Source organism: Apteryx mantelli, chromosome 18 (genome assembly GCF_036417845.1).
Source record: "Apteryx mantelli isolate bAptMan1 chromosome 18, bAptMan1.hap1, whole genome shotgun sequence".
Lineage (NCBI taxonomy): Eukaryota > Metazoa > Chordata > Aves > Apterygiformes > Apterygidae > Apteryx > Apteryx mantelli.
The window spans coordinates 7,439,008-7,508,613 of record NC_089995.1 but is presented as its reverse complement, the minus strand read 5'-3'; the positions used below and the strand labels follow the sequence as shown (position 1 = coordinate 7,508,613).

The 69,606-nt window shown below is 53.9% G+C and overlaps 2 protein-coding genes across 5 annotated transcripts; one reads left to right on the top strand and one right to left on the bottom strand.

Annotated features, from left to right (window-relative positions):
• The first annotated feature begins 61 nt into the window (after window positions 1-61).
• Window positions 62-3,968, top strand: ZHX3 (zinc fingers and homeoboxes 3). The gene is made up of 2 exons (XM_013946991.2): window positions 62-2,929; window positions 3,769-3,968. Exons 1-2 carry the CDS (start codon window positions 154-156, stop codon window positions 3,966-3,968), a joined length of 2,976 nt encoding a protein of 991 aa, XP_013802445.2. The 5' UTR covers window positions 62-153.
• A 7,280-nt stretch (window positions 3,969-11,248) lies between these two features.
• On the bottom strand, window positions 11,249-69,386 carry PLCG1 (phospholipase C gamma 1). Of its 4 annotated transcripts, none has more exons than XM_067307451.1 (32): window positions 69,109-69,386; window positions 42,576-42,728; window positions 41,345-41,438; window positions 40,949-40,996; window positions 34,765-34,849; window positions 33,505-33,588; window positions 32,887-32,909; window positions 31,643-31,715; window positions 30,488-30,589; window positions 29,481-29,599; window positions 28,525-28,610; window positions 28,056-28,176; window positions 27,432-27,600; window positions 26,710-26,832; window positions 25,640-25,741; window positions 25,214-25,401; window positions 24,675-24,875; window positions 24,079-24,198; window positions 23,162-23,342; window positions 22,728-22,805; window positions 21,192-21,295; window positions 20,870-20,966; window positions 20,630-20,696; window positions 19,608-19,765; window positions 18,961-19,057; window positions 18,174-18,398; window positions 17,141-17,289; window positions 14,582-14,696; window positions 13,955-14,116; window positions 13,556-13,644; window positions 12,531-12,715; window positions 11,249-11,921 (listed from the first exon to the last, which is right to left on the bottom strand). In XM_067307451.1, the coding sequence occupies exons 1-32, from the start codon at window positions 69,308-69,310 to the stop codon at window positions 11,879-11,881; spliced, it is 3,843 nt and encodes a 1,280-aa protein (XP_067163552.1). In that variant the 5' UTR covers window positions 69,311-69,386; the 3' UTR covers window positions 11,249-11,878. The 4 variants fall into 4 exon arrangements, with proteins under 4 accessions (XP_067163552.1, XP_067163549.1, XP_067163551.1 ...); XM_067307448.1 differs by having other exon boundaries at window positions 12,531-12,718; window positions 20,630-20,699; window positions 69,109-69,385; XM_067307450.1 differs by having other exon boundaries at window positions 20,630-20,699; window positions 69,109-69,385.
• Between the last annotated feature and the right edge of the window lie 220 nt (window positions 69,387-69,606).

The following is a 69,606-nucleotide window of genomic DNA, read 5'->3' as shown; positions in this document are numbered from 1 at the left end:
TCAGTGGCAAATATGAACATTTGTCAACATTTGACAACAACTCCTTGGGACGCCATGAATTTGCTGGAATCTAGACCACAGAGCTTTCACAATAGCACTTTTAAATTTTAATTTAATTTAAATTAAAAAAAATCATCTGAATTAATTGTAGTCATGGCTAGCAAAAGAAAATCCACGACTCCCTGCATGATACCAGTAAAAACGCTGGTGCTTCAGGAGACTGAACTGGATGCTGTAGAAGATGATCATGAAGGAACTCAACAGGATGTTCCTCCTGAAGTGCCAGCAGCTAGTGATGCTGGTGCAAGTAACAGTAATAACGGAGCATTATCTAACGGGCACCGTGGTATTGCTGATAGTGATACTTATGTGTGCAAGTACTGTGACTTTGGATCTCAAGATATTCATCATTTCCTTGGGCACCTGGACTCTGAGCACTTAGACTTTAGCAAAGATCCTGTGTTTGTGTGTGTTGCATGCAGTTTTCTGGCAAAAAGCCATGAAGGGCTCTCACACCACAATACAGAGTCACATGCTGGTGAAACAAGCTTCGTTTGGAGTGTGGCTAAGAAGGATAATCATACAACTGTGGAACAAAGTCTCTGTGATGCCATCAGCAGCCACGACCTTCCAGGAGAGGTCCCTGAAGAAGTGGTGGATGGTCAGTCTGAAATTATCATCACCAAAACCCCCATCATGAAGATAATGAAAGGTAAACCTGAGGCCAAAAAAATCCACACGCTGAAAGAGAACATATCAAATCAACTGAGCAGTGAATCGGAGGTGAAAAACGGAGAGCATTCATTCACAAATGGGTCCGTGCCGGTCAGCCAGTCCACTGCAAGTTCAGCAAAATCATCTCATATAATGAATGGCTCCATCATAGGAAACGTGCCTGTTTTGCAGGCTGGTGTTGCACAACTTGTTTCACTGCCGCAGCAACCACCATTGCATCAGCAGCTACCTACATCCAAATCCCTTCCCAAGGTGATGATTCCCTTGAGTAGCATTCCAACATACAATGCAGCCATGGACTCTAACAGCTTCCTGAAAAACTCTTTCCACAAGTTCCCTTACCCTACAAAAGCTGAGCTCTGCTACTTGACTGTGGTGACAAAATACCCAGAAGAGCAGCTGAAGATCTGGTTTACTGCACAGAGATTGAAACAAGGCATCAGCTGGTCACCAGAAGAGATAGAAGATGCCAGGAAAAAGATGTTTAACACAGTTATTCAGTCTGTGCCACAACCCACAATTACAGTTTTAAACACACCATTAGTTGCAAACCCTGGAAATGTCCCGCATCTTATTCAGGCAACTTTACCTGGCCATGTGGTTGGGCAGCCAGAAGGAACGGGAGGCCTGCTTGTTACACAGCCGATAATGACAAATGGATTGAAAGGAACCGGTTCCTCCTTCACATTAGCAGTGACTTCAGTTCCCAAGCCCCAGCCCGTGACGCAGCACAACACGGTGAGTTCCAATAATGCATCAACAGTGAAAGTGGTCAATACTGCCCAGTCTCTGCTCACTGCATGTCCAGCCATATCATCACAAACTTTCCTAGATCCCAACATTTACAAAAACAAAAAGTCCCACGAGCAGCTGTCTGCATTGAAAGGCAGCTTTTACAGAAATCAGTTCCCTGGCCACGCCGAAGTCGAGCGGCTGACAAAAATTACAGGCCTTTCTGCGAAGGAGATTCGAAAATGGTTTAGTGATAGGAGATACCATTACAGGAATGTGAAAGGCGGTAGAGCCATGTTTGCTGGAGATACTCTTGATTCTCTGCCTGAAATAACCTTTGACATGTCACCCAAAGGAACAGAGTTAACTTCTGCAACGGCAGTAACACCTGTCACTCATCACCAAACAAGACGACAATCCTGGCATCAAACGCCCGACTTCACACCGACAAAATACAAAGAGCGAGCGCCAGAGCAGCTGAAGGCACTAGAGAGCAGTTTTGCACAAAATCCTCTTCCTCCAGATGAAGAGGTGAATCGCTTGAGGAGTGAGACAAAAATGACGCGGAGAGAAATTGATAGCTGGTTCTCTGAAAGGAGGAAAAAAAAGGTGGCAGAAGAAAATAAAAAGGTGGAGGAAGCAGTTCAGCAGGAGGAGGAAGAGGCCGAAAACGGTTGTGGAGAGGAAGACTCTTCAGATGACCTGAGGGCCTCAAGTGAAAACGGCTCAGTCGATGCATCTACCAACAACCCAAATTCATCAGAGCGGAAAGTGAGTCCCATTAAAATCAATCTGAAAAATCTCCGAGTGACAGAGTCCAATGGCAAAGGCGAATTACCAGGGATTAGTGCAAATGAGAAAGGGGATGGCAGCTCCAGCCGGCCACCCACTCCTCAGAAAACCAAACTGAACTTTAAAAAAACAGCCCAGCAGCGGCATTTGCTTAAACAAATGTTTGTGCAGACACAACGGCCAACAAACCAGGAATATGATGCTATAGTTTCCCAGACGGGCCTGCCGCGGGCTGAGGTAATTCGCTGGTTTGGAGATAGTCGATACGGCTATAAGAACGGGCAGTTGAAATGGTATGAGAACTACAGGCGTGGTATTTTCCCTCCAGGCTTGGTAGAAATCAGCCCTGCTGGTAGAGAGGTCTTGGAGGACTATTACAAAAAGCACAAGGTGCTGCAGGAAGACGACCTGCAGAGCCTCTGCGAGCGGTCTCAGCTGAACGCCCCCCAGGTGAGAGTCTGGTTTGCTGTGAAGGCAGAGGAGGAGACCAGGGGCTCATCCGACACAGGCAGCGAAGACAGGTACCCGAGCACTGGCGAACAAGCGGGAAATCAAAAAGGGCCGTACGACGCCTGCTCGGAGGTGTCTGAGAACAGCGAGTCGTGGGAGCCGGGAGAAGGCAGCGCAGAGGCCCTGGATGCCCCCAGCCAGCCGCCCGTGGTGCAGCTCGGTAAGGCCCTCACCTCCCCTGCTTCGGGCAGCTCACGCTTTGTCTGTAGGGCTTGGGCTGGAGGCACATTTAGACAACCACAAGGCACTGAGTATTTTGCATTTGGGAAACTGAGACTTTAGGTAAGGAGGATGCGGAGGGCTGGAATGGTGTTCACAGCTGCTGGCCCTACCCCTCCTCCTGGACTTGCTTTTGAAAGGCTTGTGTGTGTGGAGGAGAGGAGAGGTGGTTTCCAAGCCCTCCGCGGGTTCTTCAGCGGTGCAGCTGGGGGCTGTTTCCTCTCTGGCAGGGCTCCCAGCAGATGGGGAACGCTGTGCGCGGCGCTCGCCCTGCCCCGCTGCGTGCTGCGCCGCCACGGGCCGGCTCTGCTCACGCAGCCCTTCGCCCGCGCGGCCAGGCTGGGCTCCTTTCACCGGGTTCTCTGGCCCCGCTGAGTTGGTTTGGAGCCTCCCACACACCTCTGCCGTGTCTGCAGGCCTTAAAAAAAAAAAATCAGTCAAGAATGATTGGTTCCCTCCCCCTCTAATTCAGAGGAGATGGAGCGTGGGCTTGCATGGGGCCATGCCTTCATTGCAGCTGAAAAATCGGGACGGGCGTTGTCCTGTGCGCGCTGCCGGGAAGCGGCAGCACCTGGCCGAGCAGGGTGGGAAGGCAGCGGAGCAGAAGCCGTTCGGGGAGGGGTGGTGGGCCAGGGTTTTTGTCCACACTGGGGAGGCGACCAAAGCCTCACGCAGCTGCTCTCCCTCGAGGTTTTTGGGCTTCCTGCTCCATCCCGGCACCGGGCTCGGCTCTCGCCAGCGCACGGGCAGGACGTGTGTGGGCATGGCTTTTCCCTGCAGCCTGCCTGCATCCAGGCTGCTGCTGTGATTCCCGCTTCCTGCTGGAAGAGCAAGAGCTGCCTCTCCAGCCGCAGAGGAGGAGGAGGATGGGGCTGTCCTGCCAGCTCGTGGGTTCTGGGCGCAGACTGAAGCAGAGGGAGAACCTCCTCCGGAGGCAGCTGTCGCTGGCAGGGGCCGGCTCCCGATTTTGCCTGCCATGAGCTCCATCTGCGTCCCTTCCTCCCCAGCCAGCACCTCCGCTTTGCGATCAGGTACCTGCGGGGGGATGTGGAGTCTCTCTGACACGTGTGTTCTTTTTCAGAAGCAGACTGAACTCAAACCACCTGCCCTGGAGGATCTGCTCTTACCCTGGAGAAGACATTTTTGTTTTTTTAAGAAATCCATGGGCCGGCCTGATACACACCTCAGGAGCAGGACATGGTGTTAAAGCACTGCCGTAAACGAGACCTTTGAGTACAGCACATCAGAGTGAGAGTACATGTGAAAACTGAGCACGTAGTGCAGAGCCCTCTGGCCTAACCTAGGAGATGGCTGAGAGCTGGCAGAGGAGGGGGCTGTGAGCTCCGCTCGCGCCCAGGAAATAGGATGTTCTTACTTGCTTTCCAGTGGACAGACTTTCAGATTTCATATTCATATACCGATGCCTACAGCTGCCTATACAAGCGTAATGAATCTCAGACATTGTGTAAACAAGGTCATTGCTTTAGATATGGACTATCATGGCACAATGCTTTTTTTTTCATCTGTCCATAAGGTGTTTGTTCTCTAAAGGTTGACATGGCTGCATAAATGCTCTCTAACCTTTGGTCCTTAAGCCCTGATAATGAAGGGTTTTGTGTGTATGTGTGTGTGCACATGTGTGTATGTGTGAGTGTGTGTGGGTTAGGAAAGGAAAGGTATCTGAGAAGAAAACTGCTAGTCTTGCATTAAAGTCAAGTGGAAGTTCAGTGAGATTTTCATCCCTAAGGATGAGGTTAGATTTAGCATTGTATACCCTCCAATAGGTAGCAGGTCTAAAACCCAGAAAACCCAGGAGATGGAGTTTTGGTGTCGTTTGTCCCTTGCTGGCTAGAGTATTTTTTCCTCCTCTGCTCTTGGAGACTCACTGTAGCAGGCTGTTAAATCTCCAAGTCTCCCTTTAATCACTGAGAACTAGCACATAATAATTTTTCCATCCTGACCTGGAATCCTTTTCATTGTTTGGAGAGAACAAGCTGTTCTTCAGAGAACAAATGCAGAGAATATGCAGTGTTGCTGTTAATGGCTCGAGCCATTGTTGTCTCCAAGGGATCTGTTCGGCAGGCAGCTCTTCTGTAATCAGGAAGTTTGCCTGCTACAGCCCTGTGCGACAGATCCTGCTGCAGTGATGCTGGTAACTTCAAGTATTTGCCCAAGTCTTTTTCTTCAGTCCATCTACAGGAGTTCTGGCTTCACGTGAAATAGCAAAATAAATTTCCCTGTTAATTTTCAGTTACCTGGTTCTTGGTGCCTGTACCTTTTTAACATGCCCATGTTGTCTTGGGTTGTTGCTGTGTGATACAACTACTTGATGATTTTTTTTATATTCCTTTCTAATAGAAACCAAGGTCTAGAAGGGAACTCTTGAGCTATATAGTCCAACCAAGTGCAGTGTCAGACCATCCTGTCATAAACTAATCAAACCCCAGCTCAAAATTGGTTCCATGTCTTGCCTTCACTTTTGCTCTTGGAAGGCTATTCCAGAACTTCACTGCCTTTGAATGGTTAGAAACTTTATTTAAATTTCTAGTTTGAATTAATTCATGGCCAGTTCATTCCTGGTTTGTTTCGAAGCCAACATTGTCCTTTAACTTAAATAGTTTTTGGTGTTTATCCACTGATGTATTTATGGAGAGTAGTCATAGCTCCTCATTTTTGCCAAGCGAACTCAGCCAAGCTTTTTCAGTAGAAGGTTTTTATTTAGTGAGAGCTTTTTAATGTGGGAGACTTTATTGTTGGTGGTAAATGATATTTATTAGAAGGGTGGGTACAAGCCCCAAAGCATCGGATCCAGAGATTTACAAAAAATCTGTTTTAAAAACAAAAAGCTCTTCCAGAACCTCTTCCAAAGATGGTGTCTGATTTCTACCTTTAATTGCCTTTGCTTTTCTAATTTTTTCTTCATCCCCTCTTTAGGATGCTGCCTTACTCAAATATTAGGAGATCAGTGCTTTGCCTGCAGTAGAGGGCTTCCTCTCACCTAGCGGCACATGCCTACATCGTAGGTGCCTGCATCTGAGCTCGCGCAGGCTCCCATTGCAGTCAGTGGACATCTGACAGCAGCACAAGGTGCAACTCCTGCAACCAGGCATAAGCATCTACTTTAAAAGAAGATGAACTGCACCCTAAAGAGAGCTGGGGGTGACTTGCTCAGATGCAGACACCTGCGCTGTAACCACATCCCCCCCCTTAGCAGTCAGACAAATCCTCCCCCAAATGCTATGAGCACAGGCGGTGGCACCATGCTGACACCAGGCTCCCTAAATTTCTTCTTCTTCAGAAGCACTATTGCTGGTCATGCCTTTGAGGCATAACTAGCAACCATCCCACCTCTGCCGCGTGTCGTCTCAGCAGCACATCGCGTCTCTGAGGCCGCATTGCTCTCGTCCTGACGAGCAGAGCTGGGTGTAATGTGAAGACTGCCAGAGTCCCAAGGATTCAGCCCTTGCAGGTGTAATCCTGTATACCCTGAAACTCCGCAGGTAACGGGGGGAGCTGGGTGTTCCTAGAGCCGAAGACACAAGTTCTGGGAGTCTTGTGGCCCGAGAGTGTGAGTGTATGTACAGTGTTACCTTCAGAGAACAAATACAAGTAGGTAATTTACTCTCTATTGTCTATGTACATGCAGGTTTATTTAAGTACACATATATACAGTTCAGATATGCCATTGATTCTTTATTGCATTAAGATGTACATTAAAAATGTACACTTTTACTAACTAATTGCTATATAAATATGTTGGAAATGTAGTTTGCCCATTCAAGGTGATTTTCTGTGGGATTTTTGGTGTACACTTAAAGGCTTATGCTAATTGGAAGAGTGATCCCCACTCCATCTACAGAAATGCTTAAGGATTATGGTATGAACTGGTCTCTTCAAACCATTTTTCCATGCACTAGCTGAAATTTTTTGCATTTGGATTGTATTCGGCCAGTTTTCCAGAAAAAATAAAAAGAGAAATCTTGTGAGCTAGGGGGAGAATTTCCCGGTGTACACAGAAAAAACAGCCTTGAGGGTTGGAAGCTGCTGAGATTTTTGAGCTTTGTCTCCATGCATTCATACAAGCACAGCAGGAGTTTTCTTTCTTTTGGGTCAGAGGAATTTTAAAAAGTGGTTCCATGCAGACTCCCCTCATACGCAGCAGCCGGGCGAACAGGCTGGCAAGCCCTGTTGCATGGGGAGGGTAAGATTTAAAGACAAATGCTGATATACAGCTTTTGAACCAGAAATCAAAAAGTAATTGAGTTCCCTTTCTAACTACCACATTCTTTGTTATCAGCATTTTTAGTTGACTTGATATTTCCTTGAAAATTTAAGCTAAAGATTTGAGGGTTTAGCTCTGCAGTCCTTTGTTTCCCTATCACATCATTTTTGAAGCTGAAGAGAAGCAGGTGTCATCTCAAAATATACTCAGGTTTTGGTGCAGGACATTAGAAATATGTTTGCATCTGAAACTGAAAGAAATGAGAGGTGGCTTGACAGTCCCAGCAGCAGCTCTTCTGGTGTTAAGAGAAGCATCACCACAATTCTACACGTAGTGTGAATACTTTTCATCATTAATCAAAGATGACTAGGTTGACTTAAAGAGTTTAAGGTAGAGGTCATACAGCCAGCATCAGTAGGGAAGGGAAATTAATTTCTTCACCTCCATCAGCCATGTGTGAGCTTGGGTTTGATAGACACAGTAGTAACCATCATTTTTAATCCATGTGAATCTTGTTACTTATTTCTCTGAGGCTGCTTAGATTAAGGTCACAATCCAATTACTTAATAACCTGAAACCCTGATTTGTGCTGTACCTGTCTCACTCATGTAAAGGGCTGCTGGTTTTCCTGATGCAAGGAACAGAGTTAGTTTATTTGTTATATCAGCAGGGCCCAGATGATGAGATTTCTAGACACAGCTCTGTTTTGTATGAGTGTCTTATTTTTCTGTTCCTTAACTAGTATCCTGGAAAACCTTCTTTTATTATTATATTTTTTAGCAGAACACTAAACAAACCGTGATTTACAGGAACCTATTTGCATTTGCCTGAGAGCTGAGTGCTGCTGCACATCAGGCCAACAGCCAGAGGAATGGACACAAGTGCTTGCTTCAGCTTCAGGTATTTGAAGCGGGCGCCTGTCCCCTGTCTGCTGGGGACTTGCATTGGTCACTGTGAGGAGCCGTCAGCAAAAGCAGCAGCCGATGGCAGCTGCGGCTAGAAATCCGGTAGACAGCCCCGCAGCTTAAAGCAGAGCCTTAACCTGACAGTGACACTCGTGCAGAAGCTGGAGCTGCAAAATATCTGCTTGGTTTATTCTTGCTAGTCATCCCCTGTCTGTTCAGGAGGATGCGAAAGGTTGGGTGGTTTTTTGCCCCCCATTTAATGTTTTTTGTTTGTTTTTTAATGAAAAAGCAACAATTCTGGTTACAGGGAGAAGTTTGTACTCTCCCCCTCTGCAATCAATCTATCTCCTGTTAAGAGACGTGATACAGGAGACCTGATTGGAAGTGATGTTTGGAAGCTGGGGTAAATGGTAATCAGAAGGGAAGGTGTTTTTCAGCACTTTAAGCACAAATTGGCATGGTAAAATGATACTGCACCTTCCCATGGTATTTCACAGTCAAGTTGGTTTTATTTAAAAATGCTTTAAACTGCTCTCGCCTGCTTCCCAGATAATTTTGGCTTCACTTTTTGAATCACTCTGTGGACTGATGTGATTCAGCTCACAGAGGAGTCCAATGGGGACAAGATTAGGCAAAACTACAAACGGGGGGATGGACTTGTGAGCTGTATCTTTTTTTTGTTTTTTAAGTTTAGTTTCTGCTGTATCTTTCACTGGCAATGGGCCCTGCCAGGAATACTGAATCAGAATCACAAAACTTTAAAGTAGAGCAAGTGAACTCTTTTCTCTAAGCCGTGATTTATTTATTTTTTGGCTTGTTCCAGTAAAGAGTGCTCTATTGGCTCAAGTTGGCCATTTTTTTGATGGTGTGATTAAAGACAGTTTTTCCTGTACTGATGGAGGTGGTATTAGCAGGACTCTTGCTTACTGGTGCTAGTGAAGGTTGGGACAGGAATCCATGGCATAGAAAGCTTCTTGCTAAAAATTGCACTTTCTCTCTGCGCCCCATCTGGCTCGTGGTGGTGTTATGGGTACGTGGCCGTGTTTCCCCTTGCACATACTAACATTGCACTAAAAGAGAGACTTTGGGAACAGCGTGTTGATCACTTTGTTTCTCGCCAAACCACAAAGTCAGCCTAATGGGGTCTTTTTTTTCTGTTTGTTTAATTATTATTATTTAGAAATCATGCTGGTGCTGAATGACCTGGAATTTTTGCTTGGATTTATCCAAAGGAAAATGTAATTGTAGCTGCAACGGGACCTTTCATAAGGGTGGCCGTGTAGCCAGGGGGGCAGAGCAAAGTCTCTGCTGTGTAACCGTCTTTGTACCGGGGAGAGGTGGGGGGGGGTTCTGGTGGGGTTATTATTGTGTTTTTTAAGACCACAATTTTGGATGGTCACCTTGGAAACGTGTGAGACAGGAACTAGTTTTTACTTTTGGTAAAGGTTTTTAAGAGAAAAAAAAGTGAAGCTGCCTGTGATTGTGGGCTGTGGCTATTACTAGGGCTAGGGTAGCTTGTACCTGCTATGGACTTTACCTGCTCTTATTCCGAGGGCAAGAACTCCCTGTAGCAACAATGCCACTTCTGAGAAGTGAATGGCAAGTTTCCCTTCCTTTTGTATATGTGGATGTGAGGGTGGGAGAGGGGAAGAGCTTGCTTGTACAGTTTGTTGAAATGAAACCAGACATTTTTGGTTGTTCCTAAATAAAGAGCGTAAAATACGAACAAGAGTTGACTGGTGATTGGAATCAGGTTTGGGTTGGCCCGTGGGCCTGGGTATTGAAATGCCCAGGTGCTACCCCACGTCCTGTACTACTGCACTGGAACTAGGGGGGTGTTACGGTGAGAGGTGTCCCACGCAGCGCTACTTGGTCCGGAGCGGGGAAGGCTGCTGCCCCACGCGTGGCCCGAGGAGACGCTGCTGCTTGCAGTTCAGCTGGGACTGACCATGCCTATATGGGGCTGCTGCGTGCACTGCCCTTCCTCTTTCAACTTGGTGCCAGAAAACCATTGCCCTCTTCACCCGCTTCCTTCGTTATACCAATAAAAGCAGCTGGGACTTCCGCGCTGCTGCCTCTTGCATCAGAGCCCATTCTGTTATCATCAGTACAAATAATAACCAGCACCAGCTGAATGAGTCCACCTTCCAGTGCAGAGGCCTGGCAAAGGGTCCTGTCAGGGTGCTGGGTGGTCTGTTCTGGTGGCACCTCTCTGGGCAATGCTGCCCTGCCTAAAAAGTACCTACCCAAGCATGCAGTGCCCTGGAGCCCAGCAGCTACTGCCCAGTGGGTCCAGGCCTGCTGGATCCCCTTCATGGACTTAAAAGAAAGTGATGGCCTCCTACAGTGCTCCAGGGCGCCGGGGATCCGTGCAGGTCCCTTGTATTGGGCCCTGGCCTGAATTAGGGTATGTTTTTCCATCCTGCTGGGCATCACCATGGAAAATTTCACCCACCCAATTTCCGCACTGTCCTGCCTCAGAGTCTGAAGTGGGTGTGGAAAAATTCAAAGATGAAACAAAACAGATAAATCTTTCCTACAAGCCCTTCCACAGCCTGGAGTCTCTGCCTGGCTCCAGTCCTGTTCAAAAAGGCACAGTCGGCTGTAGTTCATGTGAGCACAGTAATTTTTACCCTTTTGAGTGAACAATTTTAAAGCTGGGGTTGTGCCTGGTTATTATTTTTTCCCAGTGGCTGAAAACTAGCCAAAGAAGTGGTAGGGCATGACATAGCCACCATTCAAGGGCAGGTTTGCAACACAGCTAGCTTCTAAATTGAACACGGGCCCCAGGTGGGCTTCACCAGGCTCACAGGGTCCTTTAAGCCCCTAAGGCGAGCACAAGGAAGCTCTTACCTGCCCAGAGCCTGCAGCGGGCCCGAAGGCAGCTCAGTGCCCAGCTCCCCTGCAGCGCTCTGCCCTGCGCTCTCCGGCCCCAGCAGCAGCGACCGCGACGGCTCCCTGCCTACCTTGCGAGCGCTGTGCCCGCTCTTGCTGCCTCCCCAGGAGCCGGGACAACAAGAACAGCGCTCTGGGCCTGCCCTGAGGGTACAAAAATAAATCACAAGTCCCCGCCGCAAGCAAGGGCCGGTTCTGCAGGCCGGGCAAAGCGCCAGCGAGCCAAGACATCACACACTTAATACTGACACTTTTATTGTCGTTTAAAGCTAGAGCGGCCTTGTAAACGTAGAGTTTCACTACTGGACCCATAGGCAGTGGCTATACAGGTAGGTAGGTGTAATACTGCCAGGACAGAGGTACGGTCTGCCTCGGTCGGGTAACGCTGCGGCGCCGCGCGCTCCGACGGAGCCTGGGCAAGGCAGGCTCTTGGGGGCAGTAGTGGAGAACAGTTGTTACAGCAAATTAACGCTGCAGAAGGCTTCCCGGCAGCTGCGAGTCGGAGCAGTGCAGGATCAGGAGCGCCGCAAATACAGTCAGAGCAGAGACGGCAGAGGGCTTTTTGTCTCTTTTCCTTGCGATTATAGACAGTTTTGTCTCTCACCTCGGCGGCTGGCAGGCTATACACATCAATACACTTCATTAAGGGCTTCATGGTGAAGGTTGGTGGGTGTTTGGGGCTTTTTTTTTTTTTCTTTCAATTTTTTTTTTTTTTTTTTTTTAGTTCTCCACTCGAACACACTTCAGCAGAGAAACTGGAAAAGCTGCCTGAAAGTAGGCCATAGCAGTGCCGTTTCCATAGAAACCAGTTCACAGCGTGCCGTGAGAATCACAAGCACTGGAGGTGCCTTCAGCAGGCCGGGCTGGGCTACAGCCGGTTGTCCCCGTTGACCCTGGTCCTTCGCAGTACCCTGCAGGGTGGGCACAGAGAGAGGGGCACAGAGCTCAGCCGGCGCCCCCAACGCCCCGCGCGCTGGCTCCGGCGCCGGCGGGCGGCAAATGGCTACGCTCCCGCGCGTCTGCGTCAAAAAACCGCTCAGCGGCAGCAATGTCGGTGCCGGCCCGGGAGGTAAATGCCAGGGAGGGCTGCTGGCTCCCCGTTAGCGCCGCACCCACGCCAGCCCTCGCCGGGGCCACGCTGGCCAACAAACTGCGACACAGCAGCTAAAACCCTGGTGCGAGGCCTCCCCGCTCTGCCCTGCTAGGTCTCACTTCTCGACCTGTGTTTCAGCCCCACGTGTCCCCCCCAACCCCAGCGGCGTTTTTTTCCAGCCGGGCTCTCAAGACGACGCTGTTGCCCCTTCGCTGTCTGAATGGCGAGGCAGGGACTCGGCAAGTCGGCCAAGCTGGGAAAAAGCTCCATCAGCCCAAGCTTCGTCCTCCTCCTCCCTTAGCGCAGCTGCAGCCGGCTCCCAGCCTCCTGGCGCCCCTACCAGCACCCATCCCTCAGCCCTCCCGTCTCCCACGCTCAGGGGCGGGAGCTGGAAGGAGCTCAAGCAGCCCCCAGCCAGCCGGCGTACCTTCGCTCCCGGCTGTCGAAGTGATCAGCCAGCTGCTCCTGTGAGACCCGAAAGTCCTCAAAGGGCTGCTGGTACCGGGACTCAAAGGACCCCTCTCTGGCTCTGCCTGCCAGGAGCTGGTTTGACGCATCCCCGGCTCGTTCCCGTAGGACCGACGCGCTGAAGAGGTTAATTTCGCCATTCTCCTGCTTGAATCGGAAACAGGCGGCAGTGAAGGGCTTGGGATTGCAAAGCACGTGCAGCAGGACCTGCCTTTTCTACAAGACGTACAAGCGCAGCGCAGGGCCCTGGCCGCACGGAGCGCTAACACGCACGGGTGCCCCAGGGCTGACAGTGTCTCTGGGTTTGCAACGTGCAGCAGCTCTGCCTTTAACAACCATCAGCGGCTCCCAGCAACATAACTTTTAATGAAGAAATAAAAGAAACATCCGTCTCAGAGAACCCTGCCCCCCTGCTCACACCAACGCCGATGGCCCTGCGTCACCATGCTCCATGACATTAAGCTAGAACATCCCCCAAGAGCAGATGGAGATCTGGGATGGAGCAGATCTGCCTCCTTCAGCTTTTTGAGAAGGGATTTACAGAGAAGCCCAGGCAGGAACCTGCCCGAAACACCTCTGGCTCAACGCAAGAATTGAGCCTGGTATGACCAGTGCTTCCCATCCCCTCAGCCCTCCGTGACTACAGAGCATGACTTGAAAAACACCCCTGGACCACGAGAGGGAACAAGGGGAACGGGAACAACCCCAAGAAGACTGGAACCTTGCATTTAAGAACCTGGCCCTGTCTGCAGCTGTGGCCAGGGCTCAGTGGGACTCAGCTGTCCTGTGTGTGCACAGCTAATGCTGTGCTTCAATACCCAACCTGTCAGATGAGCTGCACCATTGCGGGTGTGAAAGGAGGCTTGCAAGGTGGGGAGGAAACCCGGCAGCGCAATGCTGGTTAGCAAGGAGGGGTGGTGAGGGCCCTCCGGCTTTGCACCCAAGTTGTGCGGCCTGCTCACCTCTTGCATTAGCCACTCTTACCTTGCTAGGGAAAATGTCTATCTTGACAAGCAGGGAAGCTAACTCCAGGCTCTCGCTGTAGTTGTTCTTCAAGGGTACAGCTCGGAAACCTAGAGCAGAGACAGCCTCGGCGTTACGCGCAGCACAGGCAACGTGTTAGTCCCCATGGCACAGACCTCAGGGGGGGCATTTTCCAATTCCCCTCCCCTCCTCTGGTGGCCCTGAAGTGCCAGTGAGCCCAAAGGATGTTAGCAAAGGGCTTCTTGCTTCCTTCTCCTACGAAACTTCGTATCTCCCTGGCTAATTATTTGATTAGTAGATTGGTGAGGACCAACACGACACAGACACAGACACAGACACAGACACAGACACACACACACACACACACACACACACATGCGCGCTCCCTGAGCACTTTACCTGTCTTCAAGCCTTTCACCAGGAAGGTAGCCTGAGCCAAGAAGTTCTCATCGCTGAACATGTCCTCTTCATACACCACGAAGCGGAGGAAGGCAAAGTCAGGATTGCTGACCTGAAAATGGAACTGCTTCGGGGTCCAGAGAGGGTTCAGGCCGTTGTCCGCTGTTCACAAAACACCACAGTCACACAGCAGCCCCGGCACTCGCTCCGCAGAGCCACACGCCCCTGCCCCCCTGCTGCTCCCCAGTCATGGTTTAGCCTATTTGTAGCCCAAAAGCAAGGAGTCGGAGGGGGCAGCTGCTCACCCAGGTGCAACGCTTTTCCGCGGTGCCCATGGTTTATCTATCCAATGGTCGAGAAAACACGCCAGCCTGGTCCCTGGGGGCTGGGAGGGCACGGGGGGGCCTGCTGCGGCCCCCAGTCCCCGTGCCAGTGCCCTGCCCGGGCGCACGCAGCCTCCCAGGGACTAGCTGCAATCAAAGCCGCGTCTCTCACTTGGCTCCCCACGGTCGCTAACGGGCCGCAGCATCGTCCCGTGCGTGATGGAGCCCAAAAAGCTGCTGAGAGCAGCCGTGAGGCCAGCAAATGGCCCCGTGCCTTCAGTGGAAGGGTTAAAAAGGAGCTCACCCACAATCTCGGTTTTGTGTTTCGCATTGTCGTACTCGGCACCGGACACCTCCACCTCCACAAACGGACAAACGATTCCCCTCCCGTTTTTGGGAAGGTGCCGGGCCCCCAGGACCTAGGGAAGAGAGCAGCAGAAAAACTTTGTAACAGATAGAAGCCAAGCAAAAAAGCCTTGTTTGCATACCAAGGAATTTTCTTTCCAAACAAATCACCCCAGCTCTGCTAATTGGAGGGAGAAGGGACACAGCCGGCCAGCCCAGCCCAGCCTGCCTCTCAGGAAAAAAGAGCTCCCAAACCTAGAGGCTGCTGTTACCAACCACCCCTTTAATTTGCAAGCCACAAAAAAGCCAGCTGAACCGCCACAGGTTCCTGCGTGCACTCAGGATAGCTGGGCTTGTGACTACAGCATCTTTCCTAGAGCCGGCGAAGCAGGATTCACGGCCTCCTCTGAGCCAGGCCACCAAGCTGGGACTCTCTTCCCTGGCTGCTCCCAGCCTCTTGCGGCACGGAGATTTACACAGACCCGCTTCTTTGTCAAAACTCCTGGGTCTCACTGCCTTGAGGGCCAAATGGAGCTCCTCTCCACGGCTGTTCCCCCTCCTGTTAGCGGCACTGCCTGTGCTCAACGCAAATGACAACCTGCTTCCTCGCAGGAGAAAGAAATCCCAGTTCCCTCTTGCCAGCGGCCATATGTCACTCCAGTGTGCTGTCGGCACGCTGCTGTTGCAGGGGAAGGACACGCTGCCAACGCTGGATCATGTGCTTTGAGTCATGCTGGGCTCGAGATGGCTTCTCCATCCGTGAAAGCTGGCTTTGGTGGGGACATCGGGCGGTTTCGCCAGAGGACAAAAGGCTGAGCCCATCTCTTAAAGGAGACGGCGGTTGCAGCTTCACCTCAAGAGGCAGAAAGAATCCGTAGAGTGCTGTTTCGTAAAAGGTGCAGAGAAACGGTGCCAAGGTTTCCTCGGGAGACACTGGACGTGGGGTTGACAGTGCCAATGGAGCAGAAGGGGGCATCCTCTCCGAGCACGGTACTGGCTCTCTTGGGTGGGATTGCTTCAAATTGCAGGTCGCCTCGGAGGGGCTGGAGTTTTTGCACATCGTCAGAAAACTGCAAGCCCCTAAGGGCGAGATCTCTGCTGCCTCGTCCCCAAGGTCTGCGTGAGACGAAGGGGACTTGCAGAGACGACTGCCGACCCGCAGACAAACGAGCAGCCAGCTCGGCTCTGGGACCACTAGGGATCTCTGTACAGGCTGGTGCGACGGCCACCGGTCCAAGCATGAAAGCCATCTGGTCTGGCAAAACTATGGCCTTCACGTCCCTCCAGGGGCTTGCTGTGTGCCTGGAGAGCTGCCCTGTGCCCTGCAGGGTCTCTGCACTGCGGCTCCACGAGCGGGACTGGGACAGGCCAGCCCCAGCCCTGCCAGCCGGGAAGGGAAAAGCGCAACGGGAATCTGCAGCCGATCCTCCGCTAACCCCGCAGCAGAGGAAGGCAGAAATGGGCAGAAAAGCCTGCTCCGACCGTGATCGAGCAGCTGTGAGCAAAGGGACTCTGCACCGCCCGAACCCAGCGCCTCTCTCCCCTGCCCGGCCCCTTCCCGGCCGCTGGACCAGGGTGTGCCGGGAGCAATTCGGCGACAAGGAAGGGAGGTCTGGCATGGCCGGGGCCAGCTGTGGGTTGGAGAGAGCAGCTAGGCAGCAAGGCCTGGCTCTCCTGCTCCCAGTAAGGGACATGTTCAGACAGCCCTAAGGAAGCTCAGGGACGAGGCTGCACACCTCGTTCCCCTCCTCGCCCACCGCCTCCCCGGGGCCAGCGCGTAGCTGCCCGCCGAGCCAGGGCTGGCAGGGCACCGGGGCTCCGCAGCTCGCGATTGCCACCTGCCGGCACCAGCACCCTTGGCACGGTGCCCTCTGTCCAGTGCTGTCTTCATGTCTCCTCTTCAGGCTCCAGGGTTGCAGTTTGCTTCTGCGAGGCCATGATGAAGGGAGTAAGATAGACAGCCTCTTCTTTCCCCCTTTCCCATGCAGAGAGGCAGTAGGATTCCCCCATGCTCCAAGCAGCAGGTTCCCCAAAGCAGCCAGTGCTGGAGTGGTGCATCCAGCAGCTCCTGCTGCTCCTCTGCAGGCACCTGGGGAGTCCGGCGGCACTTTCCGCCTAAAGAAGCGCCCCCAGATCTCCCCTTTCAGCTATTGCTCTCCAATCCAACCCTGGCAGGACAGCTCTTAAACAGGGGCTGAAGTGGGGGCTCAGCTGAAGAAGAGCAGCAGACGGAGGCCAGAAACCCATGCAAAAAACTGTTATTTCACCCCACTTGCCCAAAGCCCACTATAAATGCCTTGGGCTCAGCCCCGTCTTCCTCCCCCAAGGGGACAACCGCCCCTCCACACCTTCTGGCCAGAGGGATGCACATCGCCTCCCCCAGGGTCAGGCCCTCTGCCCCTAGTGAGGGCCATGGAGCCAGGTCGGAGCGGTCTGCAGCCCCTCTCTGCCCTCCCCACGCTGCTAAGGGCAGCAGGGAGGGAGCAGGGGAGGGATCGGAGCAGAAGAGGGCACCCACCTCAATGGAGATGGAGAGCGGCTCGACCCCGCGCAGTGTGCTCTTGTCGAAGGGGTCGAAGAGGTCATCCCGCATGTTGGTCGGCTGCAAGACGTACCCACACTGGCCGCTGGACATGAACAAGGCCTGGTTCATCTGCATGGGCTTGTCTAGGGAGCACAGGCAGGAGATGGGCAGAGGAGGCCCTAGGACCTTTCCACCACAAGCCAGACCCCCTGGGCTATTTGTGGCTTGCAAGAAACCCTGTGCTGGGGGACTCAGCTTATCCCCCCAGACCCCTTGAGCGCCATGGGCTCACTCAGTCACTGCAGCCCCTGCGTGTGCCTGGGCCAGGAGGTGACTTCCCCATGTGCGATCTGCCCAACCACGCAGTGCTTCACAGGTCACCCTCCTATTCCTCTTCCCTCCTCTTTCTGTTTTCCTGGTGCTGGCTCTGACATTTGCCAAAACCCTCTGTGAGATGCTTTAATCCACAAAAGAGATGGAAAACCCAGCAGAAAAAAAAAGACAGGTGGTTTTCTGGTGGGTTAGCGAGCTGAAGCAGCTCGTAGAAGGGTCTGGCAATGGCCAGTGAAAGGGAAGGGCTGGACTGCAGGGGCAGTGAGAAACAGAAGCTGGGGAAAGGCAAGCGAAGCCCCTGCTGCTGGCGGCAGCGAGCAGTGAGGGTGGCTCAGACCTTACAACCATGGACTGTGTCAGTGTCCCAAGGCTGGGGCTTTGCTGTTCCCTTTGGTACGTCTCCTGCGGGCTGCTGTGGACCTCAAGGGGATTCCCTACTGCTTCTCCACTTCAAGGCCTCCCTTCCTGTGCTCACTGCACCACAACCTCTTGGCTTAGCCCAGCTCCCCAGGTCAACCCAAGCCTCTGGAGCACGTCCCCTCCATGGTAGTGCTGTGCCTGGACATGAACACGGGTCTGCGTGTGTCCCCCAGCACAGGGACTGCGGAGGTGCACATGGGGCACGGGCAGCCAGCTCGCAGGAGGCACAGTCTACCCCGAGGGCCTGCCCAGCTCCTCTCCCTGCTGCTCTCACCTGGCGTCTGGAAGTTGAGCGCTACCAGCTGGCTGCCGCAGATCCACATGGGCAGGGGGTCATAGTTGGAGGAGTCGAGGCGCTGGCCCTTGGGGTAGATGCGGGAGAGCTGCAGGCGGTTGTACTGCAGGAACTTCTTGCCTTTGATCTTGTTGACGTACTTTTCCGCCTTGGTCTCAGGGAAGGAGGACATATCCCGGTAACAGGCCCTCTCTGTGCCGATCTCTGGGAGAAGACAGCATACAGCATAAATCATGAACGCTGATCGAGGGCTGGCAGGGAACTTGCCATGGGAAAACAGCCACCTCGGAGAGGTCTGGCTGCTCCAGCATGCTCCCTTCCCACACCAGCCACTTCAGCCACACCAGGTCCCTTCCTAACACTGCCCTCTCCTACTCCAGCCCCGATACTGCTGGGTATGTAGACTCGACTCTGCTCTGAACTGGGTTTGCTGGTGCCACAGCAAATGCAGATGGTTGAAAGCATCAACACCACTCTCTCTGATTAGACAGCCCCAGCGCATTGCTCCCCAGCCCCACTCCCCCAGCAGCTCTGGATGGTGCCAGATCTCAACTACCGAGAGACAGGGAAGGGAACTTCTGCCCTCAGGAGAAGGAAATTTTCAGATCTCCAATGTAAACTGATTACATTTTGCCTTGGACACCTATCCCCCGTGACCAAAGGCCAAGAGAGCATCCTTGAGGACACACGGGAGGGTCTGTAATCCCACGGTTACTGCCTGCTACAGCCATGAGATCAGAAGGTCCACCAGGAAACTGATGCTCACTCTCTTCATCGAAGGGCACAGGCCGGCAATAGACAACCAGCTCCGAAAGCTCCAGGGCAATCTTCTTCCTTCTCTCCATCATCTTGCCTTCAGAGAGCTGCCAATAGGGGGAGAGAGGCTTCAGGGCCAGCTCAGCAGCTGCGGCCAAGGGCAGCGTGCAGCCACCCTGCCGCAGGGTGGGAAAAGCCGGCGGGTCCGCTGGGCCCTCGCAGAGGCAAACACAGGAGCACCCGTGGGAAGGGCCCTCGGTAGGTCCAGCCTCCCGCTCAGAGTAGGACTGGCACCAGCACGAGAGCAGGGCAGCTGCGGCTTCATCTAGCTGAGGCCTGACACCCTCTGTGGTTGGAGATCTTCCACCTCTCTGGGTAACTGGCTTAAGCTGCAACACCTTCCCGATGAACTTACCTTCCCAAATGTCCAGCCTGAACCTCCCAAGCTGCCGTGTGTGGCCATTATCCCTTGCTATATTGCCCAAGAAGACTCTGCCTTTACCATCTTTCTAACTCCCCTCCCAGGAGTTGCCGGCAGCCATTAGACCACCCTCTCCCCCAGCCTCAACCCGTTCCCTTGGACTTTCCTCATCTAAGCTGGAAAGCCCAGGGCTTTGCTACAAGATGTCTCCCCCATTCAGGGGTCTCCAGACTCACCCGGGCATCAGCCGTCTGGGCTGCCTCCCGGATCTTCTTCACCCAGTCCAGCAAGTCCTCGTGCGTATCGGCTGCCACATCAAGGGACAAGCGCGACACCGAGGCCATGCTAATGGAGAAGACGAACATGCGGTTGTTCTTCCCCTCGGGGCGGATGGCTGTGCGGGGAGAGGGAGCAGAGGGGAAGGTCACTGGCAGGCGCTGAGCAGAGCCCTCCACCCCAGGGAGGGAGCGAGGAGGGGACAGATGCTGAGGGACTCTCATGACTGCCCCAGTCTCTCCAGCTGAGAAGAGGAGCTCCTATTTCTGGTGATCAAAGGAGAAGTCACCCGGAAAGTGATAGGTGATGATGCAAGGTGCATCCCAATGGGACTGAGAAGACCTATGTGGCCTTTGTACCACCCTTTTCCTCCCATTCCTGTATATTCTCCACTCCATGCCCTGAAATGCCCTTGCTCTCTGGGAACAGCCACCCGGAATAAGACGTCCTCTGAGCCCAGGGGGCAGAGAGGGGGCAGCAGGGAGCTGCAAGCCAGACCCAGCTCTGCCAGGGCTCAGAGGAGCCCCACAGCCTGTGGCAGGCTGGCAGCGAGGTTTGAATACACGTACACAAGGGAGGACAGATCATTACAGAAAAGGCGAAGGAGCCCTACAAAATCAGCCTGAGAGCCATTGACCATGGGGTGGCTGGGACTGACTGCTGCCCACTGAGAGAGCAGGTTCAAGGTATCCTGGAGAGGCTACTTGGCATGACACCAAGGATTGCTCCCAGATGCCCAAATACGCTCCTAGGCTGTACTCGGGCGTTCAGAGACATGCCTAGGCCCAACATCCAGAGGGCACCATCGGTGCAGGGAGCAGCAGCGGAGCGCATCACTGCACAGAAGCAGGCACTGCAGACTCACATCCACTTGCAGCAGGCACAGGGGTGCCTACAGACAGATGGAGACCCATGAGACCCACAAATGGACCATGAACGGGCCATAACATACCCCTGTCCTCCACCCCTCTTTGGCACTCACCAATCTGACAGGATGGCACATCCAGGACACCTCCGAGCAGGTCTCCCAAGGGGCTGTTCTCATCCAGCTGCTATGGGAATGAACCACAGGCATGATTGCGTTGGACGTGACAACAGAGCCGCAAGGGCCCCTGCTGCGCTGGCCCCCAAGCAGCCGGGTGGTGCGGCCCTGCGTGCAGGGGGCTGGGCACACACATCCCTCCCCACCACCCATCTTTGCTCCTTGCAGACACAAGCTCACCTCCCGCTCCGGCTCCAGGCTGTTGGGACTGGTGATTTCCTCCACATAGTTGGAAGGAAACCACAGCTGCTTCTTGCCCCCATAGTCCCCTCTCCACCTGGAAGAAGGGAAGGGGCAATGTCAGCACCCACCGTGGGATCCCAGATCCACCTGACTTGGGATTACACGTGCTAGGCAGATCCTTTGTTGCCTGCCTTTAGGGTTCATGAGAACACAGTGGGCTTCGGGGCTGTGGGCTATTCCCAAAGGGACCCCCCCCAAGATGGGACACCTCACTGTAAGGACTGTTCCCTAGGGAAAAGGGAGGTCAGGATCAACTCACCAGCCTCCTTCCTGCTTTTCCACATTCTGGATGATGGCATTCTTGGTGAAGGTAAGCTCGTCCTCCCGCTGCGCCTTGTAGTCAAACAGGGCTTTGACTGCGCACTGCAAAGAGAAGGGCGACCGACACGGTCACATTTCCGATGAGGCCCAGGCTGAGAGATCAGCTCCCACCACCGTATGTGTGGGGCAGCACAAGGCACATCATGCGCAGCCAGCCTGGCTGCCAGACTCTAGTGACTCTTTACAAAACAAGTCAAGGCCCCCATTTATGCCAACCCACAGAGGCCAGAAGTCTGGCATGGCCCTGCACAGGCACTTTCCTTCGTGCTGAAGCGGCTGATGGGTTCAGTATGGAGACTCCAGGACAGAGAAAGCACGACCAGGAAACGTGCAGCCTAGAGCACGCGTTACTGGCTGGTCTAGAAATGAATGTGCAAAACAATATACCTCTTCCTTGGAAAATAACAGGAGATATTTGCTAAACCCTCAGACCCCAGGTAACACAAGGACTTGGAGAGCTGCAGTAGTCGTGGTTATGCTGAGGAGGCAGGACAGGAATCAGACTGTTCAGGCTGCTCACCTGCAGCAGGGCCAGTGCTGGCCACAGCTAAGATGCCCCGGGAAGCAGCTGCCTGCTGCAAAGCTGCCAGGCTGTATCAGTGGACCTGCACATTATCAGCTGGGGCTGAGCTTTTTAGAGCTTTAACCCGCATGCTGAGGAGGAGGATGCGGGGATTTTGCACGGCTGTGGGCTAGCAGGGCTCCCCCTGAGCAAGCTGAATCTGTCTGGAGCTACCCAGGGATCTCCCATCCACCCACACTGGCCCTGCTCAGAGCACAGGGCACCACAGCCAGGATGAGCTACCCCTCGCCAAGTGCTAGCTCACGGGGACAGTTCCTTTGAGGAAGGCAAGTCTGTGATCCTCCTCTGAACCCTGCCTGCAGGGACTCACGTGAGTTGTGTTAAGCTCTGCAGGCTGGCTGGACCACCAGAGAGAGGTTCAGAGGTGGGGCCTGGAGTGTCCTTCCTGAGCAACTGAAGATGAACAGCTGTGATGCAGGGAAGATCCCAAATGAAAAGGAATTGCCACTAGTGCCAGGGCTACTGCATCCCAGCAAGTTTCTGCAAGAAGCCTGCAGACCAGAGCAGGCACAGCACCTCCCAGCCCGGCACAGGAAAGTGTGTGGAAGAACTTTCACTCATCTAGGTTTTTCTATGAAGTAATAAACTCAAACTGATCCAGATACTCAGCTTGGTTGACCGGACCAGAGAGAAAACCTGTCCTCACCCTCGCCTGAGCTCCGGGTAAGACCAACAGAAGGTTGGGAACCAGACTCAGCAGCTTTGAGAGAGAAACAGATGGTGGCAGAGAGAGATGGGTCTTATCTAACCCTACAGAAGGTCCTCCCTTGACCCTGCCTTCCTCAGCAGAGATCAGGAAAGCAGGCAGAGTGGGGCAGAGCAGATTGAGAGAGGCTGTATGGTGCAGAGCTGGCCTTGCAGGGTGTTACACACCAAGCAGCGAGAGCATACCTTGAAGGTCGGCATGGGGTTGGCTTCCACGTAGAACCCGGGATGGCGTCCCTCATACAGGGCTCCATAGTCCGGCTCCTGCAAAAACAAGGGTCAGCAATGAAAACGGTGACTCTGCAAGAGAACAGGCCCTCTCCCTTGGGGGAGAGAGAGAGAGAGAGAGAAATGCTCCAGGAAAGATGAGCCCATCGAAGAGGTGTTGCACACTGCAAGCAGATGCACAGCCCACACTCCCTGCTGCCGTGGGTCAGACAGGCAGCCACAAACCTCACTCAAGCCAATAAATGTTTTCAACAGGTTGTGGCAGGGGACAAGGCACCAAGAGGTGTGGGCTGTGAAGCACAGAGATGGTTTCATGTGACATCGTATTGGGGCATTAGTTTAAAACAGACTTGTCCCTTTTCCTTTGACTTCCGATGTCTGCCCACACTCACCGCTGTCCCTATCTTCTCCAGCGTCTCCTCATTGATGGGGTACCTCAGCTTCATCTTGCGGTAGAGCGGGTGCTTTTCATAGTAGCTGATCAAGTCCACCAGGCTCTCGAACTCCGAGTTGCCGAGCAGCACAGTCTGTCCCTCCTGCTGCACTCGGCAGTGTTTGATCTTCCCTTCCGCCCTGGCAGGTCGAGAAAAACAGAGAAGCCGCTTGGTACATGGCAAGAGAGGGCTTCTCCCCCCCACAAAAAAGACACCTAACTGAAAGGTCCCTCCACACTGGCTGCTGAGCGCAGCAGCGAATGTTGGCCAAAGCGACCTCACACCACAGCCAGGTCGCCTCAGGGAGGTATCTGCACAGCTGCAGCACACCGCGATCTGCAGGCACCACAGCCAAGGATGCCCCACACCACACAGGGCAGCGGAGGCAAGCAGCCAGCCGCTCCTTTCCTTGCGGAAACAGGAATGTTAGGCAGCGAAAGAGGAAGAAAATGCTATGGACCCCAGATTAATCAGAGCCACCATGGCCAAGGAGGAACAGGATCCTATAGACTCTTATAGGACCTAAAGCTTATATAGGGCCATCCAGGAGAGGCCAAGAGCTCTGGAAAAGCTCATGTTAGCTCTGGAAAGCCAGAAATGCTCCACCAGCTGTGTGCCCATTGCCCTATAACATGAGCTCCCACACCCTCCAGAGCAGGAGTAAACAGCCCCATGGGCACAGGAGGGAGGGAGGCAAGAAAAGGGCAAACCAGAGAAGAGGAAAGATTCCCCAAGGCACGTGCAAATCACTCGGACCCATCACACTGCTATTCCTGACTCCTTCACACACATGTCCCTCTCCTGCTCTTTGCACACAGCGTCCACAGCATCACAGCTCTGCCTCTCGGGCCCACCACCCTTCTCCCAGGGCGTACCGGAAGGAGATGGCGTAGGAGCTGGGTTCACTCCTCTTGCGCACCAAGAAGGCTCCATCGCGTGGCACCCTCATCAGCATGTGCTCGGCTTGGGTTCGGGTGAGGTTGGCATGATACCATCTTTAGGGAAAGAAATGTCACTGTGAGCAAGTCTCTGCACTGATCTGCCTCATCCCAGACTCTGGCCCAAAGCTCTGCCATGCAATACTGTTTCCCCTCGCACCCCAAAGGCTGCCTGAATCCTCAGGAAGAGGAAGGCAGCAGAGATCACCATCATAAATGTACACTGCCACAGGGCTGTCTTCTCCCCTCTGTGGGACAGCCAGGGGATGCATCAGGAACAGAGCCAGCTGGCACAGCCAAGGGAATTGCAAGCAAGCCCAATACCTCCTTTCTTTGCTCAGAGCTCCCAAGGCAGCCTGCTCCAAAAGCAACGCAGCTGGCCAGCATTGCTGCCCAGGGAGCTCTGCTGCTGTGACACAGAGAGCCCCAGCAGGGACTGCAGAGGGACTTGCAAGGGTTTCCCAGCAGGTGCCAGCTGCCCAGTCATTACGGGACACAACCCACCTTCCTCTCACACACACACACTCACTCACTCTTTGCTCTCGTGGGCGTTGGTCTGAGGCACCGGCTCCGTCAGCCTCATCTCAAACTCGTTGCACCTCAGCGGCACCTCCTGGTAGTGGGTGATGAGGTCGTAGAGGCTGTCGAACACTAGGTTGTCGGTCAGGAAGAACTTGGGGCTGCCAGCATCCTGCCGTGAGTGGATCCGGCAATGCTGCACCTTCCCGTTGCGCCTGCAGAAAGGGGACAGGGTAAACCAGGGTCGTTTGTGGAGATTTTACGCCCACCTCAGACAAAGCTCTAGCTGGGGTTACCTGAGGAGGACATGGTGTTCCTGCCCTGCAGGAGACCATTGCAAAAGGGTCTCCAGGGACTTCACCCTTCTGCACTGACACAGCGAGCTGACGGGCCAGGGAGGCACAGAGACATGGAGAAATTTGCTCACAGATCAGTGGCAGAACGGGGAACGGGATTCCATTTAGGACACACCTCTGAAGACGGCGTCAAGATGAAGACCACCCCAGGAGTGACACGGAGAGCAGTGAATAGGTTGGTACCTGCGGGCCCTTACCAGAAGGAGAGGGTATAGTCTCCAACAAAGGTCTCGCTTTCTCTCACAAGGAAGGAGCCATCGGGGGCCCCCGTCTCGATGCAGTACTCCGTCAGCAGCCTCTCAGCTATGTGGCGCCCGTCACGTCCTGCCCCCAGTTTGCCATGAAACCACTTCTCCGTGGAGTGAAGCTCGGTGCTGTTGCTTGCCTGGCAAGGGGACAACACACAGCCTTGGGTCACTGAGGGCAGGGTCACGGTGCCTGGGCCTGCTCTGCTCATGGGGCCTCTAACTAGGACCAAAGAGCTTCTGAATTAGCTCCCACCTTTCCCACCACAGCATCTCCCTCTGAAGTCAGGCTGCAGCAGAGACGTTCAGCCCCTTGGGCAGTCAGGTCCTTTCTCTAGGGCAACAACTTATCCTCATACAAGGGAGTACTGCCCTTACCTCCTTTTGCTCTTCCTCATCCTCATTTCCTTGGTCACTGGTTGTCTCCCCAGAGTAATAGATCTTGCTGCTGGTCAGGACAAAGTAATGCGGGTTCCACTCCTGCAAGGAAACGAGCTTTGGGCAAAGAGATCCCCTGAGGAAGCCCGGAGCGGCCCAGTGCTGACCAGTGGGGTTTTCTCCTTCTGATTAGCACAAGCAGTGAGGGGTGATTGGGTTTGTGAAGGACAGTTGTCAACAACAGTGATTTAAGTGGAGAGTCACAGGAGCTTCCAAGACATCCCCCAGATCCAAAGCAGGGATTTATCAGTAGCAAAAAACAACATGTGATAGATCTCTCATACAAACTGACTGCAGACCATGCAGCAAACTCTCCAGGACATGTTAAAGGGAGATGGCCAAGGGAAGGTCAAATCAATGCAGACAGAAAACACTCAGCATGGATTCGGCACAGGGGATATCAGAGATGGGAATAGTTTTACCATTGCACCGTGCTATTTTCCAAAAACCTGTTTCTTTTCCATATGACTTTGCCTGAAAGATCCTCATCAGAGCAAAAGCAGCTAAGTAAGACAGTGTATAAGTAAATGCACACAGAAAAATGAATGTTCGACACTTTCCAAAGCAGAATGCTCATTTAGTTGTGTTATTAAGTGTTTAGGCACTTGATGATAAGCAGCCAGGTCTAGAAATGCAGGCCGTCACTAGAACTTACTGCAGCAATAGATAACACACTATATGGATTACACAAGGGCAGAAGAGAAGCTGCAGCACATCAGCCCAGAGCTCCCTTTGGCCCAGACTTCTGCCTCTAACAAGGGCCAGGAGGAGATGCCTAGGGAAGAGCACAGGAGACAGCCAGCATAAAAACTCTCCCAGCCTTCAACTACCTGTGGCTCAGGGATTCCCGAGAAACAGGATAGGGCGACAGCCCCTTAGATCATTTGTACGACAGATCTTCCTTCCAGCACCACATGTTGCCTTACTGAGTTATTCACAGAGCCTGGTTTAGCGGTGGATCCCTACGTGGCCCACAGAGAGGGGCCAGGGTGACAGTAGCAGAGACGTACGTGATTGATGGGGTCTTCCAAGTAGAGGATCCCATTCTTGATGGAGTTGCTGATGTCATTCTCTGAATACATTACAGACGTGGGGAGCTCCTCATAAGCACTGCCCTCTGCCAGCTTCTTGTGCTGTGGAACAAGAGACCGGTCAGGCACTTTGAGGGGCGCAGGCACCCTGACAGGCAGAAGGAATTTCCTCGTGCCCAGATATGAACAACCCTAAAACTCCAAGTCTACTCCAGACTAAAAGGACCAAGACAAGATCCATGCCACAGAGATTATCAAATGGCACTAAAGTCCCAATCTTTTTTCCCAGGAGTCATTTCTACAGGAGAAATACCAATATCCTACCAAGCTCCCGAGAAGGGCAGCACCCAGCTGCTGAGCTCCTTTCCTTGGGAGGGATGAGGCCACAATAACCCCAGACTGAGGAATTCAGACAGCAAAACAGAGAACGGTAATCATTTGCAATGGGGGGAATGGGGCTATCGATGGGACCTGAAGCCAAACCACCCTGAAAATTTGAGAAAATTCCTGTCTGCATCCAGATCCAACCCTTTTTATCTAGGCAAAATTAACCAGGGAAATCAGCATAAACATAACCACAGCTCAGAGCTCAAGCCACAGCCAACCCCTTCCAGAGGTAAGCAGCTCCCCTTGGTCCCAAGCCCTTGCCCCATCCACTCCCATTTTCTCCATTTAGAAACCTAACTGGGGAAGGAGCTCACCTTTATGAGAATCTTCCTCTTGAGCTGGTTTGGAGAGGGGAGCCCGTCAGCTGAAATATCTACTGGTTTGGTCAAGAGCATGTCCCCAAAGACCTTCTTGAAATTCTGAGCCATGTTCCTCTGCTGAGCGATGCTGCAATGGTCCTCAATGGACAAGATGACGGGGAAACTGGGAGGAGGAAAACAGCTGTCAGTACCAGAGCAGTGTCTGGATGGGATTTAACACCTTCCAAGCTTGGTTTCAAAACCTGGCTTCTGCGCCCTCAAAGAGTGTTTTTCAGCAAGAGTTATCTGTGCTGCAGCTGTGCTGTCTTTAGCCTTCAGCATAACCATCCCACAGCAAGGTGTCCCCACAACTGCTGGTGATACAGAGTAGAGAAGGATTGGTAAACTACCAAGGTCCCCTAAAGCCTTCCCTCCCACAAGACTTTCTTCTGGGTGGACTCTCCCCTTTAGCTGGAAGGCACAAAGGCATGCTTTCTTCCCCCTGAATCTCAGATACGTGGTTTTTTTGCCAGGTCTCTGGATAAAGGCAGGCTTCGCTCTGCTACAGCCTCAGCTCTACCCACGCTTTGCCTTTCTGACAGCTCTGCTAGGTGAAATTCAGGCCCCTGCTGTACTCACTCGGAAGTGACGAAGGCGTGCTCCTTGATAGTGACCAAGACATCAGAGAACTTGATCTTGGTGGTTAAGGTGTGTCCATGGTAGATCACTGGCATCCCATCAGGACCGTCCCAGCAATCCACTGAAAGAAACCCACAGGGGGAAGCTTAGCCCAAAGGCCAAAGCACAGGCAGGACCCAGACACGAGACAGACCAAACCGAGCGCTGCTGGGAACTCCCATTGGATGGCAATAAAGGACAGAGGGGAAATCAAAATCTTTCTGGGGGAGCAGAAGCTCAGACATGTACCAAACAGCCCCACAAAGCAAACAACCTCAGCCCTTTCAGCATGTCATGGTGATAACGCTGTCACCAGGACTTCATCCTTCAGCCCTGCCTTCCATGCAAAGAATTCATCCACCGCTGTAAACTGCCATAACGGTGGAGACAAAGCTGCTGGTACAGGAGCCAGCTCTGCCTCCGTACTCACGTTCGATACATCGGCATCCCATGCGCAAGCAGCGGGCATATGCTTCCAGCGAGGACTCGCTCGAGAACTGATCTCCCGTCAGGTACCTTTCACATGAGAGAAGACATCAGGAGAAGAAAGACATGCGCTACGGGTGTGGCTATCTCCTGGGGCACTACAGACCTGCCTCTGTGCTGTAAGGAAAGGTGAGAGCGACTCTCATGCAGTCCCTGTCGTCTTGCCTTGGTAAGGTTCAACTCTACCCCTACTCTAAGGGGCTTCAAGCACTACCTTACTGAGGCACAGTCTTGCTGCTGGCTCTGGAGATAAGCCTTAAAGAGTGATATCAGTATTGGTGCAACAAAGAGCCCCCTGTGCCAGCCAAAGGAAGAGTGAGCTACTCCCACAGTCCCAGAGCAGGGCTAGCCCAGCTCTTGCAGGCAGACTGCAGCTCCCCGCTTGTGCTCCAGCTCAGCTATCAGCTGCCTTGGGACATCAGACTCTTCGGCTTTTAAACTAGGACTAATGTGTCGCCACTGCACCTCACAAACTGGGAGCAGAGACAGAGCACGTGTCTGCCTGCAAGGACTGCAAGTCCTACAAGATTCTTCTGTGCAGCTGAGGGGTATGTGGCCAACTTCAATCTGACAGGGTTTTATCACATCCATTCCTAAAGGCTACGAAAGATAACATTGCTAATGGTAAGACACTGCCAGGGTGACAGCCTGGGACCTGAAAGCACAGTCCGGGCAGATGTGCATTGCTGACAAAGCAAAACACTGATGTTAAAACCATGGGGGGAGGACTGGGGTACCAAGAGGAAAGTCTCTGATGTACAGATCCCAAGTTGGGAAAAGTCTACTTGTCACATCACTGGGATCAGGCAAAGCAGTTATTGGGAGAATTTCATCCTGGCATAGCAGAACAGGATGCTGGGAACAGACGGGCAGGGAAAGAGACGTCTCCCTCGTCCTTACGTGTTGTGTGAGGAAGAGATCCAGTAATGAGAGAGGGGGTTGTTCATGTTCTCCAGACACACCATGTCCAGTTGCGAGTCCCAGACGCTGTTCTCTTTGGAAAACAGGAAGGTGAGAAACTGCTCAAGAGAAAAGACAGAAGAGTGTTAAGGACGAGGAGGATTTGAGTGTGGCGGGTTAGTTTTACACACACAGCTCGTCTTCAGTGTCAGCAGCTACTAAGAGGGCAGCTGTTTTACAAGCCCTGCACAGACTGTATCGTGCGGTGGGAGACTGACCACTGGCTTCACCACCGCCAGGCAGACAAGGGCCTGATTCAGTCCTGACTGGAGGCAACCGAGACTTGGGGCACAGCTACCTGACCCAGCGTGCTCGAGTGACCACAGCTTCAGGTGTTACCACCTATCTTCCAAGACGCACCAGGTATCTGTATACAGATCCTTACATTAGCCCAACTGGAGTCAAATAAATCACTCTGTATTTTATTTTGCAAATCAGGCACACCATCAGCTCACATGGCAGGCAATAGTTCATTAAGGCCATGCGGATATCTCCAGTCATTTTTATTCTTTAGTTTTCAAAAGTTCTGGGTACTAATTTTCTTGCTCTGAAGAGAGACAGGCTGCAAAGGGGCATTAAGCCAAATGTAACCTCTTTTTGTCTAGCAATTGCACTGCTTGTAATCATCCATTCCTCAAATGAACTGCCTGATGAGTGCTCCCAACTGCACACGTTCAGCACAAGAGAAGAGCCCAGAAACCGTTCCCTCCACCAACGGGAGGTCTACCTGCTCTTGTGCAACATGGTGACCACTAGACCATGAAGGTCATCCTGTATAGCACTGCTGCTCAGGGGAGATTGCAATCCTCTGACCACCATGACCACACAGTAAAGACACAGACAGCACAGACAGTACAGCTGGTCACACCACAGCACTCATTGCACCAGGGACGTCACACCCCATTCCCCCCTGGTCCACGCACATGCTAGCATTCAAGGTGTCTTACTTCATCCAGGGAGAAATATGGCTCGTCAATCTCTCTCAAAGGGTCTCTCAGAAAGCTGAACATGAATTCCTGCACCTGAAGGATATCTGTAGCCCAGAGCTCCTGCAAACCCACAAAGAGACATAAAAAAAAAAAGCAATTTCAGAAAGTGTTATTCAAAACCGCATGCGGCACATCCAGCTAGAAGCTTTAGCCATTAAGGAGGCAGTTCTTAATGTAAGGCCATCCCTGCCTGGGGATTCAACTATCAGCACAAGCACTGGCTAGCAAGCAACTGCAGAAACCCGACCCATTCTTAAGTGGTCTTCGTTTTCTCGGTTTCACCTCTTTTTCTCTCTCCTAGCGCTGCTGCACACATCTGCCACGCCAGCCCCCACTGCAGCAGAAGCCAGCTCGGCTTCCTTTTGTTTATTCCTCTCCCGGCACGTCTTTCGTTAGGTCATCAAAATGGCTGCGTCTCGCTGCTGGTTAATTTTCTACTCGCTGCGGATGAGGCAGTTGGGAGGCAGCTGCGGGAGACGGGGCACCCGGCATGAAGCAGGAGGCGCTGGGCACCGCTCTCCCTGCGCACCCGGCCTTGCGCCGAGCGAGGCTGGCGGGTGACGGAGCCTGGCCAGAGGCTGCGGAAAGGGTGCGCGCCGCCTGCACACGTGCCGTTTGTGCCCGCAAGCGTGTGCGAATGTGTGCGCTGGGCTTTCTGAAAGCCAGGGAAAGGTTCCTTCTAAAAGGCAAGTTCAGCAACCAAATCAGTCGGCTGCTTCTTAGGTCTGCTGAGGTCTCCTGGGCAGACGCTCCTGCCAGGGAGATGGGACAGGCCAGGGACTTTGGCTCCTGCAGCCCTTCAGTATCAGCCACAATCTCGGGGTTTCAGTAAACCTCTGCTCCCCAGTTCTTCCCTCCTGGAGCCTCTGCCTTGCTCAGGCCTTGCAGGGATCTTCTGCTCTCCAACTCCTCTCCGACAAGGGCGCCTGGCTGAGGCCACGCTTATCAGTGCTCTCCTTTACCCATTTCTGGCCCAGGCAAGGTGCTCTCCAGTGGTGGCCCTGGGCCAGGCAAAGCTCCCCATGGCCTGATCATTCCAGCTGCAGGTCAAAGCCACCCGCCGAGCGCAGGATCCCTGTGGATATGACGGCCTGCCCCGGCCCCACAGCTCACCATCTGGCACTCCAGCAAGAACTTCTGGAAGTCCAGCAGCGACACCCTGAAGTGTTCAGACCTTTCTCCACCCCTGAGAGCAGAGAGAGAAGCTTCAAGCAGTGTCACAACACGTCACTAAGAACAGCCGCCGGGACCACAGGAGCGGCCACCGGCAAACAGCATGGCACGTGCAGGTGACGCACACCATCTCCCCCCGCAGGCAACACCGCGAGAATGGACGGGGATGCACACAGAGCGCCACAAAGGCGGGATGGCAAACGCCCAGCAGCTGAGCTTACGTGTCCACATCCCAGAGAGAGGGGCACCTCCAGCAGTCCAGGAGTCACACCACCAAGGGTAGGACAGCATGAAACTCCAGTGGAGAGCAGCAAAAATAATCAGGAAGCCAGAGGGACTGAGTTGTACAAAAGGGAAAAGAACTAAATAGGTGCGAGGCAGTCAAGGGCTGGCTGCGGACAGGACAGACCTACGGATATTCAGAGCACACGGACTCAAGGAGCTGCTGGGAATGAAGGAAGGACTTTTTGCTGCTGATTATCTCAAAAGACTACTTGTCCCTGGGAGTACCTGGCCGCAGTGGACAGCCAAGGGCCAGGCTGGGGACTAACAGGAGAAAAAAAAATGGACTGAGCAGTGCTGACTGCCTTGGGCACAAGGATGAACCAGATGGTCCTTTCCAACTCTCTTTTCTATGATTACATGAAAAAAAAGAGAGGGAACCATGGGAAATTACCTGGACAATTTAATAAGTCTTTCGCTCTTTAGCTTCCAGGTCTAAAGTGAGGCTCTTTTTATCACAGCCGAGATGCGCAGGGGTCAGGGACAGGCACAGATGGCAGTGGCACCGCAGGCACAACCCGGAGCGGGGCCAGCGGCGAGTCACTGCTGCTGCCCTGCGCGGTCCCTGGCGTAGCGGCCAACTAGCACCAGTTATGAAGTAACTTTGGGGAAGCAGCTCAATGTCTGATTTATTTCACATAAAACAACTGACAGTTTTTTGGATGCAGCTGACCTGAGCTAGGTCTCAGTCAAATGCCTGGGAGAAAGGGAGTCCCTTACTGACCCGACCTGAAGTGCCTACAATGCAAATGCTGCTTCAGGAAATGCAAAACCACAAGCAGCGCTGTGACAAGCAAGAGGCGTGCAGCATGCCAGACAGGCTGCTGCAGACACCGCAACATGCTAGGGAGCGAAAGGAAACAGCTCTGCCCCTTCCCCAGCGAACAGAGAGAATTAACCACCTTTCTAGGAACGGGACGTCCATCTGCAAAAGAAAAAGCACAAGCGTCAAGTTTGCATCAGTGTCGCCAATGTACTGTATGTGAAAGCACAACTTGATCAAGAAGGTGACGGGGTAGTAGAACAGCTCTTTCTACGGCCCTGATCTCCTAGACCCTTTCAGCTCGCTGCAGGCAGATCTCTCCCCCTGGACACCGGGCCTTGGTGCTGTATGAAGGCAATCACGGCCAGCTCCCACCTCCCCTGGAGCAGCCGTAGGCGTCTGGCCCTCCCTCCTCTCTGCCCTGCTCCTTGCGCCACCGTTCACAGCGGTGTCAGGCGCGGACCCGGGGGACGGACGCTGGGTTGCGAGGTGCTCCAGCCTGGCTCCGACGCGAGCTGGGACGGCAGGGCTCTGCCCTGCTTTGCTAACCTTACAGCTACTGCTCACGCAGCCCTCAAAGCACTGTGCTAATCAGGCTACAGCAAAAACGTATCTACTCCCTGCCTTCCCTGGCCCAGAGGTAGGAAACAAGCTATTAGTTGAGGGAGGCAGCGTAAAAAAGGCAATTAATAGAAAATGCTCAGTAATGAACACAGCTCTCCTTCCCCACCCCTGCCCTGGAGAATTCAGCTCTTACCATTTTTTGGGCGCTGAACATCAGGCTGCGGTACAGCTGTGCAAACTGCCCGTACGTTATATCCCCGTTCCTCTGCTCCACATCCTACGGCCAAGAAGAGCAGAGGTTTTACAGGGTCCACAGGCAGCTCTGCAGGAGACCTGCAGAGCTTGTGGCTGCGGAGTCCCACCTGCCCTCCGGATCGCCCATGGCAGGACTGGAGATGCTCCCGCAGAGGGGGAAAAGGAGAGAAAGCCCAAACCTTGGCCTGGCTTTGCCTCCACCTTCATACCTCTCTGCTGGGAACAAGGGGACCACAGCAGTGCCCAGGGACACGAGCACATCCTAAACCCATGCTACCAGCATTCCCCAAGCTCACCCACATAGAGGCATCACCGTGCTGGTCATAAGAGCATTGCAGCTTACACGAATAGTTACGAAAGGATCATTTTATTTTTCATTTGCAGCGAATATTTGAAGCGCCTGCAGTCTGCAACACATGAAGCATATGCTCTCCTTGGTATGTAATGACCTTTGGCCCTGGAGTTTATTGCTGGTGGAAGTGACTGACAGAGATGACCCTGGCGCCTGAGGCCAGAAATGTTGACTTTGCAACGCATACACCCTGCGTTAGATACACACAAAACTACCCACCTGCGAGTGGGGCTGTAAAACGCCTGTTGGTACAGGAGCCCCTGCCCTCAGCCCCGCTAAGAGACCCCGGCAGGATCCGACTCGCATGCACTTCCCTGCCCCTTTGCCCCTCGTACGGGGCAGGGGTCCCTGGCAAGGCTGGCGGGAGCAGCGGGATCTTCCTCAGGAAAACCGAACCCCAGGCGAGCAGAGACGTTTGCAGCAGTGTGCGAAGAGCAAGGCCCGCCGGTAACTCGGGGAGGGTCGGAAGCGGCAGAGTTTCTCAGCTCTGCTCCCCACTCCTCCTTCAACCTCGTGCGGACGTTGCTCAGTCGCTCCCACCTCTGCCCCTTACCGTCCTCAAGGCTCCGCTGGGGGCCCGGGCGCCCCGCGGGCAGGAGCGGGGGAGGCGGGCGCGGGAGCAAGGGGTGCCGGCCGCAGGCGGGCCGGGGTGCGGCGCCCAGTGGGAGCTGGCACCTCTTCGGAGACGGCGGTGGGGGGGGGCCCTCCCAGGAGAGGCTGGGAGCCTCCGCAGCGCGCAGGCGCGCCGTGGGAGTTCAGGCACCGCGAGCTTCTGCTTCAACGCAGGCGGCAGGCTGCCGAGGGCCCCCGGCGCAAATGAGGAGAGGGAAGGGGCTGCAGACTCACCGTCAGTCTCTCCCGCAGGAACCTCATGTTGGGGACCCGGTAGTTGACCTGAGACAGCATGCTCTTCAGGTCCTTGGCAGAAATCCTGGCTCGGCAGGGGAAAGAGGGCAAACGTTCAGGAGCTGTGGGACTGAAAGGTCTCCCCCGGCGCGTGGGCACTGCGCGCGAAGAGCAGCCATGCCCCAAGCGGCATCGGCGGTGAAACACGAGGACGGACGCGCATCCCCGGAAGGACACAGTCGCTGCGACCCAGGGCAAAACAGAACATTTCCCGCTTAGATACATGTTGTACCCATGTCCTGCGTGGGGAGCAGAGCTGGGAGCACCAGCTTTTTTAAGGTATTTGGGCCCCAGCGTGGAAGCTGGGTGACTGAATCCTTTCCAAAACCCATTTTCTGACATGGGGAGGGAGCTGGAAGTGGGCAGACTTTGCAAGCAGTTTGGGCCAGGCTAATTTTATCCTAAAGAGATAAAAAACCCTGTTTTCAGCATCTCCAGCCACAGACACAGCCTGGCCACATCTTGTCCAGCTGCACTCGGTGGGAGGAAGTACGGGGATGCCTCCTGACCGTAGGCTTTAAACAGCTGAGACGTCTGCATGCAATAACCTCCTGGCAACCCCCACCTTAAAAACTAGGCCTCCGAGTCCGCCCCAGCAACCACAGATGCTGCTTTTGCCCCTGCCCCGACGGGAGTCCAGGACTCTGCAGGCTGCTGCCCCCTCCTGCAGAGGACACGGGGGGTCTGACACCAGGACCCTCACAGCCCTGGGCCCAAATAAGCACACCACGGATGACGCGGTGCGCATCAGTTTTAACTGAGGAGGAGGAGGAGGGATGCAGGGAACCCCAAAGAGAGAGAGAAACCGGTGCCAGGCACTGCGGAGATGAGGCCCCCCGGCAGCGGCTGGCACAGAGCACCGCTCTACCGCCAAGCCGCGCCGTCCGCGCAGGGGAACGGGATGCCGTCACGTTCACACCACCGCGCCGCAGCACGGCGAGGGCTCCCGTGTCGGGAGCCCGGAAGAGGAGCCTGGCTCTGGCTCCCGTGCCACCTCCTGTGCCGGCACCCAGCCACTTTGGGACCATTCAGGCAACTTGCTTCTACTCACCAACGGGACCAAAAAAAAAAAAGGGTTGGCACATGGTCCCAGCCTCTCCTGCCTCTCTGCATGGTTACGTGAGCTACAAAGCCAGCAACAGTCTCAGCATGAGCAACAGCTCAAGTATTTTCCTCCCCAGCAGAAAGAGTCGCCCCTTGCGGCTCAGGCAAAGCTTTTCGGGAAGGAGAGCCTGCCTTGCACCTCCTCCAACGGATGAACCACTGTTTTGCACAGCTATTTGCAGGCTGCTGGGCGGTCCGGAGAGCGGGCAGGTCCGAGCAAGAGCATGCGGCTGCCGGGGCCCTGGGTGACGGGGAAAGCGAGTGACACGGGGGAACGAGACAGGATTGCAAAGCAGGGAGAAGGTGGCTTATGGGACATGCCCTCACATGTCAAGGACCGTAGCGTGCAACAGCTCTTGTGGGATCCCTGACAGACGCCCAGGGCCCCCAAAAGACCAGCTGGGACAACTATCTCAGTGCTTCTACCCACTTCTTCAGCTCCTGTCTCTGCCCTGGCCTACAGGGTTTTCTTCCCAGAGAGGCCACGGTCTGGAGAAGGAAGGAAACGGGGCTGGGGGAGAAGTGCCCGGGGTGTGGGAACCCCACGGCATTGCAGCATAACCCCAACAGGAGGAGACGGGGGCAGAGCACCACCATGCCAGCTCACGCCACATGGGCTAGACATGCGCCAGGGAAAATGCAACGGGCACCAAATTCGGCGCCCCACCTGGACCAGCCGGGCAGCTCGCACTCACGGGGAGAGACCTCGGCGGTGACCGCAGCGGCTGCAGCCAGCCCTTCTCCTCCCGGCTCCGCGCACTCCGCTAGGTGCGGATCATGCGAGGGAATCCCTGGAGCCAGCGCAGAGCACTGCACAACTCACTCCAGTTTCACCGGGCTGTTTCACAGCCCAAGGAAGGACTGAGCTCTGCAGATGTACGAGGCTTGGACATTAACAGGAACAGAAACGAGCACGGTGCAGGAGCCGTGCTTCAGGAGCAGCATGTCACAAGCCAGGCAGGCTGGGATCAGCCCTGCGGTGCCAGGGGACTCGGCTGGTGACACAAGAACGGCAGAGACGGCATCTCCCACGCCGAGCTGGGGCGGGGGCAGCTCCCAGGCCACGTTCTGCTGCAGCTTCACAACGGCCTCGAACCATGACCCTGCTGTCACGTTCTCACAGGGGCCGGTAAGCGCTGGGAAAGAGAGGTCTGCAGCCCGAGGGAGGTGGTGTGCCACGCGCTGCTGGTCGACGTGACGGCACTAAGAAGTGGAAAACAGCAATCCCTCCAAAAGCTATGGTCAGCATTTCCCTCTCTGCTTCTGGTAGGAGGGCAGGGAACGGAATGATTTTATTTACTGTGTTATTAATAATATTAAAGTGCTCAAGACCTTGGCTAAACAGCTTGCTACTATTTTAAGACGAGAAAGTAAAAAAATAAACTAACCCCTTCTACGGAAGGTTTTTTTTTTTTTTTTTTTTTTAAAGGTCTCATGGCAAACAGGCCGAAGGACAGATCCAGCCATCTCGGAGGGGATGGAAACGTTCCCCACATCCCGGCCCCCCCCCCCGCTGTACTTCTGCTCCCGGGCACGGGCAGCTTTCCGAGCCCGAGGTGAAACACTTTCCTCTGGAGCAGTTTGGAAAAGAATAGCATCCTGTTATCCTCCTTCCACCTAACTTCCCTTGAAAAAACAAACACCCGGAGGCCTAGCAGCCAGGGAAAACAGCCCACACCTGTGTGTGTGCCGGTGCGGTAGGCGCGCGGCGCCCGCCAACGCCGGCGACAAGCCCCACCAAAGCACGGGGCTCGGCCGGACTTGGACCCCGCACAGGGCAGGAATGGGGAATAGCGCCTGCCGCTTCCAAAAACCTGCTATTCTGGCAAGCACCAAGGTTGCTGATGATTTGTAAGAGAAGCGTTTTTTTTGTTTTTTTTTTAAATCACAACTCACTATTCCCTTTTCAAATCCATTTCCAGGCTCCAAAGCAAAAGCAAAAAGCCCCAGTGACACCGAAGTGAATGCTGAAACGCCTCGTAAGGGCGAAGATTTCATCCAAGAGCCCTTAACTTCTGCCCCTGTTTCACAGGAAACACACGGTTGCTTGTAAAACAGAGAGACCTAAAATCTTTCCGTGTTCCCTCTCTATGCTGTGGCATTTATATTTTGCACTTTTTGCACTTTGGGCTGGAACAGCAGTTCTGTCAGTTAAATGGTTTGCATTTAATCCTCTCCCCTTGACTGGCAGCTAGGGAATACACTGTATTTTGCTGCCTTAACTCCAAATGCTAATAGAAAGGTGATATAAAAATAAGAAAACAACAGGAGAAACACACCAGGCTGGCTGTCAGCTCTGCTGAACCTACCTCAGGCAGACGAGCCTGCACATTCAGTCTCTTTTGCCCTGCCATAAAGGCATTTCAGTAGCTTTACTCTCTAACCGGATGAGAAAAAATAAGGACCAACTTTTCCCCCTTCTCTCGCAGTCATGCTCCAAACCCTCACGCAGCCATTCCCGCACCCGCCTCAGCCTCCTCCACTGCCGAACACGCAGAAATCTGATTTTCGGACACAGGGGGTCCGTGACGCATGAACCGGCGTTCCCATCCGGAGCGATGGGACAGGTCACCTCCTACAGACCGAGCTGGATCCGCCCGCGGGGGAACGCGGGCTCTGCCTAAAGGAGCCAACGAGCTGCGCTCCTGCTCGCTTCCCCCTCGCGCCCGGCCGTCGAAGGCAACCAGCGCCGAGCGTTACGACGCAGGAAAACCCAGCCTTGATTCGAAAGGCGTCTGGCATATGCGGAGCAGCTGCAACACATTAAAGGCCCCACTCTCGCTCCCTTCCTACCTCGGCGAGGACTAACCCCTCCTCCGCAAAACCCCAATGCACCAAGGCCCGCTCTCACCACGCCGCGGCGCAAATCACTGCGCGGGCGAACCTGGGAGGGACTGGGTGGGTCACGGCGTCCGATTTCTGGCACTCGGAGGCAGCTCTGGAGTGGACATAAAGCCCATGTTCATTCAAGCCTTGATCACAGCCACCCACATGCCTCTACAGGCAACGGGAAGGAGAGGGGCCCCTCCAAAACACTCCCTCTCCACCGACAAGGGAAATCGGATCCTAATTTTGGCCACGTCAGTTCTTTGCTTACAGCTAAGCAGGACAGATGGGGCCTTCGTCTAGAGAGGTCTGCACAGCCTCTGCACATCATCACACACCACCTAACACCTCCAGACACCTCTCCGGTAAATTTAAACTCAAGCTCCCCTGGGAAGAGAGCAGGAGAGATGAGGCCCCAGCAGTTCCCAAGGGGAAATCCCAACGAGGATTCCCAAGGGCATTTCTTAGGTGAAAATACCCAATGCACAGAGATTTCCACAATGCAAAACACTTCCTCTCCCACTCTGCTCTGCTCCGAGTTTTGGGCAGGTTTAATTTAACCCCAGGCTGCCCCACAGCAGGCTTTTCTGTCTGTCCTGGCTGGCATGGGGCAGCACGCAAAGTCTGGAAGGGAGGCAGAAACACGGCAATACGAAGCAAAGCAGGACGAGAGGACCGGCTCTCTTCACCGCTCCTGGCTGACTACCGAGCTGTTACTTTGGCCGGCTTATCCGCAGGACAGACCTGTCTGACCGCGGTGCAAACTTGCCCATGGTTCCCCCAGCCACGAGTCCCCGCCGCGGAGAGCCAGGTTCACGAGCGCAGCTACGAAAAGGTTCTGGGCAGGAGCTTCCTGCAAGGACCTGGAGCACTCCAGGGCTCAGGGCGAAACGTGGAAATCGTTAGCACTGCTAGATTAATACCAGGGAAGAGGCAAAATGGAAGGTCCTTTGGAATACAGCGATCCGCCAGGTGCTCCGTTGCCAGGGCAGTAAGCCCAGCCTAGGCAAATAAAGGGAGCAGATGGAGCCCAGGTGCTCCAGCGTCACCGGAGGGCATGTGCTGCTGTATCCGCGACGTCTCCAGCTCTTCCCTCTGCTCTCCCCTCTCCCGAGCGGGCCTGCCCTCTCGGGGGAGCTGAGAAGCATGGAAATCAATACCAAAAGGTTAACACGCTCGGTTAACATCACAGGGGAAAATCGTGTCCCAGTGACAAAAGGAGGCAAACAACAGCACCTTGAGAGCAGAAGACTGCCCGCCACCACGTGCCGTAGGCAAAGCAGACCGCAGGAGCAGGGGGAGCGCAAGCAGGGAGCTGAAAGTCAGCTCCACAACAGGGCCTATGTCCCCTTCCCCGATCTCCCCCTGGATTGACCTGATTCTCCTCGTGATGGGTCCAAGCATGACATTTCATCTACTAGGATATCACTAGATATTCACCCAAGAACCCCATGGGCAGTGGCCCTGCTGCAACCCACCAACCTAGAAATCAAGCAGTGCAAAGATCCACAGCTTCACAGACCTCAGAGGAGGAGAATAAAGCAAACGGGGTGGCATGGGGTGGCGAGTAACAGGCACAATCCAGTTTAGCCGCAAACCGGGTGGCCAGAGCTGTCTGTTGGCTCTTTCATATTTGTTTCCTTTGGTGATGCCAGTTGGGGCGTGAAGGTGCTTCAAAGCTACTGGGTCTCAAGGTGTTACTGGGTCCAAACAGCAGAGAAACAGGTCAGGGAAACAATGATGATGATTGTTTTGATGTTTTAATTCAGTGAAAACCAGCCAGGAAAGGATTCGGTTAAGGTTTCTTGGAAATGAAAACTAAAAATATAAAAAACTCAAAAGAAGCCTCTGCTTTGGATTTTTAAGTCAAAGGGAAACCTTTCTAGCTCAAACCCTCACCTGGAAGCAGTACAAACCAGGGGTCTTATTCAGCACCGGAGTCCAGGTAGGCAAGTCTCGCCATGACTCTCCGTACCCGGGACAAGGGCAGGACAGCTCTGCGCACGCGACAGCCGTAGCTGGAAGACTTTGCAGCTCAGTACAGTCAGAATGGGCCACAAATATGTTATGCTGGGGGGAGGGGGCACTTTTAAAGGTGTTTCTAGGCCCTCTTAAATATTGAGGCTTTGGCACCAGGTAAAACGGGCCTTGCTTCTTTAAGTCTGTGCAAGTGAGAGTTTCTCTCTCTTTTTACCTGTCTTCCCGGTTACGATCCAGCGAGTAAAACTGCTTCCGGAGCCATCTAAAAGGAAAGGCACAAACACGCACACACTTAGCCTTAACTTCTCAACAACAGGTCCATTCTGCTCACTGTTACGGCCAGAAGATGCTTGATGTCTCACCACCTGCTCACACAGCCCCCCTTCCCACCAGAAAACCTGGCTCTGTTCCCCTTCCAGGGCAGCCTGCCGTATTTTCACGCAGGCAACCTGCACCCCAGCGAAACTATCTCTGCCTGAGAGTGAGTGGAGGCTCACTGGGATAAAAATCCAAGCCCAGAACAAGGGCAGAAGGACCCTGCTGAGAAGCTGCCTGCTCGGTTCCCTTAGCCTGGGCCTCTCACTCCCCCGCACACGGACAAGTTTCTCACCTTTCAATCTGCAGCGGGGTGGCAGCCTTTAAAGTGTCTGCCACCAGCCAGTTCAGCCCTTTGATCCACATGTTGACCTCGTCCTCGGAGGTGGCTGTGGAAAGAAGAAAGAGGAGAAATGAGAGGAAGGGACATAGACGTTCACTATCCCAAACCTCTTGAGGCTACCCCCAATGCCGGGGATCCGCTCCCCCATCCCACGGGAGGGAGCTGCTGTCAGACGGGAACTCTCCTTGCAGAGTTTCTCCAGTTGGCTCCTCTCCCTGCTGAGCTTCTGCAGATGTCCCCCAGGACACACACAGCTGGCTGGACGCCATCCCCTCCACATTTCACACTTTGCACCATTCAGCTCCTGAGCACTAGGGTGTTATCCTTGTCCCCAAGGAGTAATGCTCAGGCTGCCCTGGGTGACAGGTCAGGAACTCCTTGGGAATGTGTGCCAACTCCCCCTTAATCTCTCCGTTACCAGCTGCATCCTTTCCAAAGGCAGAAGTGCTATCGCTATCCCTGTGTGCTGCAGCAAGCATTAGGCAGATTTGCCATGGACATTCAGTGTGACTGCCTCCATCAGGGTTTGTTTAAACAAGACACAAGATTGAGCACTGTTAGTGGAACAAGTTATTATCCATCAGCTGAACTACAGCAAGTGATTATGAACCAGTCTTCCACCCATCCCAGACAGGAGGTAACTCAACAGCACAGACCTCTGCTCATCAACAGCAGAACGCAAGACTGGCTGCTCCCAGTCCAGCCTAAGTCAACCAACAAGATGTTCAGGAAAACTGAAACAACACATCAGAGTTACCGCAACTTTGAGAGTTACCATTTGTCACCAGCAGTAACTGGCAGTGTTTTCTTGCTCAGAATTGCAAAGTAGAAACAAGTGGGCTTTTACCACTTCATGTGCACAGCCGGTTACCACAACTCAGCTGATGAACGCTATCATGCCGAGCTGAGATGACACAATTTATTTCAAGCACACATTTGAACTAGAGGGTTTTGAGCTTTTGGTTTTACCAGGTGAGTTAACTGGCTTAACTAGATCAGCATGAGCATCAGTGAAACAGTGTCACTTCTTCCAAAGACAACCCTTGAGCATGCTGAAAACATCTGCCCAGGGATATGCTTCCCTCACTCCTGGAAGGATGCAATCGAAGTTCGGGTACTGTGGTGACGATGGCCTGTTCTGCCCTCGCTGGCACAGCCACGGGGCCGTGAGCAAGTGCTTTACCTTGCAAGCTGAGGGTCTTCAGCCTGAATTCCATGCCATAGAGGACAACGAAACAGTGCGACTGGTCTGGTCGGAAACATGGATCCTCCTGGTACCGGTCAAAGTCACGTGAATTCTTTCCTGGACGAATCTCTTTGATTTCACGAATATCCACTAAGAGATAAAGGGAGAAGGAAAGGAGAGTTAGTGAATGGCCTGAAACTCCTGTGAAGATGAAAGTCTTAAGTTCCTAAACGCACAGAAGAAGGTGAGACAAGGTGAAAGGAGGGGACTTGGAGAGTAAGCAGAGGACAGCCTTGCAGTGCAGACACTAGCTGGGGATGTGCGAGAGTGGAGTAGATCCCCTTGTTCTGCCACAGACTGTTCATATGCAAATGTTGTGCAAAACATTTGGCTGCTCTGTGGCCTGCCTGCAAATAGGAATAATATCCCTGTCTGAGCTCAGGGGAAGGTCTGCAAAGGATCTAAACAGGGCCTGAAGGACTCCGAGAATGGGGTAACCAAGGCTCTGTGTCCTACCCTAGGAACTGCACAACCAGACAGTCACATCCAGAGCACAGGGAAAGGGATGGTGAAACAGGGACAGATACACCTGAGAAGGGACAGACGGACATGGCCTGATCTCTGGGCATGGGGCAGACAGAGATCACACTGGGGACTGCTGTGATGGGACAAGAAGCTTGGATTACAGCACCTTGCTGAGCCGGGGCACCATCAGCCTCAGGCTGTGGTCCCCATCGACCCCAGCAGCACAGATGGTCTCAAAACCCAGAGGCGCTGAGCCAGGGAGTACAGCAGGGGTTGGCCGCACGCCGCCGTGACGCACGGAGGACCAAGCGCAGAGCTGGCAGCCACAGAGTACCGAGCCCCGGGCGATTCCCGCCTCGCTGCCCGAGCCCAGCCTTGCCGCATTGCTACCCAAAACCACAGTTTCCCCAGCTCTGACGGGAGGAGAGGCTTTAACCTGATCCGACTCACAGGGGCACCAAGAGGTCACTAATTAACATCAGCTTAGTCTTCCACAGCATGAGAGGGAGAACCCATCCCCTGCCTTGGCCTAGCAAACGGCAGTGTAGGCTAGACTGGCCTCTCCAGCTAGGCAGCACCTCACCATTTTCACTCTTCATTAAAGTCAGAGATGCTGAAACACCCAGGGACCTCTCCATCATTAGAGGAGAAGGGAGGCCACGGATAGCACTGTTGCAATCACTGAAGAGCTGAATTACCACCCGATACGTGATGCCAGGCATGCCTACGTCAACGGGGTACTGAGCTCTGCACAGCTCGGCCCAAGAATGGCTTCCCTGGTGCTGCTGGAGAGCGAGGATGGACGGATGGACGCCGAGCCCATGGGGCAGCCCTGCCACCCTCTGCCAGGCCTGGGGGCTGCGGGCACCGCACTGCGAGGTCAGGGCAGCCGAGGGTGCCTTCGGGAGGACTTACTACGCTCAGGGCTCTGCCTGGCCAGAAGTGAACCACCCCAGTAGCCTTCCGGTCCTCTCCTGCCCTCCACCAAACGCAGCGACTCGGGCTGACCGGGGGAGCCGCACACAGCGCTCTGGCACCGCACAGCGAGCGCTGTGTTCAACGCGGCTGCATGCGGCCACAGACCATCCGCCCTGCGTACGGCCCTTCGACCAGAAAAGTCACCCGCACTTCTCACTTCCGACGAGAAGCATTTCAGGAGCCCCAAATCACGCTTTCAGAACAAACCGGAGACCTCACCGCTTATCTCGCGCATCTCTCTCACCGTGTCCGGGTGACAGCATGCACATGAGCCTGTGAGCTCTTATCACTTCTTACCACTTCTTATCAGTTCCCTAGAAAACCTCGCCTGCCACCACCGTGCTTATTCACCCGTGCGTCCCCCAAAGAATGGTCGGGTCTTTCCTCCACGGCGATCCCCAGCCAGGACACGCGACAGCTCGAGACCGCCTGCTCCAGCGCGAGCATGAAAGGCAGGCTGCACCGAGCGGCGTGGGCTACGAGCTCCGGGGGACGTGCCGCGGAGTGCCCCGGCGCCCAGCTTCCACCACCACACCGCCTCCAGCTCGGCGCCTCTCACCCTCCCGACCCTGCCCGCGCCCGCAACGCCGTGCAAGCCCAGCAGAAAACGCTCTGGTCCTTCCACGCAGGAGGGACTGCAAGCTGGGGCGCTCAGCAGCAGACACCCGAGCGCCCACAGCCGGGAGGCCACCGGCGCGAGGGCTTCTCAGCCCCACCAGCAAAGTGCCGCTCAGCGGGGACCAGCCGAGGCTCAGAGGCAACAGAGCGCGCGGGGCAGAGCTACGGCGACGGCGAGTTTCTGAGCTCTTTGGCTACACGCCCAACGCTTTCCTCTTCCTCCCACCAACAGACATCTGTAAGCTGTGCTTTTTTTTTTTTTTTTTTTTTTTTGCCTTTCAAGAGATCAGCATCTGTTAAGAAAGCCTCTCTCCTGAGGAGAAACCTTCGGCCCGGCTCGGGACGTCCCGTTTGCAGCTCCCGCGCCTTACAAGCGCCATGGATTTGAGGTCCGTTCCTTTCCAAATTCAAGTTAGACACTGAACCTGCCTGGATTCCTGCTTCGCACAACCAAACGGCGCCCCTTGCTCCCCTCTCCCCACTTCCACCCAAAATTTTGGTGCAGTTTCCATAGGGCTGGCCGGGACGAGCACCGCCGGCACGGCGGCGGATGCGCCTGGAGACAGGCGAAGGGAGAGCGCGAGGTTGTAAATCCGCGGCCGCAGCTCCGGCCGACAAACAGCAGCTAGCTCCGCGCCGGCCACCTCGGCGCCGCGAGCTCCTTGGCTCGGGGAGGCCGCGAGCGCTCCAGGTCAGAGCGTGCCAGGACGCTAAAGGCAGAGAGACGAGAGGGAGCTGAGGAGGAGGCGGTAGGGGAACATCTCGCGGCCCGCTCGCCTCCCTCCCCAGGGGAAATTCTGGGAAAGGATTCTCATTACCATAAAACAAAGAGAAAACAACAACAGCAACAACAACAAAAAAAACCCCAAACCCCCAAGAATCTTTGCTTCCTGGAAAAATAAAGTTTCTGAAAAGCTCGGGGGAATCAAACAACAACATTTCTGAGTCACGTTTCCAAAGCAGATGATGCTTCTGAGCAATGTGGGATGGAGATTACTGCAAACCTGGCGTGTAATTCATCCCAATTAAACTCCACTTACTGCAGTCGCTGTGGATCGACTTGCCCTTCATTTCAATTTACTGCAGTTTAACGCTCGGCAGAAATGCGACCTGCTCATCAACGACGGCAGAGGCTGGCGGCTCTGAGCCGGATCGTGAGCAACGACACTCGCTCCAAACAAATACAGTGGCAAGCCCAGAAATTTGGCACGACTTTGGGGAGACTTGTCATAAACATTACATGAGAAAAGTGGGATCCTCTTTAAACCAAACTCTCTCTGCTGGGGAAGCGGAGTCACAGCAGCCTCTGGACTATAGATACTCGTTTTAAAACCACTTCTGTGCTGTGATTTGCACACTCTGCACATGCACCAAATGTGTGAAGAGGAGAAACACACCAAAACCTGGATGGTCTTCTACCTTTTGACAGGATATACTGTGCAGCACAGTAAATTTGCATCCAGAGACGGTTGCAACCCACTCACTTGCCTGACCCGGAACATAACTAGTCCAGATCATTGCAATAACCCTCAAAACTCTGCAAATAAGGGCAAGTGCACAGAAAGATCCAGTTCCTTGGGACTGTAAAGGGCAGACAGACAAGTTCCCTAAAACAAGCAAGGGTGTGACTTTGTAAGGCATCACCTACCCTGTGGAAAGTAACTGGCTGGACATTCAAACATGCGCTTGCCCTGTCATAATCTGTCCATGTGCTCACATCCTTAGTGAAAGGGCATGTTATTTTATCCCTAAAAAAGTGTATCACAGCATTCAGAAGTTACAGTCTTTGCATCCATGACATGCACAGCAGGGCTGAAGACTATTCCTGTCTTTAAAGGACACATCGCTTGACAAAATCAGTTGGAAAGAGCTGCCAGCTGGGTTTTCACAGTAGTTTACCAGGCGATAACCAATAAGTATGTGCTGTCTCTCAGTGGAAAGAAGGTGCCAGAACGGTAATGGCCTTCCTTCGCACCAGACCTAAAGCGTCTCATCTCCACTGGGAGATACTGTAGTGTGCTAACTATGCCCTGCATTTGCTTCTTGCTGCAAAGAGCACCCGCGGGTTAGTGGAGATAGAGCTGCCATTGCAAACCGCATGCCTAAAATCCACGCTATGGAGAAAATCCCGGAGCAAACGAGGAGGTTCTCAAAGGCAGGAACATGCAGGGAATTCATATGGCCAAAAGCAGTCCCTGGGAGGACACCATGCACCTGGAGCTAGCAGGGCAAAAAGCACCAGCCCATGCATGCTTGCAGTTGCTTGCTCGGCGCTCTCATCCTCCCAAACATGCCTGTGTGTGCTGGGAAGAAGGTGGTTTAGGGCTTGGTTGATGCAGCCCTCTTCACACCACACTGATCTGCTGTGGATCAGCTCTCTCTAGCTCCACTATCTCTAGTGACTCAGATACCTTCCAGCGTCTCTGTACCATGGAAGGAAATGACTCTTCAGCAGGAAGCGCGGCAAGCGCAAATGCCACCATCCCAATCAAGCAAGCACTGACACGCTGCTTCCCTGAACCAGCCCATGCCCCTTTGGTTCAAGCACGCCTCTGCGGTGCCTGCTTCCAGGTCTCCTCCGAGCCCACCGCAATGCCACGCTCCCATCCCTCCCGCCGCAGTGCTGCCCTGTCCTACCGCCTCCAGAGCCAGACGGACTACTCCAGACAATAAACCAAACCCCAGGCCAGAAGTATTTCCACCTCAGCTTGCAAGAGCCACAAGTAAAACACAGACATCTCAGCAACCACCAGCCGCCCTCCCAGAGGTAAACAGGAAACCCAGTGCCCTGCTGCAGTCTCCATGCCCTTGCAAGCTTGGGCAACCTTCTTTTTTTTTTTTTTCCCCCCTCCTCCACAGCCTGCTCCGACCACGATTGCTGTAGCAAGTGCCAAGGACTGCTGATCCCACGCACTTGGATCTGCTCGCCAGCGCCTGCGTTTACTTGGGGAGAGCAGAGTCCCTGGCAGGGAGCGCTGTGTGGGGGAGCCTGGTCCCCCCAGGGCAGGTGGGTGGGGGGAACTGGCACCCAGCCTTGAGGAGGGAGTGGAAATTCAAAAGGAGAAGGTAGACAAATGGAGGCCAGCTGAAAATATGGCAGAGGTTCTCCATGCGTGCAGTGGAGAACAACTGGAGAGCACATGCTTGAAATGGAAAGTCAAGTCACAGCTCTGTCGCTCTCAGCATCAGTGAGCTCCCCCAGGTGAGCGGTGGTTTGGGGTCCATCATAACGCCCACATGTACCACCCTGGCCAGCACGGAGCTGGGAACTCGCCCACACTGCGGGGCACACGAGGGCTGATCTGACCCTCGCAGAAGAAGGCTCCTTTGGTGGGCTGCTTTGCTCTTCCCTCTTGTGCAGCTGAGGAGGAGGAGGCCAGGCACCAAGAAGGACCAACAGAGAGGGAAGCTCCAGTGCAGAGAAGTGGCGAAAGACCTCCAAGGCGCAGGGAAGAGACCATCTGGTGGGGCCATGGAGCGCTGTGGGCCTACAGCACTGCAGGCCATATATGCATCAGGGCAGAGGAACGGGTGCCAGGTCTAGGCTGAACCCTCTAAAGATAAGCAACCGCTCACTGGGGAAAACCACATCTCTTCACAGTCACGGCAGAAGGCAGAAAGTGGTCCCCACCTGTGCGGACAGGGGCAGGAGGAGGGAGGACTTGGTGCCGCAGCAACAGCAGAAGTAGAGGGCAGCTCTCTGCATCCCATGGGTCCAAGAGACTTGACGTCTCAGAGCGGGGACTACCAGCAAGCTTGGACAGATGAGCACCAGATGGTAACTGAGGCCTGGAGCATGCTGGCCACCCTCCAGCTTCCCTGGGGCTGCGTGCAGACGGCACCTCTTTGGCAGGAGCCAGGAGAGGCTCTGTGAGAGAGGCAGCAAAGCCCATCCGGCCTGAGCCTCACCTGCAACCGGCAACGGTCTCAGCTTCTGCTCACGTGGTGTCACGCTGCACCCCGAGCTGTGCCATGGCTTTGCAAACAGGTTGTGCCCTTCACAGCCAAAGCGCCACAGCCTCCCAAGCTTATCTCCACCCAGGGGAAAGGCCTGGACCTAGTACACAGTGGGCTGCATCCAGCCGCGCAGGCGAACGCCTCTCCGTGGCATGCCTTGCCTTCGCACGGCACTGCTCGGAGGCTGGCACAAGGCCAGAGCATTGCACTGAACTCACTCGCGTTGCTGTCCTCAGTCACCTGGGTGCTGCCTTCACCTGGGAGGTGCATGAGGGCAGGCCCCTGCCCTCACCCGGGCTGGCAGAGAGGTTTCTCCTTTGCCCGGTCACCTCCTCCTGCCTGGCGGCCACGAGGAGCCTCGCAGTCCTCTGAACTGAGCCTGCCCCAAGCATCCACAGGACTACGGAGGGATGGCCAGCAGGAAGGCACTGCGTGACTCGGGTGCCTGCCTAAATCTTGCGGGACTTGACTTCAGAGCGGGCTTCCTGAGAGGCTGTAGGAAAATCACTCGGAGCCTCTCTGCCTGGCCCTGGACCAGCCAGAGAGTATGCGAAGGGAGCACCCCACTTGTTGGATGACCGCGGCAGAAGCAGCAAGGGCTTGGGCTCAGGGAGCAGGAGAGCAGAGGGGCTAGGTGGACGGTGCTCCTGCGAGGAGCTGAACCTCTCTGGCTTGAGGACCTTCCCACGCCTGCACGCTCACTGCTCCATTCATACGGAGAGATCCCGCCAGCCATGTCCTGTCTTTGCTTTAAGATGACACCAACCTCCAAATTGCTTGGCTTCACCGAGTCAGATAAACACTGCCACAATGCACCCAACACCCAACGCTGTCTGGAAATTCACTCTCCTCCAGCGCTCTACACAGGACATGGTCACGTTTCTGGGCACAGAGCCTTCCCTCCAGCATGAGCGGGTTGCATCAGAAAGAAAAAGCTGGCCCTACATCCACCCCCACCACCACTTAGGGAAGAAACCAAATTACCCTCTGGTTACATGAAAACCAGATCCACCCTTAAAGGGATTCAAAAATGAAACCTCATCCAAGCCTCGCTTAACCGCTGATGGATAGGGTGTTGTAACGTGCAAGGATAAGGACACCCTGGAACAGACTGCCAAGGGTTGCAAAATTCCCATCTCTGAAGGATTTTTGGAAAGATGTTAGACTAATTAAAAAAAAAAAAACTGATAAAAAGGGAGTTTAGCCCTAATTACCTTCCCGGAGAGATTCATCAAGCACAGCTTCCAAGGAAACACCCACACCCCTTCCACTAGCAATGTTCAGTGCAATGTGTGTGTGTGGGGGGGGGACAAACAGTGCACTGGTGGCTACATACTCGCTCATATTATAGCTTGACCCCAGCTGGCTGAGATAGACTGATCCCGCCCTGGGGCAGCAGGCTATTCACTCTGTTCAAAAAACAAACAAACAAAAAAAAACCCCAAAACTCGTCATGATATTTAACACTGTAGATTCCACTGAGCACCACCTGTGTGATTGTTTCTAGCCTTCCCAACACTCAGAGGAGGCACTGGAAGGTCAGGTCCCTGGGGAAAGGAAGTCAAGTGAGAAAGGGAAAAAGACATGACTCTTAGGTGCATGGCAGTAGAAATAAGATAAACCTATTATGCAAGAGCACGGAGAATGAAGCGGTGGTACTGACCTCTTAATATTTCAGTAGAAATCCACTGAATCTGATATTCAGGCCAGCACTAGCTATGAGAAATTGCAGAATTCTAAAGAAGGATTTCAGACTGCCTTCGTTTGGCATAGGTTTACCAGGTGGCGAAGGGATTTCAGGACCACTCGGCTAGCACGCAGCTCACCAGACACCTGCTGAGCCCAGGGCAGGCTTGGCCTCCCGCAGGGATTTTCAGCTAGGCTTGCCCTCTACGTACACTTGGCTCTGTACCAGGTTAGCTAGGACAATTCTGATTTGCCAACTGCAACTGAATACCACTCAGAAAAACTCATGTGCTTTCAAGGGAACGGTCAAGCATGCACTAAGTGCTTTGCTGGACTGAGGCCAGAGTCTTCAGCACCTTGCAGTCTGGAACCATGTATCATGCCCTTCAGCATTTATAAAGCCCCTTCCATCTGCAGAGCTCTGCATGGGCTCGCAAGCCTGCTTTCAGTCCATGCATAAACCCATCGCCATTGAAATGCAGCCACCTCCTGGGTGGCAGGTGTTTCGCAACGCAGAAACACTCTCCCGGCAGCACGTCCAGTGTGAACACCACCACGTCCAGAAGTGATGATGAAGGCACCAGGTGGACGGTAATTATTCGAGCTTGAATTTGGCTGGACTGCAAAAATTATTAAGGCTGCTCTTAATGAAATGCATGTTACACCCGTAACGAACACCAGTTGGGCCCTACAATTTATAAATGTCATCTAAAAGAAACCAAAAAGTAACCCTAACCTGTTAAAAACAGACATATTTTAAAGGGAAGAACCACGCATCTCTCATTAATACAGGTTTTCAAAGTGACAATAGCTCAACCTCTCAACTCCACAAGCTTTCCTGAGCAGATTAGTCTGCATCAGACACATAATGGTGCATTAAATGTGCCTGTGCACGAAGACACCGAGTGAGGGGGTTACTACATCCTCTTCCTGGCCACACATAGTGCTGCGCCTGCCATCAGCATTTCTGGGCACTAGCTATCAGGTTTCTGAAGTGTCGGTAACAGATGGCTTACCCAGACAGCACAACAATAAACCAGCTGAGGCCTCTAATTTATCCTCACTGCTTCTTCAGAGGCCAGGAGGCCTGACCGAAGCATCGACGGAGGCCAGTATAAACACAAAATGTCTTTGTCCTTCTATGAACTAAAAACAGACATGCTGCCATTTCAGTGAGGCACCCCAAAACCTTGTGGAAAGCGTTCTCACCTCCACTGCTGTCCCCAGGGAGGGACGCAGCGATCCTGGCGCTCAAGGGGCCCACTGGATTCTGCTGCCCTTGGAGCTCCAACCTGCAGGAGCCTCCTCCTGCCTCAGGAGAGGACGCAGGTGAAGGCACTTTTCCCTCCAGACTCAGCACAGTTGCATCTCAGATTGCTCTAGCAAGATGCTCCATCTCCCCTGCTTCCCAGCTGCAAGAGGGAAGGGGTGTGATGGGGACGCATGCCCCTCACAGGCCTGCGGTGAAGGTTAAGTCCTGTCCTCACACCTGTGATGAGGAACCACGGTAGCAGGGCCCACGCGTGCAGGTAGGTCTGTCACGTGCTACCTGCTTGGCAGCACGGCGCATTGGCCAACACCAATGTTTGCTCTAAGCCACTGCGTTTTGCTGCGAGGTGACTGGTGTATCGTCCCAGAAGCAGCAGCACCCACACAGAGCGCATTTCGGGCGGGGAAAAAATAGACCAAAAATAAAATAAATCAAAAATAGAGACAGGACAACGGGGAGCTCCCGATATGCCAGGATGACTGGGAACGGCCCAGATCCAGACTCAGATCTTGGCTCATCTCTGAACAATCGTTGTCCATCAGCAAAGGGCAGAAGGATTTGGCAGGGAGCTTTCCAGGAGCGGTGGACATCCCCGTAGCTGCAACGCCGTCGCTGGGAACCGGCGCCTCTCGCCAGCGCCTGGCGAGCGCGGTTCACACCAGCTGAGCGCTGAGTGGCTCGGGCAGCCCGTGCGGGTGCACTCCCCAGCACACCAGCTGCTTCGTGCGGCTTCTTTGCGGGCACAAGTACTTCCTGCCCTCGTCTCAAGCTGCAGCTGCCTCGGCTTCACCTCCGCGTCACGTGCCCTGCGGTTTCCACGCTCCGGTTCCTCCCTCCCCGGCTCCCCCCTCCCAACAAATCATTATCAAACACGAAGGAAGCTGCAGGAGATGCACAGGGAGATTATCAGGAGCAGCTCAGCTCTGCGGCCCAATGGATCTGAGGAGAGGGAGCAGGTCTCCAAGGACTGGCTTCTCTCCTCCTGCTGGCCTCCCCACGTCACATGGGGGCTATGGGTTGAGCTTCTGCTCAGAAATTACCCTACTTCTGTAGGGAAGTTCAGATCTCTTCCCAGACAGTCCCATACCTTGCTGCTCTACTGACATAACTGGCTTCAGCCTCACACAGGTGACCTCCAAGAATCGTGAACATCTTCCTGATGCTGGAAGCAGAGGTAGTTGCAGGCTGGCAACTGCTACAGCCCTTAGACTTACACAGCTACAAGAAATTATGAGTTAAAAAAACAAATCGGATCCCACAGCGAGCAAAGCAGGATGTTGCTATCTCACAATCTCTGCCCATCGGCCAGCAAAGAGGGGGTATGTAAAAGCTGGCAGTTTCCACTGTGCTGGTGTCAGCCTCCGAAAGATAACATCATACCCAGATTCACCTGGCCTGAGCAAGCACCATGCCAGCAGAGCTGTCTCTGCTGATGAGACACACATCCGCAGCTGTGCCTGTCTCCATCACTTGGCTGCAGCATGGTTTAGGTGGGAGGGTAGCGGGTCTCACATCAGGTCTCTATTCCCAAGGGGCTGCATGACTTTGGGCAAGAAATCCTTCCCCCTGCCGCTGCTGCAGCCACCGCAGCTGTACCTCAGGAGCTACAGGGACAGGAGAGTATCTCATGGCGGTGCAAACCAGCCCAGAGCACTCTGCTGCACACTACAACATTGTGTGCAATATTACACAAGTGCAATATCCCAAGAGCTGGAATACGGTCTGACATCCCTGTCTTAAAAAACAGACAGCCAAGAGACCACACCAGCAAATAAAGCAAAGGAGCAGATGATGGATCCCTGCTCCTGGCCCTGGTTCCTTGTTTCAGTTGCAGCCCAAACCTCTGATTAAGAGCCAGGGGGTCCCAGACCTGCAGCCAGCCCCAGGCTCCCAAAATGCTCCCATGGCTCGCAAACACCCCTGCCTCCGGGACCCACGTCCTGCTCAGGATGGTGTAGCATTCACCTGCCTCAGGGAGGCACTACGGCACTGATGGCACGCCGGAGCCCTGGGCTACAGCCCACAGCAACCAGCAAACAGGCAGAGAGGCCTGGGAGAGATGGGGGTAGAAGAGATTCACCATCCTGCTCCAACGCTGGCTGATTGCCAACTGGACCGGCAGTTTAATGGAGTTATGGCAGGGAATACCTCCACGCACCCTTGCAGGGACTGTCTTTCCGTTCTCCCCGAACGCTCTCCTCAGACGGCTTTGCTGCCACCAGGGCATTCAGCCAGGGTGTTTGCAGGCGTTGCAGGGGGAGTTTGCTGAATGCAAAAGGCGAGTGCTGCCCAGGTCCCTCAGCCAGGTTCTCCTCCCCAAGCAGATGAGCTTTCCCTATGGGACGCTGTGCTCCTGCTGCCTCTCCTGCTCTCCCCTGAGCTTTCTCCCACATCAGTGGAAATCCAGTGTCTACCTCAAGGTGGTCACTAGGGCTCCGTCCACAGCCCAAAGAGAGATGGGCACTTCATTCCAGCCCTCGTACAAGTGTCCAAGGCATTGCATAAGTGTACAAGGTAGGTGGGAAGAAACATCCCAGAAGACACATCCTCAATGACTATAGGAGACAGACCATCTAGCCCAATACCTTGTCTCTGGGGTGGCCAGCAGGGAACAGCTAGGGGAGAGCTAAGAACAGGGCAAGCTTATGTGACACCTCCCTCCGAATACTTTCACACCATCCAACCCTTTGCAGTTTGGGGTCTCTTGCAGAGGTGGTGTTTTATCCGTCTTGAATCTTCACTCGTGACAACAGCAGGGTACAGGCACCCAACTTGAGGACCACCACTGTTAGGAGGGATGAGCCCAGGCAGCATGACTAGTCTACAAAATGCAAAAGCAGAGTCACAATTTATGATGCAGAATTCACCCAGCTCAGCGCTTGGGTCCGGGAAACACAAACTTCCTCCTTGCTGGACTCCAGCTATCCCGGGGGAGGGAATGACACGTCACTGCTTCCCCCCATGAGGGCAGTGGCAAAGAGGTCCAGGAGACAAGCAAAGAGACTGTAAACATGCCATGCAGGGGTCCCGGCAATGCACTTCCTGGGAAGCTCCAGGGTTCCTCTTGTTCTCCATGGAAATTTTGTGTGGGTAAAGTCATGGGATCTTGTACTGGGATTTCTGGATTGTGCTGAATCAAAACCTGGGCATCCAAAATGCCAGCCATGCCCACTCCTCAGAATGCACAAGGCTAGCACACATGAAAGCCTTGGACTCCTTCCACCTTCACCATGTGGGACCAGGGAGCATATTTCCATCCCAAACAGAACCACAGTGACTCCAACCTCACCTACTTCTAGGTAGGGTGGGCCAAGGCATTGCCTGCAGGGATGCTGCTCTAGAGAAATCTGCACCCTGTCCTCAGATCAAACCTGAGAGTGGCAGTCAGCAGAGCCGCCTCCAGCCGTCAGCCTAGTCCACTTGAGAGGCAAAAGCTTCCATTGACTCAAATGGAAACAGGAAGCTCGGTGCTGGATGAATGGTCCGTCTAGGGGTGGCTCTGCATGCCGTGCCCAAGGTGACCTTCTCCCCACACGGCATCGAGGGCTCCATCCCCTTCCGCCCTGCCGCGGCTAGAAATGCAATCACCTTACAGGAACATAACGCAGCGATGGGAGGAGGGGGAAGATTTGAGAGCATGGCTCCTTCAGCCTGCGTCTCGCCTTCTCCCTCCAGGGCGGGTGTGCAGTGGTAACAAGATCCGAGAGGTACCGCAGAGGACGCGGATGGATCGATGAGAGGCGTCTGACACAGCACCACGTCTCTGCACAGAGGGGGCTGGGAACAAGCGGCAGAGGGACAAGAAGCAAAAGAAAACTTCCTCATCAGGCCAGACTCCATGGACGGGTTTCTCTGACAGAAAGGGCCTGGCAGGGGGCACTTCTGTGCAACTGCCCCCGTGGTGCTGGAGCTGACAAACACACAGGTCTCCACAGCTCTCCCATTAACAGCCAGCTAGAGGACCCCAGCCCACTGCCCACACAGCTCTCTGCACTGTCTGGCAGGGTAACTGGATGGACCAAGAGCAGAAGCCAGCAATGCCCTGAGCACCCAAAGGCAAAGCTCACAGCGTGACAGCCAGGAATTGGCAGGGCCAGCGAAGAGGCCGCAGGGTGTCTAACAGCAGCAAGCTCTTTTTGGAGTCGCTGGGGGATTTTTGCATTCAACCTACGTGCATTCTTGACTCCTCCATGCCCAGGGAGAGGCATGGCGAGTCACCGAAGGCAAATGGAGAAGAGACACGATGAGCTGTCCCCAGGAAGGACTGCAGAGAGGAAAGGAGCAAAAGCTGAAGGGCAGAAAAGATTTGTCACGTTCTCAGCAAATACCAGTGATGTTCCAATGACACGACAACTTCGTTTTCATCCATCGCACCCATCCATGAAGTCAGGCTTCTCTGAAAGCAAGTGAACAGCAAAGATGATTGCTAGCCAGGACATTCAGTGGGCAGCAGGGAGATGGCTTATTTCTGTCAGTGCAAGCCCCTGAGCTCTTTATTGCCAGGATAAAGTTGAGAAGAAAAGAACGGGATAAAGATCCCATCTGTTGCTGAGTCACTTCAGGTCACGACAACAGCCTGACCTCTTCCCCCCGCCATGCCTGACTCCAAAGCTGTTTTCAGACAGCAAGGCCAGAGCAGTCACTGAAGCACAGATCTGATTTCCAGATGCGGGCCCTCCCCTGCATCTCCCCGCATGCCACATCCGCAGAAGGGACTCCAGCGAGCTGCACTGTCCCCACAAGGAGCCTAATGCGCCCAGCTGGCTTGGGTGCCACAGCTGGGTGACACGACTGCTCCTTGACTATCAGCACTGCTCCCTCCTGCCTGTCACATCACGGAAGCCGGGAAAAAAGGCAGAGTTACCCAGCGGCTACTCTTGAAGGCAAACCGCTTGGAGGTAGGCGCACGCTCTTGTCCCAAGGCAGATAAAAATGGAGACAATGACTGTCTTCTTCCCTTTCCACCAATTTACTTCATCTGCGCTAACCGTGCTGGGACCAGAAAACATGCTGGCTTCACTTTCTATCGCCACAGCAATGGCATGATTGACAATCAGTCATGATGATATCTCATTACAGCACCTTCCAGCTGAAGATCTTCAAGGGCTGAGCAGATACTAGCAAACCCACACACAGCCCTAGCAGGAGACACCAGAGTTGTTATCTTCAGGTTACACGGGAGACACGGGAGCTCTTGGTGACTGTCAGCACGTACACACAGCCAGACTTCTCTACTGGTTGGGTTGCTTCTGTCTTAATGACCTGACCTGGGATTTATTTGGTCTCTGAACTGGAGACCTCCCCCTGCTTCCATACCAACCTGCTCCATGGTTAACACCAAACTTGCGCTAAGGCTCTAAAATTGCTTGCCCATGTCTCTAGGCCTTTTCATAACACACTCCAGCACCCGAGCCACCAGGGACTACAGAGATCATGCTCTGACTACAGGTGAGACTTCTAGCGCAAGCAGCCTGGTGCAAGGCATTAGATGACATGTGAGGCATGGGGGAGAAAAAAGAGAGATGTTCCAACATGCTAGGACTCAGCTGAGCGGTACCCAGCAGCAGTGTCAACTCCCCGCTGCACAGACAGCTTGGGGAGCACAGCACTGTTCAAGGTCTGCTCTGGCACCCAGGAGGACCCTTGGAGGTTGATGAGGGTTTTGAGCTGCAGCTCCCCATGGGGCCTAGATGGCAGCCAGGGCCAGGAATGAAACCCCAGTGCCTGTCTGGAGGTTTTCCCCAGCCACTGTGGACCATCAGCCCTACCCTCACTGCTCAGCCGCAAGAAGAGCTGGAAAGCTCTGCTCTGGCCTCTGCGGGGCTGCTCCTGCCCCAGGGCCAAGCACTGACTTCCCACACCCGCACCAGGAGCCCCAGCAGCGCCACTCCTCTGGGCCCACCACTGTCCCTAACCATCAGCAGGTTCCTGTCAAAATCCTTCTCCTACAACAGGACCAACAGGCCAAGGGTGGTGGGCTTGCAGGAAAGGGGGAAGTGCCCATGGACTCCTGACCAGAGGAGTTGGTGGTGCAGAGGGGACAAGCAATGCCTGTGCTATGGGTGCTGCTCTAAGCCCTAACAGGAGAGCAGATGCACCCATGTACAAGAGCTTGGGAAGCGATGTGGCAGCAGACTATCTGCTTTTGATCTGATACAGCCTGGTAATAAGTGAAGCCTGCCCTGAGCTTGCACTTAAGAAGAACCTGGCATCAGGCAGCGCCCAAGCGCTTGACGAGCGGAACAAGCCCATGCTCCTGCCCCACTCCTCTGTCAGCCACACAGCAGATTTATGGGGCGTAGATTTACAGGGCAGGGTGCCGAGAGGGCTAAAGTCCTCTTAGACACCTTGCGCTCCCACACCAACCCCATTATCTGACCTGGCTTGCAGGTGGGGAACTGCACATGCAGAGCAGTCACCGAGTGATTTGGGGAAAGCAGAAGTTAGGTCAGAGAGAGAGCAATAAAGCCAGGAGTACAGTTCCCACAGCTAGAGAGCAGAGGAGGAAAAGAGAAATAAAGCCACGCACACTGCAAAGAAGCGACCAAGTCACCTGCGTGATTTTAAAGATTCCCTGAGACACTGAGAAGTTAATGCAGTAACAGTGTGACCCCAGAAAAAGGGCCAAGAGGAGGGAGGAAGAACAATACGAGCACACACAGGAGGGATATCTTTTAATCACCACATTACCCGGCACTTCTTGGAGCAAGTAAACAGGAAAAAGTCTCTCAAACAGCTGCTCTACCCCGTGTCCCCGTGGGGAGCAGCCTGCCACGACAGCCTTCCTTGATGTCTCTCCAGCACGAGAGCGCTCATGAAATCTTCTCAGGGACAAGGAATGAAGAGAAACCACTTGCCCTGGCATGGAAAGCCAAGCTGCCCGCGTCACGTCATCTGAAATCAGCCCAGATGACCGCAGTCCTGGACTGAGGGTGGCAAGTCAGAAGCAGAGGGAGCAGGTCTAGAAAGCAGAAGGGGCATATTCCCTCCCTACAGTCACCTAACGGGGTAAGATCCAGGAGGGTCAGAAATCTGCCTTACAGCAAGAATGATTTTTAACACTGCCTGATCCAGCCTGGACAGATGCACACATGAGACAGCAAGGGAAAAAGAAGGATGCTCATTTGACCCTCTGGGAACCCCAGCTCTGACCGTGCCACTGTGACCCAGGCACAGCTGAAGATGGAAACCATCCACCTCACCTTCTCAGCACAGGCCTCGGGAGGAGATGAACAGGGGGCATCTCAGGGCACCATCAGCAGAGAGGGGAGTTGGTCACCACCGTGCTGGGGCAGAGCCTGCCACTCGCAGACGGAGTGGCAAGCCAGGTCCGCACACAGCTGCAGGGCACTGGGAGAGAGCACAGCGGCCACAACACCTCCGCGTGTCACTGGGCTGCACCAAGGCATGCACAAAGACGCTACAGATGGGATAGCCCTCCTACGCCCTCCTGCTTTGGTGAGGCTCTGCTCAGACCATGCATGTCTGTGTCCGTTTCGCCCTCTCCCTCCGGCTCTGCCCATGTCCACGTGCTGATCTCCCCACCCACTGCCCCGTGCTGGGGGCTGCACCGCCCCAGAGGCATGCAGCCATTGCAGCCAGCAGTGAGGGGAAACAGCACATAAGGCTCCTGATCCCAGGGCAACAGCTTGTGAAGTTAGAGGGCAAGGCCTTGAAACGACTCAAGGCAACCTCAACCCTTGAGAACTATTCACCCAGCACGTATCTCCTCTAAGAGCCACGGGCCGACCGGCAGCAACGGAGACCTGACTACAGGTCTGACGTGCCTGTGCGGCTCCATCCGCAGGGAAGCGGCAGCTGCACATCACCCACGCGGGGCAGAGGTAAAGGCCTGGGGGAGCAGACAGGCTGAGCGGCGAAAGCAAGAGGCAGCGGAGTTCAGCGCTCAGTGAGGATTTCATGCGTCAGGACAAAAGCAAAATCACATTCCAAGGAAAAGGAAGTTAAGCGCACTTGTAGCAGGGGTTGGGGGAAGAAAGCAACCCCTAAGGCACAGTTAACGATACTTCTGCTGCGGGCCTGTTACCCATCTCATCCTCAAGGGCTGCAGACAATGCCAGTCCAGCAAAGCGTTCAGCTCGTGCAAACTCACTTGCTAGATTGCAGCCTTCGCCTGGAAAATTTTTAAAGCAACAATGGGGGTTTGTTCACCTGCAGAATGCCAGGCACGCTTCTGGGCGCCGTATTAATGACACCAGAGGAGATTATTGACTGAAAGAAGTTTTTGCAAACAAAAGGTAAGAGCTGCAGAAGAAAGAGAGAGAGAGGTCCTTCTCCAACACTGGAAAGTTTTACGTGACTCTCCATCCAGCTGAACTCACAATTCACAACTCCAAATCTAACTGAAAAGCCATCCAACCACACATTTAGCAGAGATGGAGCTGGAAAGCAATTTAAAAATCATGGTTTTTGGTGAGACTTTTAGAGTATGGGCTGTCAGCTATGTAAAGCTCTGCTGATTTCTACAGATTTCATGCTGCCAGCTTCCATTAGAGACTCTAGCTCTTGGCCTTTTTCTTTTTGGGGGCAGGCAAAGCTTATCTCCTAGCAGCTCCATTTCACGCTACAAGCTGACTTATGTTCACTCTGGCTCCAGGCAATGCCAGCAGCGGTTGTAGCTATATAACAGCTAAGAGAGGGCTCCAAAGCACCCTGAGCCCTGCAACCAGCAGGATCCCAAGCTGTACTGGCAGCCTTTAGCCCAGCTGCAGCTCCATCTCCACACCACACCGGTGCAAAGAGCGGTCTTTAGCTCTCCCACTGCACCCGGTGTGGTCTCACACAATGCACCTGCCCGCTGGATAAGCTGACTGCCTGCTACCAAAGATGAAAACATGGCAAGGTCTTCCGACACTGGCGGTCTCTGAGAAGAGTGGACATGCAATGGCAGAGGCACAGGGAATCCAGTCATGTGTCTTCCCGCTGTTTGATGCATTAAGGTGTCCAGGAGATGTAGCATGGTGCCCAGAGATCAGGAGGGCTAGGAAAGGAGGGACAAGAGTTATACAGCCAGCACAGGCAAGGGCCATCCTGCAGAAGCAGATACTGCAGCTTGTCACTTGGAAGTGCTGGGGGCGGGGAGGGGGAAGTCTGCAGAGGTGCAGAAAGTTCTCAGAGACTAGAAAGTTTCTAACTTGAATAAATTTCAAAAGCTTAATAAAAGGTGACATTTTCCATGAAAAACAGCTCTTGGTGCAATGCCAGAGTCCTCAAAACTAAATTTCTGAAGGAAAACTTTCCCTAGCACTATGGAGTCTCTTTGGGAACAGCCGTTGTCCCTACGTCCCCTTCCCGAGAGCTCCAGCCTGCCTGCTCCAGGGAGAAACACTCCCACTTCTGCTTGACGTAACACCTCAGCCACAGAAAGTTTGTTCAATGGAACAGATTAGCAGGGAAGTCAGAGCAGAGGAAGAGCTATGAGATCATCAAACCCACCCCCAGGCAAGGCAGGATACAATCACTATGCAGAGGATGTGCTAAATATTAAGCCGACCTTATATGTGATACCAGAACAAGTGAAGCAGCAGTAACAAAACTGCAAACAAGGACATGAGCCAACAAGACTTGCAGGTATGTTTGCTTGGATGGTTGCAGGTTTCTGAGAGCATCCCTGACTGTCAGATACCAAATCATTTTCTCCACATTGATTCAAGCATCCGTTAAACACACAGATCTTTCCTTGACACCTGCTTCTTTCACCCTGTCCTAAGCAGATACCCTTCCAGTTGTTCTCCTTCAGCATCAACCTCCACCCTCAGCTCTCCAAGCTCATCTGGCCAAGGGGAAAGTGTGTGTTGGGGGGAGGGGGGGTAACTTTTCAAAAATATTGCAAGGACTTTGAAGTCCCACCAATTTCCATTGCCCTTAAATCTCAGAGCACACTGGGGGAGGGGAAAAAAAAAAAAAAAAGACTCTCCACTGATTTCAGACATTCCTTTTTACTATATAACAAGATTTAGTTGATAGGTTAAACTCAGAGCCGCATGCTTTTGCGATCAAAGCCCTGCATCTCCTCACCACATGCTGCAAGCTCTTCCTGGACTCCCTGACACTAACTTTCATTATGCATTTTACACCAGGTCTTCTAAAATCCATAACCATTCAGAAATGGAAACACACCACAACAAGCACACGCCAGCCATAGCCAGTCCACCCGGCTCCAGGAAGCCTTTTCATGCACCTCCTAACCTAAGCTGCCAGCCTTGTTTTTGGTCGACCTGTCACTAAGCAGAGACTGTTGCTGTTGGCCCCTTCATCTAATGCGTTGTGGTACACCAGAGACATATCGCTGCACAAATACAGCAGGACTGGGTGCTTGTAGTTATGGAGCCCCTGCTACATTAAAAGTGTTGTGGAGCCCTAAAGTTGCGGCAGCTTGGCACACAGCTGTCCCCCACCGAGGACGAGAAAAACATGCAGGGAACAGTCAACACAGTTTCCACAGGCATATCCAGTGGCCTGGCAGGCAGGCAGAACGTCACGGGCTGGCCTCGAATGGGACCACAGCAATTCCTGCTCCGCTACACGTCTCAAATAACTTAGCCGCTCAAGTTTTACATCCCAGGCAGAAGATGTCCACTCTGGCAGCAGGATCACAGCGGCACATGGCGATGAGGCTACCATCTCCTCCTAGGTGCAGCTCCTTCCCATAACAACCTATTTGTGTCCTGCCAGTGTGCCCAGAGGGACGTGTCCCCAGCACGAGGCAGCACAGCCATGGGGGACCACAGCCATCCCACGCAGCCAGAGCGGAGATGAGTCATGTTTCACTTTGCAGCAGTGAAGCACTTACAGCTACACCCAGGAAAGGAACCCAGACACTGACAGCTCTGAAGGGATGTGACTCCATCCACGTTCTCCCCAAGACTGTGCATTGTGGCGCAGCACTGTCCCCTAGGTCACTTCATAGGGGACAAGACAGACCCAGAAGGGAAGGTCTCAGCCAAAGTGCAGTGCCCAAGTTCCCACAACCACAGAAATTAAATGAAGGCAGCATCCCCAAGGCAACTCGGTGGTCAAGCCAGTTCTACCACATGTAATGCTTGGGGACAGGGACTTCAGCACCAACTCCCTCACGGGCTCCTGCTGAGACCTCAGGCAAGTCTCCTCTCCTCTATCTGCAATCTGTGAGATATGCAGAAGGTCACACGCCTGCTCTCACAAGGCGCTGAGGGACAGGCGATGGATGAGTATCACTAACAGTTTGTACGTCTTCGGGATGTTCGCAGTGCACATCACAGCGATTAGATAACGAAGCTGAGCAAAGGCTTCACTGGCACTGATAAGAACGACTACTCCCACTGTGCAGACAAGGAAGCTAAAACAAAGAGCAGTAAAGAGGTCGCAGATTGGATCGGATGACTGCTGGCCCAATGCAGAGACAGGGCATGTTAAAAATCATGCAAGCAGCCCTGCAACAAAAGTGCCCTTGAGATGGGAGCTGATGATATCAAGCACATGAGGTACTCCTCTGCAAAGCCAGATGTTCAGAGCCTGCTCTCACAGACCGTCTTTCTCATCATGCTCAGATATCCAACCAGCACGGCTGCCTGCTTTTGTGGCAGATTCAGAGAAAGCCAGGTCATATCTGCCTTGGCGCCTGAAAAAATCTGTGGCATTCAAGGCCTCAGTGCAGGTGAGACAAATTTAGTCCAACACTACATAAAACTTCTCCAGCACTTTTAAATTAGTGGGTTTAAAATCCATAAACTGATACCTTCCACGTGGCTGACTGGCAAATGAGGGAACCAGACGGAAGGACAACACGGGTGCAGCAGGAGCACAGGTCTCTTGACCTGCCCAGAGACCTGCTATCTTTCCAATGCTCTTTAGGTTGCCAGAGAAGATCTTAAAGATGAAAAGGGAGGCGGTAATTTGTGACGTGTCTCTCCACTGCGTAAGTAGAGGTACTCTAACTTGCTTCTCCTGGAAGACACTCCTGAGAAGGGAGATGGCAAAGGGATGAAAAGCAAGGGAAAGAGACTGCTTCAGCTCAGAGGTGAAGGTGGGGTAGAGCTTCTTGGCTTCCCCAGTTTAACACAAATACCCTAGTAAGCAGGAAGGGGAAGAGAGCTGTTTGGTAAAGATACAAAAACACCGCTCAAGCCTTCATTTACCACTAAGAAAGTTCCCAAGATGCATGACAGACCTTCAGCAAGCGAACCTTCAGCTTTAACCATTCCTGACAATAAGAAGTCAAGCTTCCAGCTTCCCGCACACGCAACTTCTGCACCCACCCCTAGCTCAAGGACCTGAGCTTCACAGGCTGCAAAATGCTGCCTGCCTGCAAAGGGACCATGTGTTGCAGGAGCAACCCAGACAGGGGACCCTGCTGCCCATCTGGGGTCAAGGAGTCCTGCTGCCCCACAGCTAAGTTTGCCCGATTTTTACCACGCAGACCTGATTGCGAAGCTTGTTTACTCTTGAAGGCCATTTCTGGCTTGCTTGTTTTTCAACTAGGTGTTCCAAATCCTACATTTATTCAGATGGTCTCAAACAAAAATGCTCTGCCTCGGTGGATTAAAGAAAAGGGCAGGCAGTTGAAAAGGATGAGGTGAGTAGGAGCTGCCCTTCAAAGTCATTTTGTATTAATATTTTACAGTTCCTGCCATTTCTTTTTCACAGGCCTGGGCTCAGAGCAGTGGCTTTTTTCCACCTACACAGGACTGAGCTCATTTCACTGAAAGCAAGAATGCAACCTTTTTTTTTTTTTTTAGGTGTTTTTTTTTCCCCCTTCCCTTCCCCTATAAAACAAACATCTGCTCCAAATTTTCAGCTCGCTCTCTGAGCGAGCTCTCTGAATTTTCTGACGTGTCTCAAGGAAAACAGATCAATTAGAAACTGGCCTATAACCCCCCAGCATGTGGAGTTATGAATGCTGGACCCTTTTACATTAGAAAAGAATTACATAACACAGGAAGTTTAAAAAAAATGCATAAAAGACAGCTGACTCAAGGGATTAGCTCTACTTTGCTTTGGGTGATTAACAAAAAGAATAGAAAATTATTAGAGCTCTTCCCATCCTAACAGCCAGGCCCTTCTGTAGCATAGATTAGAAAGAAAGCAATGCATTGATAATTAGTCAGCTGAAACCATTTGGGATAAAACAAATATTAATTGAAAAACGGCTTTCTTGGACAAACCACTATAGCTTTTCAAAACTGAAGTTATATGCAAAAAAAGTGGGGGAGAGGAGGGTACTGTTTTTCTCAAAGCAAAAGGCTTCCCGCATGCAAAAGTTTGCGCCCTCCTCCCAGTTCATCAGCCGACACTGATCACGGAGAGCCACAGAGCTCTCGAGCAAGCTGAAGAGCTTAACGAAGAGCCGGAGCTGGCGGGGAGATGGGCCCTTTCAAACAGAAGAGGTTCTTCATCGCTGAGCCCAGCTGGCCGGAGCCGTCCTGCCCGCTGCCGAGCCAGAGCCGCCCGCGCCGGGGAGGGGAGGGGGACGCACACGCTGACAATTAACACTGCCTGTCGCACAAGGTCACTCTTTATGCAACACGCACAATGCGCTACAGAGGGTCACCGCGCAAGGCTGTGAAGAGAGAGGGCTATTACACGGGCAAGGATTCCCCCCCTTCATATCACCCACGTAACACAGCCTCAACGCCCCCCGAAAGGGCCAGGAGAACGGCAAGGTGTGCACAGGAGGCATCTGCATGGGGATCCAGCCCTAGATAGGGTGTACGGTGGTGCCAGCCACCTCCATCAAACACACCAGCTCTTCCACAGCCAGCACCTCTCCAGTCCAATCTCAGCCCAGGCACTACTGTTAAGGGAACTAGGCACTACTCAGCACCAAGGGGCTTGTTGCATGCCAAAAGTCATCTTCCAGAACCCAGCTTAGATCCTCCTCACTTCACCAAGTAATTTGAAATAAAAGACGTCCCGTTACCTCCAAGCACAAACAGCATGGCCAGGGGAGCTGGTGGCCACGCATTTGTTTTGTCAGGCAAAAGCTGTGGAACTGATAATGCACTGTCAGTACGACACGGGGACGGGGCCACTTCCCTGAGCTGGACCTTCCTGGAGGCAAGCTCCTTTCTAGGGCGAGACAACCTGAGGCTGCTTAGGCTCTGCTCCTCTGCCCCGCAAGCGCAGGGTCGGAACACACCAGACCAAACACCACCAAAACGTAGCTTTTGGCAAAGGCAAACAACCAGTGGACTATTGTAACCACACAGTGTTCAGAAGAGATCATAAATGCTGACAAACATGTGTCCAGAGACCCCAGGGAGGCAGGAACTTTGTGACACCACCTGGGATGATGTCAAAGCTCTACAACGAACACCCGTGCATGGGGATGATGACCAGGACCATGCTCAGGACCCCCCTGCTGCCAGCACATCACAGCTTCAGCCCCTGTGCCTGAGGCAACCTGGAAACGAGCCAGCTAACCCCAGTCCTTCTTGCACTGCTGAGCCATGCAGTGCAGGGGAACCCGGGCTGCAGGTACCGGTGCCGTGCTCCTTCTGATGGGGTGAGTGAGGTAGCCAGATCCCCTAGCGCTGGCCACCCCAACTCAAGATAGACACACGTCTCTCTTCCACAAAGCCCACCACCTGCAGAGAAAGGGGCACCAATCCTCCACGCTGGAGTCTTCATGGAGACAAATCCCTTTCCAAGGCAGAGACATCTACACACGAGTGCCCTGAGACTGAGGCCTCTGTACGTGGCATGCTGCAGATACCTACCTGTTCTGAAATGCATTAAAAAAAAAAAATTAGGATCATACTTATTTAGACAACTAGCTTGTCCAGGGGAGAGTGAAGCTCCTTTTAGTTCTCCAAGTCTCAGGAAACATAATAAATTCATTATTGACCCAGGAACACAGCACTTTCTGAACTGCAGACCCCCAAGCATTGCCCAGTGGAGATGCTGTTCCACACAAAGGAACATCAAACGGCCTGACAACAGGCTGCTCTGCTCAGCCCATGGCCTCATGCACACTGGGCGTGAGGGCCAAGCCAGTACTGCCACTGAAAGCCAACTCCAAACTTTCCCGACAGCCCCAACCATCTGCTCCCAGCCCTGGCATCGCTTGCCTTCATGAGAACTGAATCTGTCACTGCTCTTGGTTACAACTCACCCATAGTGAAAACGGCCAGCTTGACTCCAGCTCAGACTCCCCACTCTAGCTCAGACCATGGCCACATGAGCCCTGCACCAGTCAAGGGTAGGTTTCAAGGGTGGGATGAGCCAGGAGAAAAATAAGCCAATGCATTTGCCATATAAAATATGTGAAGCACATAATTGTCACGTTTCTTATGACTCTATACATCTGAGTTTTCCCAGGCATCCTTTTTCCACCCAGAAAGCACATCCAGATGAAAATGGGGAAATTGGCCAACTATCCAGGATTGCTGGACATCAGAGTGCCTCTGCCTAGATACACAGTCACTATTTACGTATACAAGCCGATATTTCCACCTGAAACTCCCACACTTCTGTACAGGAAGTCTTAAATGCAAAGTACTACTTCTTAGCCTTCTAAAGGGAGATGGGGAACAGGACACCCTTCCTTCTGGGTGCCAGGAAAGACATCAGAGGAGAGAACTAAGGCCAGCAGTTAAGGTAGGAAGAGGTGGGTGCAGAGAGGAGGCCATGGGAAGAATCTGCCAACGACAACAAAGTTGCTTTGCTGGGCACTAGTGCATCTGGCATCGGAGACAGCTTGGGGAGGAGGAAACTGTAACCCTTTAGGGTAATGTCTTATTTCTGTAGCACCACCCACCTGGATGTGTCAGAAAGCACATGGCTCGGGAGGGCTGCACTCACCAGGGGAACATAGCTTTCGTTGTGAGGAAAGTGCTGGGGACCACGAGCACATGGCCACCAGGGTCTACAAACTCACCAACAGTTTTCTTTTGCAATGTTTAAAGGAGCATAAAGGAATTAGGTGTTCAGGGTCCACTGACTCTTATTTTTTGTTTGCTAGAAACACATGGATTGTCTTTATTTGATTGTCTCGGTCCCCAAGACGCGTTCTCTGCTTTTACTGGTCTGGTCTTCACCATATGCACAGCACAAGAAGTCCTCACAGGCAAGACATTATAATCACTGTTACTACTACAGTTTTGGTATGAGAAATTAAAGTTCTCTAGATTTCCCTAAAGCTAAGATTTTAGCATTTACGTCTGCACATGGGAATAATCATCCATGTACAGGGCAGCAGGTACCACAGCCCCTCCAGAGGTTCCTCCCCCACAGGCCCCAGACCCACACGCTCTGCAGGCGCTGCCACAAAACGCAGCGACTTGCCAGCAAAACAAACTGGTGCTTTGCCCTAGTTTTAAAATGACTTAAATCCAGGGCAAGCCATGCCTCAGGCTCCTCCCTCTTTCTCCCATTGCCTGAAAGCTCCTAGAGGCCACCCTGAGAAAGGTAGGGGAGCCTAACATCCCGTGATGTTAACGGGGCTGGGGAACCTAAGCGTCCTCCAGATCTGCCTGGAGAAGCTGCTGGGGGAGAAGCTGGAGGACTCCGAAGGTGTTGAAGCAAATGAAGGCCCCAAATCGGACACACTGGCATTTGGGGTCCTGCTAAAGGGCTGTACCCATCATTTCCACTTCTGCTCTTCATCTGAGCCCTCTGGCAATACTAAATATTTCCAGCCTTTCCACGCTGGGCCAGCAGCAGTTAGCAGAGGACAGATGACGGCCTCCGCCGCAGCCGCACTGTGCCTCAGTCACATCCCTTAACACGCAGGACGGTGCTCACCCACCACGGTGACGGCACCGGGATTTACGTCACCTCATCTCTGAGCGTGTCAGCTCTTCCTCACCTCCAGAACCGAACTAGAGACACTGTCCTCAGACTGGCGCGCACGGGGGTGGGAAAGGTAACTTAAAAGAAACAGCAGTAACCTAGGAAACCAAAGCGGAGGTTAAAAGTTTCCTGGTGCGGGGCCTCCCTGCTCTCTCTCCCTTCCCACCCATCTCTGCGGTTTGATACTCACATTTCTTACAAATGTTTTCCCCTGCCCGTGTCACACTAAAGATCCACATCGCCCACGGGAGGCCGAGGCCAGCAAGCAGCTCCGCGCACGCCGCGGACGGGTGCACCGCCGCACCGCGGGGGCACAGAGGCGAGAGGGCAGGGGGCCGCGCCGGCCCGACGGCCTTTCGGCGCACTTCGTGCTGCTGGGCTTTTTTTTTTTTTTCCCCCTCCTTCTTTAGTTTCATCTGTTGCACGGAGCTGTGACCCTCAGGGGGCTCGAACGGCCGCCGGGCCCCCCCCCCCCGGCGCGGCTCGCAGCGAGGGGGTGGCCCCGGGCGGGAGGCCCCGGCCCCGGCCCCGGCGAGCGGGGCACCGCGCAGGATGCGGGAAGTCACGGCGCGCTGCGCTCCGGCCGCGCGGGGGGGCCGGGCCCGGCGCTCGCCCGCCCCGCCGGGCCGCTCGGCGGGACGGTCCCGCGGCCCCGGGGCGGCGGCGCCGCCGCGCAGGAGCCCTGCCGCCGCCGCCCGCACTCACCGGCGCCCTCGAGCTTCTCGGAGCCGCGGCTCCAGGTGACCTGCCGCGTCTCCAGCTTCACCTGGAAAGTTTTCCTCTCGGGCCGCTGGGATTTCTTGGAGTAGAAGAGGGTCATGACGGTGCCCACCTCCAGGCTGCGGCAGAGGTGCGCCGCCTCCGCCTCGCTGGGCGCGCCGGGGCCGCTGCCCGGCCCGGCCGCCATTAGCGCCCGCCGCCGCCGCGGAGCTGCCGAACAAAAGGGAGCGGGAGCAGCGGGAGCGCCGGGAGCGCCGGGAGCAGCGGGAGCGCCCGCAGCGCCGCCGCGCGCAGCCCGCGCTCAGCGCCGCCCGCCGCGCCCCATGCGCGCCCGCCGCCGCCGCCGCCGCCGCGCGCAGCGCCGCGCACCCGCGCAGCGGGGGGAGCGGGCAAGGGCGGCCGCGCCGGCGGAGCGCGGCCCCGGCTGCTGCGCTGCTCCGCTGCTCCGCTCCGCGCTGCTCCGCGCCGCCGCCGCCGCCGCAC

Bases quoted from the DNA above. Each gene is read 5' to 3' on its own strand.
- ZHX3 (XM_013946991.2), top strand. From the start codon at position 154: ATGGCTAGCAAAAGAAAATCCACGACTCCCTGCATGATACCAGTAAAA. The intron at 2,930-3,768 runs GTAAGGCCCTCA...TTTTCCCTGCAG, and splicing joins GCCGCCCGTGGTGCAGCTCG to CCTGCCTGCATCCAGGCTGC.
- PLCG1 (XM_067307448.1), bottom strand. From the start codon at position 69,310: ATGGCGGCCGGGCCGGGCAGCGGCCCCGGCGCGCCCAGCGAGGCGGAG. The intron at 26,833-27,431 runs GTGAGCTCCTTC...CTTGTTCCACAG, and splicing joins AGAGGAAGATTCTCATAAAG to CACAAGAAGCTGGCAGAGGG. The intron at 19,766-20,629 runs GTGAGTGCCAAA...CTCCCCGCACAG, and splicing joins TGTGCCATCCTGTCAGATTG to CCATCCGCCCCGAGGGGAAG.